The sequence below is a fragment of the Ictalurus furcatus genome, chromosome 20 (assembly GCF_023375685.1).
Source record: "Ictalurus furcatus strain D&B chromosome 20, Billie_1.0, whole genome shotgun sequence".
In the NCBI taxonomy this organism is placed as follows: Eukaryota; Metazoa; Chordata; class Actinopteri; order Siluriformes; family Ictaluridae; genus Ictalurus; species Ictalurus furcatus.
In genome coordinates, this window is record NC_071274.1 from 6,772,703 (window position 1) to 6,844,791 (window position 72,089).

Genomic DNA, 72,089 nt, shown 5'->3' on the forward strand with positions numbered 1-72,089 from the left:
ATGGATGGATCGACATTCCCATAAATGGATTTCATATACAAGACACACCTTTAATGGTCTATAGTCAAGATGTAAATACTGTAAACATTTTGTTGGTTATGTTAAGAAAATGAAACAATGTAGCATTTATTAGCTGTATTATATATACCTCACAGTCAGTAAAACAGTTTAACTTATTAATATTTAGGTACTAGATTTTAAATGAAAACACTTCCACCTTTCTTTTTGAAAATAGATTTAAACTTACAGCTTTGCTACTTTGAGCAATACTACCACCCAACATGGCATCCTTACAACTCTCATCTCACATGTCTAATCACAGCAAGAGTTTAAACTCAATTCATTGTTATATCTTGTTGTGATCCCCCATACTATTGGGTGACAAACAGCTACAAGGCAAGAAGGATAAACAGCCAGCTTCATGTAGTGAGCTATTTGCTACTAATGGTGTACTTACACTTTTGTTTCAAATTTGGGGTTATCATAGTAATCCTTAAAAAAAAAAAAAAATAGATAGTGGAATCTTTAGGGCTGGATCACTGGCCAGTAAGCCTGGGCAGTGATCCAGCCCTGATGATTCCACTATCTATTTTTTTTTTTTTAAAGGATTACTATGATAACTATGCTTAGGGCCCTGGCCACTAGGGAACCCTTGACAAGCTTAGATTTAAGCTGAATGATTAAACTGATTGACCAGTTTGTGTTCACAGAACACAAGCCAATAATAGTAAAGTCACAGAATCTGAAGTATAGAAACATTTTTTGTGTGGGGGTCTGAATTTATAACCAATCAGCAGTCAGTTAGGTCCTAATGGTTTTTAACTGGAGCTAGACAAGTGGATTGAAAACAGGGACATCCTTACATGCACAATATGTGTGTTGATGAAAAGAAAACTTGTGGGTTGGTGTGGCTGCAGGCTTTCATTCCAGCCAAATAGGATGCACACCTGATAGTTGATTGGAGCCCGAGATGAACTGTTAAAGAAGTGGAAACAGGTGTGACTCCTGCCTGTTTGAATGAAAGCCTGCAGCCACACCAGCCCTTTTGGACTCAGTTGAAGACCCCTTCCCTAATGGGTGGGATTAAAACAAACTCAGAACTAAAATGGCCCAAAGAAGACTCAATTTGCTGTCAATGCTGGTCATTATGTTGGAGCTTGTTAAACAGCTGGATTTTGGCGATTTGCTAATAGAGTTGGCATGGTGAAAAGCAAGAAAGAAGCCAGTCACATAATGGGCATAGCACCAAGGCTACTTAAATACTCATATTGATTGTCTAATGCAGAAATTTATGTCTTTTTATTTATTTTTTGCATGTGTTGGGTTGCAGGGTGGGACAGTTAAAGCTGCACTGGTTCATGTGTGGCAAAGTGAGCAGCTGGTCCCTATGTTGGCTCCTCATCTTTGAATCACAAATAACAGCCTCAAATTTAATGATGACATACAATTTCATATATCCCAGCCCATGCATAGCAGCTTACTATTTTACCTTGACAGAGCATATTTGTTTCTCCTCACAGCACTATTTATTGTGGTTTCCTTGTTAAGCACTTAGTATGCTATAGCCACACTACATAGCTAGCTACAGAACATCCTTTCCACTAAAAATGAGGTTTTTCCCCTTTTGACCAGAAATCACATGTATTCCCAACTGAAAATGAAAATTCTCACACAAAATAACACCTGCACTCTTCTAGTCTCACTCTCTGTTTCAGCATCTGCAAGTACAAATATCTGAACCAAAAAACACAGGTAATAATTTTAAAGGTTGCTTCCCCAAACTTTCAGCTTTAATCTGTAAATCAAGCCACCAAAAATATAAAAGTAAGCTTCTGTATCATTAGGCCAGGTTTACAGCAATTGACATCTTTTAATTAGACTTTCTCATTTTCACAATTTTGCAAATTCAAAAGGCATTTTATCCATATAAAGTTTAAAGTTTTATATGTGGAGCATTTAAAGTTTTAAATGTGGAGCTCTCCATACACATGCACTGTTTTTCAGGCACAGCCAAAGAATAATACAGTGTTTACACTCAATGTTTACATATTTAGCAGATCATTCTGAGCCTAGATCAATTCCACAGTACAATGTGATATGATGTTGTTTCTCAAGACCATCTTTACTGTAGATGTGGGTGGCCTGTTCAGTGTTTCTGCTTTGGAGGGTGGTTTTCCAAACTGCCACAGGTGTTTTTCTGATCTTCTGAAGCCTTCCGAAGCCAACTTTTAGTCCTGATAGATACTGTGTCAAACTTTATTAAAATTATCTCTGGCTCTCCTCAACTTAAAGCCTGCTGACATAATCTCTGCTCACCCAATCATAATTGAATTGGAAGACCGCACACACACAGGAACATAACGTACATTCATGCGCTGTGCTGCCAAGCCATCTGCTCAGCCTTTGTTTCAATGTCGGTTTTTATTTCCATCTACAATAACACTGCTGAGCTTCAGATCACAAACAATACAAAGACTGTTTATATGTGGTAGCAAACAAATATGGAAACAGTCTGCAGTGACTTACACTGAACACTGTGGGGCAGCTTTGAGCTGGTGGTTATGAGCTGTGAGATGCCTTTATCTATCACATGCTGTTCAAATCTATCTATCTATCTATCTATCTATCTGTTTATTTATTTATGTTTTCAATTTATATACTACTGCACTTAAGGATTGAGTGCCACATGAGATACTCTAGGATTAGGATTTTAATTCAGATCAACAGTTTTCCCATCTTATTATAAATTGTATCAAATAATTTGAAAAATTGATTTAATAAATTCTTTAAATGCCTGGGGGTTTATTGCCTTGTTATTGCATGTACTGGCCATTTATGATCTTCTTTACTCCTGTGAAAAAAACGGCCAATAGGAAAGTTGTGTGCATAGTAAGATGTCATAAATTATTACAGTGGTCTTGTTCTTGACAGGCCCTCTGAGGATCTGAATGCCCTGCTTTGGTACTTCACCTCTTCCAGTGCCATGATTGAAGCCTCTGCTTTCTGACTCCAAGAATTACAAATGGCCAGAATACCTGCAATGGAATGAACTGCTTTAACACCAGATCTTCATGTAGTGACCATAAAAGGCTGAAAGAGAAAATTTCACAGAAAGGGAGGGCAGCAAGAAAGAAGTGGTTTAGACCTAGTCTTCGAAAAACATAATTTCTACATTGTTTTATCATGTATAGAGGAAAAATTACAGTTAGAACTACAAAGTCAGCAAGGTCAGTACAAAAGGATAAAATATGTGAAATGTCATGTGGCTGTCATAAAGGTTGACAAGGTCAAGAAATTAACTTCTGTTCTTTTTTGTAGGGTCAACTGCACAATTTAATACACATGTAATCCCACTGAATTGTATTATAATTTTACTGTTTAATGTTTGTCCTGCCAAGTTTTATTTATTATTAGTGCTTATTACTTTGCTATGCAGGATTCCACTGACAAAAAGACCAGTCATAGTAATAAAATAAAATGTAACGAGATAAATAAAATAACTACATGGAAACACACAATAATATTCCATAAACTCCAGTTTTATAGCCGTTCTAGTGGAGTAATAGTATTTTACTGCTGAAACAATAGCTCCCCCTAAAGGCAATGTCTGCAAAGAACTCTATTTTACATTTCTATATTAAATTATTGGCTATTTTGAATATATTTAAATTTACCAAGTAACAGGATTTGTTTCAAATAAGTTACAGAATATAATGAATATAATCAGAAAAAAAAACATTCTACAAATATCAGAACCTAGATTACTGGTGGTGTGCATTGTAAACTTTAAATTAACTCCGGGTCATTCCATCTCAAGTGCTCCAAAAGAAATAAGGAAAATTAAAAATGGCCAAGCAACCAATTTTGTAATTATTATACCACCTGAGATGGACTGACCCTGCCACTATTATTAAGAAATAGTTTGACCAAAAATCAAATGCACCCAATTTGGGTACGCAACTCAAGAACAAAATTAAAGAAGCAACATTGACACAACAAATGTGTTGTGGCCGATCACTTGCTTGTAGAATACAACATAATGTACATGTACACTCACTGGCTGTGTTATTAGGAACAACCCCAATTCCAAAAAAGTTGGGACACTGTGTAAAATGTAAATAAAAGCAGAATGCAATGATTTGCAAATATCATAAATCCATATGTTATTCAAAATTGAACATAGAAAACATATCAAATGTTTAAACTGAGTAAATGTACCATTTTATGAAAAAAAAAAGGTAATTTTGAATTTAATCACCGCAACACGTCTCAAAAAAGTTGGGAATATATATACAGAGAGAGAGAGAGAGAGAGAGAGAGAGAGAGAGAGAGAGAGAGAGATCACTTTATATATATATATATATATATATATATATATATATATATATATATATATATATATATATATATACACACACACACACACACACACACACACACACACTGCAGTACTCTGCAGTTAAAGTCTTATATATATATATATATATATATATATATATATATATATATATATATATATATATATATATATAAGACTTTAACTGCAGTGTGCTTTACTAATAATTGTATAGATAGCAAACATGTTTTGCTTGCACAACTGGTAAAGAACTTTTGTCTGAAGCATCCTATTTCTCTGTAAACTTGTCTGCAAAACAGCAGATGTACCAATCATATGCATCCGAAAGGACTGGCAGCTGCACAGATTTTTCAAATTCTCTGTTTGAAACATGCTCTGATGTAACACTCTATCTTTCTATCAAGGTCAATAATAAAAGTTAGAATATCTTCCATTCATTACTGTAATATAAAATTGATCAAAAATGTATTTGTCCAATTGATCAAATTTATCATGTGATTAAACATTCCTATTCTGTTGGGAGTGGTAACTTCCAGGATGACCCTATCCACAGGGCAAATGGGCTCACTGAATGGTTTAATGAGTATAAAAATGCAAATCATATGCTATGGCTTTCACAGTCACAGGTCTAAGCTCAACTGAACACCTATTGGGGATTTCGGGTGATGTGGCTCATTGTCATCATCATCACCAACTAAATAAATATCTTTTGTAAGAATGATGCTTAAGTACGATTTGAAAGCAACAGTAAGATTTGGAAGTTAAAGTCAATTGTTATTAGTGTTGTCTTTGCTTGATAGGTCAGACTTGCTTATGATGCAGTCATTAACATCCTTTTAAGCTGCCTCCACTTGTCATGCAGTGCTTCTTTAAAGCTGTCTGTCATGAGGAAGTAAAACACAGGGTTGATGGCACTGTGAGCAAATCCAATTGGCCGTGTCACTATGTAAGCCGCATTGATGTAGTCTACGGTGCACTGTGACAAATTTAGTTCAGAAAGCCGTGATGCAAGACGCACATTCCTCATTATATGGATGGGTGTGTAGAGCACCAGAAACATGATTGCTGCAACTCTCACAATTCTTACTGGCCTTTGGAAGGATGTCCCAAGCACCTCCTCTCTTTTCACAAGTACAGAAACCATCCTTTGGGATGATAGAAACAAAGCCCCCAGGGGCATCACATATCCAGTTATGGTGAGCACTATGCTGTAAATCAGAGTAACTTTTGCCACTCCCAGGCTTGCAAAATCACGACACACTGTCCAGCCATTTTGCTCCAAGTCCTGGATAATGAAGATGATGAGGGGAGTGATTTGAGCGTTCACCCAGATCCAGTTCAGTATGGTGATACATAATGCGGCCTTGAGAGTCAACAAGATGTGTTCTCGCTGTGGGTGACACAGCAACAAGAACCTGTCCACACTTACCCACATCATGAAAAGGATGCTAGAGTACAAGTTCACATGGAGGATGTAGCGATTAACCACACATAGTGCAGAATTGAACTTCTTCAGGTTGTGAGCATAGTTATAGGATAGCTCAGGTAAAGTACACAGGAAGATGAGGTCAGACACAGACAGGTTAAACAGGTACACGTTTGTGGACTTCCAAGCAGGGAGGCAAAAGATATAGCCTAGGATCACCACTAGGTTTCCGATGAAGCCAATGGCAAATTCCAGACCATACATTGGCGAGAGGTAATCTCTCTCTAATAGTGGAGTGATGAAACCGGAACAGTTATCCTGCAACAATAAAGATTATTGTACATATAATTAGTGCACATAAATGCCTCACTTTTCATGCCAATGTAAGCACAATTTGATGGTTAACACTGGCATATTGTTTTGTGGGTTTTTTGGGGGGTTGGGTTTCATGCTTGAGCTCTGTTGCTATTTTTGTGATCGTGAATTATGGTGCTGTGCTAATGTGTGTGGGGTTGTGCATTTCAATATAAATAGTATATATCATCCAAATACTAACTAAATACAACATACTTTATTATTATAACAGCAAAAAAAAGAACAACTTAGTTGTGGCTATTAAATGGCTATTCAAATGGAAGGTTTTTATGAAGTCACGAACTGAGTTTTTATTTTAAACATCCACACTAGCTTCCACATTCAATCTCCCAGATGTTTTGTTTTAATTATGCCTATGATGATGTGGTTCATAATTTGTTTTATTTTTTTAGTTTAAACTCTCAATTTAATTTGATTACATATTAAATGTAATAATTGAATAATAATTAAAGTATGAAACATTTATTAAAGTATTAAATATGAATTAAAAATTTTATATACACACATACGCAAGACAAAATATACTTGCTGTAATTTCTTCCAGCTAGCTGGTTATTTTTACCAATTGGACACCTCTAAGTAATGTATTAACTGAAATTCAAACCCTTGTTACATCGTTATATCCTTGTTTTTGTGTGCACCTTAATTTCACACAGGGGACTTCTCATGTTAATAATGAAATTTATGTAAAGCATGCAAAATTTATTTGTATAAAACCTATTAGACTTCAGGCTTTTATGCTTCTATATAAAGAAAATGTTTGACAGACCAGGTTTTAATACCTCTAAACAATAATGCAAAACAAATATGCCCTTTACTTCCTCCTTATTTTACATTACAGTCTGAACAGTATAAATATGTATAAATGATCTGAATACTTGTGTAAATGTGATATTTTAGTTTTATTTATAATAAATGTATTAATCCTCTTCTGTTTTTTATTTCCAGATTTATGTAAAAAAAAAAAAAAAGAAAAAAAAAAGAAAGAAAAAAAAGAAGACTATAATCCAATTTGTGCATAATACCTTAAAAGACGGAATAAACAGATTTGGTTACTTCATGTGCAAGTACTAAGATACTTTGTAAATAATGTGACACATAAAACATAATTTGCCTATGGTTACACTCCTAGAAAATTTAGAAACCTTAAGAAATATATAGTTGTCCCTCTGGGTGAACCCTTAAAGTTCTATCCCAAATCATACAACTGAATATTTCCCAATTTAAAAGGGCTTCAACTAGAACCCTTTTGTTTAAGAACCTTTAATTATCCAATGAAACCTTAAAGAACCCTTGAAGTATTACCAGAAGTATTAACAATACTTATATAAATAAAACTAATGCATTAGGTGGATAAACATAACATTGATGATTAATATGTACCTGGCATAGGTTTTTAAGAAAAAAAATAAACTTTAATATCCTTCTGTAAGTAGTAAGGCACTTGTGCTTAACCACTAAATATTAGTATAGATAAATATTATATATTTTATCCTAAATTATTTTATATATATATACACACACACACACACACACACACACACACACACACACATATATATATATATATATATATATATATATATATATATATATATATATATATATATATACTCATTAATACATATTTATACACATTATCTTTCTCAAAGTATATATATTTGAAGCATTCTTACCATTGTGCTGTTTTCTCTGTTGGCTTTGAGATTGTGAAGTCAGCTTTTCAGGGTTCCTTAATCCAAAAATCACTGCACCGCCCATATGTATCACATCATCATTAAGTGTAAAGTGTTCACTGTATTTATTTGGTATTTTTCTAACCAGAGATCTGATGCAATGACACACTGATGCAATCTGATGCAATGATCACTTTGTTGCTTTTCTTCTTTCTTTCTCTGCCTCTATCTCTGACTTTCATTCCTGTTTATTTTCTTATTGTCATTTCTGAGACATTTATAGAGGGGTGATAAGTTTTGTTGACTCAACATTATTTGATGGAGTTTTTACAAGTGTCTTGTACATTAAGGCTTGATCTCAGCTCTTTCAAAATATTGTTTCAGAATCATAAAGCCAGCATTGCCAGATGGATCATTCACATCGCACCTTTAGGACATCAGACCCGTATGCCATTTCCAGCTCCTAGAGGGTACCCACCAGCCTCATATGGCAAACTTCTTTTTGCCTAAAATATCTCTAGGACTACTAGTCATAAATACATTTCTACTGGTCATAATGTCAATTTCAGACATCGGTAATGCAGTTTTCATTGCACTATCCATAATTTACAAAAATGTCTACAATTCACTTTTGACTAGGTGTAATTCTGTTTCATCATATCCATAATGCAACTAAATTGTCACATTAAATATTTTCTAATCCTCATACAAAAATACTATGAGGAAACACTATACCATTTTTAAATGACCATTTCATTTGTTGAAAGAAAAAGGTTATGCAAAACCTCACCCATATTTAGCTACATGTAAAATACACTGTATGTGGCTCCTTTACCAGCAATGAGCACAACCAAATACTTCCAATAACTGGAGATCAGTCTTTCACATCGCTATGGAGGAATCTTGGCCCACTTTTCTTTGCAGAATTGTTTTACTGTAATTCAGCCACATTGAATAGCATTTGAGCAAAGACTGATTGTTTAAGGTCCTGCCAAAACATCTCAATGGCATTCAAGTCAGGACTTTGATTAAACTTAATTTTGTTTCTTTTGCATCATTTAGATGACTTGCTGTTGTGTTTCAAATCATTGTCTTGCTGCAAAACCCAATTGCTCATTAAGCTTTAGATCCCATTACATGCTATACGGTGTAAGGCTAAAACAACATTCAACAATAAGAATATTATACCAACAGTCAAGCATGGTATTGGTAGTGTTATGATATGGGGATGCTTTGCTGCTTTAGGGCCTGGGCAACTTGCCATAATTGATGGAACAATGAATTCTGCTCTCTACCAGAAAATCCTTAAAGAGAATATCTGGTAGAGAGCAGAATTCATGGTTCCATCAATTATGGCAAGTTGTCCAGGCCCTAAAGCAGCAAAGCATCCCCATATCATAACACTACCAATACCATGCTTGACTGTTGGTATAATATTCTTATTATACCAACAGTCAATTCACTTGTCGGTCCAGTCTCTGAGTACTGAGGAGTCTGATGGCTTGGGGGAAGAAGCTGTTACACAATCTGACCATGAGGGCCCGAATGCTTTGGTACCTTTATCCGGACAGCAGGAAGGTGAAGAGTTTGTGTGAGGCATGTGTGGGGTCATCCACAATGCTGGTGGCTTTGTGGATGCAGCGTGTGGTGTAAATGTGTATGGTGGAGGGAAGAGAGACACCGATGATCTTCTAAGCTGTCCTCACTATTCGCTGCAGGGTCTTGTGATCCGATAAGGTTCAATTTCCGAACCAGACAGTGATGCAACTGCTCAGGATGCTCTCAGTAGTTCCTCTGTAGAACGTGGTGAGGATGAGGGGTGGGAGATGGGCTTTTTTCAGCCTTCTCAGAAAGTAGAGGCACTGCTGGGCTTTCTTGGCTATGGAGCTGTTGATGAGGGACCAGGTGAGGTTCTCTGCTAGGTGAACACCAAGGAATTTGGCACTCTTGATGATCTCCACAGAAGAGCCGTCGATGTTCAGAGCAGACCAGTCGCTCCATGCTCTCCTGAAGTCAACAACAATCTCTTTCGTTTTGTCCATGTTCAGAGACAGGTTGTTGGCTCTGCACCAGTCTGTTAGCCATTGCACCTCCTTACTGTATGCTGACTCATAGCTCTTGCTGATGAGACCCACCACGGTCATGTCATTGGCGTACTTGATGATGTGATTTGAACTGTGCATTGCTGCACAGTCGTGAGTCAGCAGAGTGAACAGCAGTGGACTTAACAAACAGCCCTGGGGGGGCCCCCATGCTCAGTGTGGTGGTGCTGGAGATCCGGACTGATTGAGGTCTCTCAATCCAGTTGCAGATGGAGGTGTTCAGGCCCAGTAGATTCAGCTTTCCAATCAGGTGCTGAGGAATGATTTAATTGAATGCTGAACTGAAGGTTATGAACAGCATTCGAACGTAGGTGTCCTTTTTGTCCAGGTGGGTGAGGGCCAGATGTAGGGTGGTGGCGGGGAGACGATGGAGGCATTGTCTGTAGTGTGGTTGGGACGATACGCGAACTGCAGAGGGTTCAGTGAGGGGGGCAGCAGGGTCTTGATGTGGCTCATGATGACCACTTCATGATGTTGGATGTGAGTGCAATAGGATAATAGTCATTGAGGCATGACACTGAAGATTTCTTCGGCACAGGGGACAATGGTAGTGTCCATGAAGCATGTTGGCATGACAGTGCTGCTCAGAGAGATGTTGAAAATGTCAGTGAGGTTTGCACATCTTCTGAGCACTCTGCCAGGAATGTTGTCTGGTCCAGCAGCCTTCTGTGGGTTGACTCTGCATAGAGTTTTCCTCACATCAGCCATGGTTAGACACGGAACCTAGTCACTTGGAGGAGGAGTGATCTTCCTCACCGCCACATCATTCTGTGCCTCAAACTGAGCATTGAAGTTGTTCCGTGCATCTGGAAGGGAGGCATCACTGTCACAGGCATGATGTTGTCCTGAAGTTGCTGATGGCCTGAATGTCCTACCACATGTGCCGCCACTATTCGTGAAGTGACTGTGGATTTTCTGGGCATGTGTGTGCTTTGCCTCTCTGACTGCCTGGGACAGTTTGGCCCTTGCTGTTCTTAGGGCCGCCTTGTCACCTGCCCTGAAGGCGGAGTCTCGGGTCCTCAGCAGTGCATGCACTTCCGCAGTCATCCACGGCTTTTAGTTGGAGCGTGTAGTCATTGTCTTGGAGACAGTGATGTCATCGTGCACTTACTGATGTAGCTGGTTACTGATGCCATGTATTCCTCCAAGTTGGCGGAATCGCTGTCAGTTGCAGCCTCCCTGAACATGTCTCAGTCAGTGTGTTCAAAATAGTCCTGAAGAGCAGAGATGGTTCCTGCTGGCCAGGTTTTCACCTGCTTCAAAACAGGTTTGGAGCATCTGACGAGTAGTCTGTATGCTGGAATTAGCAAAAAAGAGATGTGGTATGAGTAGCTGTGATGGAGTCGGGGCTCTGCCTGGTATGCGCTGGGGATGTTTGTGTAAACATGATCCAGCGTGTTCACCAATCTTGTTGCAAAGTCCACATGTTGATGGAATTTAGTGAGCACAGACTTGAGATTCACATGGTTGAAAACTCCGGCGATGATAAACAGTCCGTCGGGGTGTGAGTTCTGCAGTTCACTAAGAGCCCCATACAGTTCACAGAAAATCAAAATTATTTCATTGAAGAGTATGCAGCAGGAGTATAGGGCAATGGGCAATTAACATGGAACACCTGTTGTTTATTTTTGTTGACTGATATGAAAAAAGCTGTTCTCTCTCTCACACATGAGTCTGCATACCTGAAGATGTTTGGGGCTACTGGTGTGGTATGTGGATAGCCAAGGAGAGATTGGGGGCCGTGGATTCAAACCCAAAGGGCCTGTCAGCTTTTAGCCTGCCACCAAAGAGCCAGGTGGATTACACAGCTGTATGAACAGCCATGCTTGAGCAGGTTGGGCTGTTGCCAGAGGAACATCACCTGTGATTCTTATCCATGCCATTAGAAGAGCAGGATTGCCTGTTTGCATATGCCTAGTGACTCCTCATCTCCTGCAACTGCTGGCTGATGCAGCACCCTGCCCATCCTAAGAAGGTTATCAAGCAGGTGGCATTAGAACAGTTTATCTCCCAACTCCTGGCTGAACCGTCAGAGTGGGTACAGTGCATCAGACCAACTATTTCACCTATGTCATCCACCTGGCAGAAGATCACATGTCTTTGATTCTGGACACAGAGACAAGGTGCACCTTCCTGCCCATTTACAAAACTCCACCCACCCGGCTACCACATTGGACAAGACTGCTGCTGCCTGCAGCTCCCTGGACAATCACAGGCAAGAAAGATGATATGAGGTTTGTGATGACAATACCCTGAAGAATGTATTCCATCAGGTTGTGGCATTAGATGGGCACAGTGTACGGGCTGGGGAGGCTCCAACCTCTCCTCATTTTACTATTATTAAGGACTTTTTATACAGAGTGAGCTGAGAAAATGAGGCATGATAGTGACTCAATTGTTTGTACCAAAAAGCCTCAGGGAAATGCTTTTCCACATTGCTCATTCTAACCCCATGGGAGGACATCTTGGGGTAGATAAAACACTAGCCAGATTAATGGCTTGTGTTTTTTGCCTGGGCAATTATAGTGATGTAGGTAGGTGTTGTACATCTTGCCATGAATGTCAGCTAGTGAACCCACCAGCCACACCAAACATGCCATTACGCCCTCTCTCTCTTATCTAGACCTCTTTTAAAGAATTGGCATGGATCTATTCAGGCTATTGAACTGGTTAGCACAAATATATCACTTCATTTTAGTTCTTGAGTATAGCCTATACACTGTCTTGAATAATATCTGGAGTTGGGATTCCAAAAGAGATAGCCAAGGACATCATTTATGTCACCAACACTTCAAGAGCTGTATGAATTATTAGGAAAGTGATCCACACCAGCTTTTATCATCTACAAACAAATGTGTTAGTGGGGTTCTTTAATACTGCTTAAGAAAGTTCTTAAAGCTTAAGAACATGATTTGTAAGTTTGTTCACAAGGATAGCCAAAATTGGGATAAATTAATGGAGCATTATTATTTGCAGTTCAGGAAGGGCATGTTGGATGTGATTAAAGAAAACTCAGAGGATGGTCCAGTGCCCATAAATGAAGTTCAGTACATACTCAACCTGTGAGCAAAGCACCACACATTTTCCAAAGAGCGGACACCTTTTTTGTGTCTTAATATCATTCAAAACAGTGTTACTTTGAATGCAGATTTTAATACACTGTAAAAAAAAAAAAAAAAAAACCACACTATTAGCATCACATAAATATATATAAATTCCTACATACTTTTGAATGTCCATGGAATAAAATAAAATATTAGATGCTATGAGTGTACCTTCTGCCCCTTCTGCCATCATTTACACATTTGAATGGCCATGTGATATGAAGCAATGTGATACCATGAAATTAAAAATTACCTTATATGGCTATGGGCAGTGTTTCAACTCAGGACAGCTTCATTTGCTGCTATTGTTAAGCAACTGTTTGATGCTGTACACAACAGCGGTTGAGAGGCAGGAATTTGGCCAGCAGTTGCTGCAAGCCTTTTATAATTGAACAATTGGAGTGTAAGAAGGTGGAAATTACAGCGAGGGGTTAAAGCATTGCAAACATGTGCACACATGATGCAGTATTAGATCATAAGCACATCGTAATGCAACTAAAGTCGAATCCCAGAAATTTTCTCAAACTTAGAAATCCTGGCTGGACACTTTTTTAAGGTCAGAAAAAGAGGACATGTCTGGGAAAAAGAGTGTGTATGGTAACCCTAACAAAAGTATTTCAGAGAACAATCTGTGTTAATATCTACTTTGCGCAACAATCTGTGTTAATTTCAACTTTGCACAAAATTTATTTGCGCCTGCACCAGGAGGTTGCTCATGTGAGCCACGACTGGCAAGAGAGAAAAGTCTTCAACTGTCCAGTTTTGGTAAGCCTGTGCCCACTGCAGCTTCAGCTTTCTGTTCTTGGCTGACAGAAGTGGAACCTGTCATGGTCTTCTGCTGTTGTAGCCTATCCACCTGAAAATTTGATGTGTTGTGCATTCTGAGATGCTTTTCTGCTTTTCTGTTTCTGTAGCCTTTCTGTCAGCTCAAACCAGTCTGGCCATTCTCTGTTGTCCTTTCTCATCAGCAAGGCATTTCTATCCACAGAACTGTCGCTCACTGGATGTTTTTGTTTATTGTACCAGGTGTTGCTTATAATGTATTCAGTGTGTGTGTGTGTGTGTGTGTGTGTGTGTGTGTGTGTGTGTGTGTGTGTGTGTGCATATTGCTGAAAACATTATTGCTGGCTATGATAGAAAGGTGTCAGAACACAGTGCATTGCAGTACACTTGCTGCATAGCCACAGACCAGTCTGAGTGCCCATGCTGACCACTGTCCACTGCTGAAAGTGCCTACAATATATATATATATATATATATATATATATATATATATATATATATATATATATATATATATATATATATACACACACACACACACACACAGTATCTCACAACAGTGAGTACACACCTCACATTTTTGTAAATATTTGATTATATCTTTTCATGTGACATCACTGAAGAAATGGCACTTTGCTACAATGTAAAGTAGTGAGTGTACAGCTTGTGTAACAGTGTAAATTTGCTGTCCCCTCAAAATAACTCAACACACAGCCATTAATGTCTAAACCGCTGGCAACACAAGTGAGTACACCCCTAATTGAAAATGTCCAAATTGGGCCCAATTAGCCATTTTCCCTCCCCGGTGTCATGTGACTTGTTAGTGTTACAAGGTCTCAGGTGTGAATGGGGAGCAGTTGTGTTAAATTTGGTGTCATCACTCTCACACTCCCTCATACTGGTCACTGGAAGTTCAACATGGCACCTCATGGCAAAGAACTCTCTGAGGATCTGAAAAAAAGAATTGTTGCTCTACATAAAGATGGCCTAGGCTATAAGAAGATTGCCAAGACCCTGACACTGAGCTGCAGCATGGTGGCCAAGACCATACAGTGGTTTAACAGGACAGGTTCCACTCAGAACAGGCCTCGCCATGGTCGACCAAAGAAGTTGAGTACACGTGCTCAGCGTCATATCCAGAGGTTGTCTTTGGGAAATAGATGTATGAGTGCTGCCAGCATTGCTGCACAGGTTGAAGGGGTGGGGGTCAGCCTGTCAGTGCTCAGTCCATATGCCACACAATGCATCAAATTGGTCTGCATGGCTGTTGTCCCAGAAGGAAGCCTCTTCTAGAGATGATGCACAAGAAAGCCCGCAAACAGTTTGCTGAAGACAAGCAGACTAAGGACATGGATTATTGGAACCATGTCCTGTGGTCTGATGAGACCAAGATAAACTTATTTGGTTCAGATGGTGTCAAGCGTGTGTGGCGGCAACCAGGTGAGGAGTACAAAGACAAGTATTTCTTGCCTACAGTCAAGCATGATGGTGGGAGTGTCATGGTCTGGGGCTGCATGAGTGCTGCCGGCACTGGGGAGCTACAGTTCATTGAGGGAACCATGAATGCCAACATGTACTGTGACATACTGAAGCAGAGCATGATCAGTATGCAGTATTCCAGCATGATAATGACCCCAACACACCTCCCAAGATGACCATTGCCTTGCTAAAGAAGCTGAGGGTGAAGGTCAAGCATGTCTCCAGACCTAAACCCTATTGAGCATCTGTGGGGCATCCTCAAATGGAAGGTGGAGGAGCACAAGGTCTCTAACATCCACCAGCTCCGTGCTGTCATCATGGAGGAGTGGAAGAGGACTCCAGTAGCAACCTGTGAAACTCTGGTGAACTCCATGCCCAAGAGGGTTAAAGCAGTGCTGGAAAATAATGGTGGCCACACAAAATATTGACACTTTGGGCCCAATTTGGACATTTTCAGTTAGGGGTGTACTCACTTTTGTTGCCAGCGGTTTAGACATTAATGGCTGTGTGTTGAGTTATTTTGAGGGGACAGCAAATTTACACTGTTATACAAGCTGTACATTCACTACTTTACATTGTAGCAAAGTGTCATTTCTTCAGTGTTGTCACATGAAAAGATATAATCAAATATTTACAAAAATGTGAGGGATGTATTCAATTTTGTGATATATATATATATATATATATATATATATATATATATATATATATATATATATATATATATATATATAAAGTAAAAGCAAAAGTAAAAGAGGAAAATAAATTAGAGATATTAAATTAGCAACATTTCCACTGATCTGCTAGTCTCTCCTACATATTTGGGGGAGAGTACAGGTAACTTGATCTAAATATCTAAACTTTCCTTACATATAATGGTGGAGAAAACAACAACTTAATCTAAACAGCTATTTTTCCCTAATTATTTCCATTACATGAGAATAGATGTTAAACCTCATGCTCATTTTGCCAGCGAACTTGGCTCTTGCCAAGATAAGCACCAACTCAGATGTCACTTCACAGTAAACTAATGTCCTTATGTGTTTCCATCCATTTATGCTTCCTTCCATTTAATGTCCTTCAGTTTGGTGTTGATAGCTGACTCCAGGGATCTGCTTATTTTGGTTGAGCTAAGTAGGGTACATCTCTGGGGTCTTCAAGTGGGCACCTTCCATCCTCGGTGTTTCGTCGACTAGCCCACGACACCTCAAGAGGGCTCGACGGTGATTCTGGCGTCCCAGAATCACCCCCCTCCGAACCCCACTCAACTCAGCCCAGCTAATTTACCTGTACCTTTCTTTCTTTCTATTGTGCTTGAACTACCCAACCAGAATCTTTCCGTCTCAACCATAGCCAATTGCTGCTCCTCTCTGCTGCTTCAGATAAATTCTTCACTGTGCGACGCAACTCTTGACCATTGAATCCTACATTTCTAAGAAACCGGGTTGTAGAGTGTGCCACAAATCCTCGACATCCTACTTCCACTGGGTAAACCCAAATTCTCCATCCTCGCTGTTCTGCTTCAATGGCTTACCGTTATGAGCATACCGTAATTTCTTCCTCTCATACGCCTCATCTACAGCATCTTCCCATGGCACTGTTAACTCTACCAGGTGAACAAGGCGTGCTGACCCAGACCACAAGACTATATCTGGTCGAAGGTTTGTGGTGGCAATCTCAGGTGGAAAAATAAGCCGTTGATCAACATCTACCAGCATTTTCCAATCTCTGGCAGCTTCCAGTTGTCCTGGGCGAGGATTGGTTTTAACACCTTTTCTTGGTGGTTGCTCTCCTGGACGGAGGAATATTGTCTTTTGTATGTACTGTTTTGATGGAACAGGTGGCAACTTATTGGTCATGTTACGCCTGTCTTCCAATGCTAATGCCAAACATCGCAGCACCTGGTCGTGGCGCCAAGTAAACCGTCCTTGGCTAAGAGCCACCTTGCATCCTGTCAAAATGTGCCTTAATGTTGCAGATGATGAACACAAAGGACACGAGGGATCCTCTCCTACCCAAAGGTTTAGGTTCTGCGGTGATGGGAGAACATCATACGTTGACCTTATAAGGAAACTGATCCTGCTCTGTTCCATTGCCCATAGGTCTTGCCAGCCAATCTTGCGTTGTTCCACACTCTCTCATCTCATCCATTCTCCCTGCTTGCCCTGAGAAATGGCCTTTATACACCTCATCTTCTCCTCCCGCTTTTGCACCTCGTTAACTACAAGCTTCCTCCGTTGCGCTGGGGCTGCCTTGTGCCATGTAGGAGGAGCTGAACTGAAACCAAGACCCCCTCTTCCATGCTGAACTTGCCTCATAATATCACCAATTTGAAGGGAAGCCTTTGCATCCTCCACAGCTTTCTTTGCCACCCACTTTCTTACAGTTATGTTACCTAATTTTTATTTTAATAGTTCCCATTATTATCAACAACAAGGTTATTCACCCTGGATGTCAAGTTCACACTGTGCACTACAATGTAAAAGTCTCACAATAAACAATATGTATAAGTTTTAATCATTTACAGTGTGCAATCATTTGGACTGTTATTATGCCCTGTGGAAATTGTTTTAATGAAACAATAATTTAATCATAAATGCTTGTGGACGGTACATTGATAGATTAGGCAGATAGTTGGATGGATGGATGGATGTGTAGATAGATAATAAAAAAAAAGATTGATAAGCAAAGGGAAATTATGTAATTACACTGCAGATATAACAAAGCTGAATTTTCCCCAATTTATTTATTTATTTATTTAAATTTAAAAATAAATAGTGTGAAGCATACCCATTTACACTTCAATGTAACAACCACCACCCACCCCCAAATGTTAATAGGTTAATAGGATTTCTTTGAGTATCATTACCATGATATAAAAACTAAAACAATACTAAAACTAAATACAAACTAAAAGTAATGATTTTCAAAAGATGAAAACAAGATCAAAATTGAAACTATAATAACATTGCTCCACAGCACCTTTGGATTCTCAACTATGATTTGTGAGGAAGTGTTGATAACCTTTCTATAATTGCATGGCTATAATATAGTGTTAGCTGCAAGGCAACATACCGGCAGGTATTAATCCACCCGTTCATATATATCTGCTGTCATGGTGTTCCATTATTTAATAGCTAAAAAATAATCAGTGGCAAATTACTGTGGTATAAGCAATATTTTTAAAAAAAACCAACCAAACAAACAAACAAACAAAAAAACATTGGGATGTGTGGTTACTGGAAAGTATTCAACTTTGGGGTAGTTAAGGGCCCTTCACTTTTATCACACCACACTAGTATTAATTATTGTCCAATAGCTGCACACGTCATTTCTTTCTGTATGTATTGTGGCAGGGTAAGTGATTTGGCTGTCCTATTGGTTCTGCTTGGGATATGGCTTCAGCAGACCAATAGGTTGAGAGCTACCCGATTATTTACGGACCCTGATTTTGGTAAGCAGATAGGTGTCTTCGTGATTCTGAGTCCCTCGCTCCCCTGGCATTTCCCGTTCCCGCTTCCTGCTTCCATTCAGGTACGTTCATGCTTTGTCACGGCGTAATGAGGTGAATACCTCAAGGCTAATTTGTTGTTTTTATAGTCATAGAGCGGCGCTGGTGTCGCGTGCATTGAGGCGAATTGGCGCTGGAGATCGCGTAAGTGATCGCAACATTTAGCCGGTGGCTGAATGATGTGTGTGTGTATGTCGAGCGGCGGTACCTATGAGTAATCATACAACTTCGCGTCTGGTGTTTGTTCAATCTAATGGTAAGTTCACCTCTCCCTTTTTCACATTGGGACTTGGTAGATTTAGGTTGATACTGTGATCTTTGTGTTAAGGTGAGAGTGGGAAGTTGAGCTAAGTCTTCTCTAAGACAAACCCCTAGCCGAAGACGCTACATGTGACGCCGCTGCTGTTTTGCTTTATTGCTTCAATAACTTAGTGGGTTGTTTTGCTTTACCTGTTTTTTGTTTAACAGTCATGTTCTCCGTTTGATTTATTGTTTTGCTTTATGTACTGTTCTGCTTCATGGTTTTATGTATTTTGTTTTACTTTAGTTTTGGATGTATGTCTGGTTTGTTTTGTAACCACATATAGTAAGAGAGTGAGTAGTCTGAGAGTGGTAAAATTAGTGTTTCCTAGCCTCAAACCTGATTCAGGTTTGTTGTTCCACATAACCACTTTACTACTGAGAGGGTGTATGTTAAGCCTTACTGTCTCCATACTATAGTGGCCATAATTGTAATTTGTACTGTTTACCATAATTCTGGTTCTGCTTGGGTGCTATCCACTGCCTCTATTTCATGTGGTGGTGTCAGTGAGCCTGGGTGTTATAGCTACCATACCACAGTCTCTGTAATATTTGTCTTTCTGTGTCTTGTTGTTTAGTGTTTGTGTAACTTTGTGTTAACTTGTGTCTTCTTTCTCTCCAGGAGCCAGTGAGTCTTGGTGGGACAGGGGAGGCTAGCAGCATTTATTCAGTGGTGTGTGTGCTTCACAGCATGCTCAGTGTGCCAACACAACTTCCTTATGGTGTAGGTAGTGTGTGATTTTGGTGTGACTTGCAGTGGGTTTGGATGACATCCTGAGCTGTAGCTGGCCTGCCTTGTCTCTGCCAAGCCTGGGCCTGGAGAAGTTCTTAGTTTTTAAAATACTTACTGTGCTTCATGTGAAAGCGATTTTATATTTTCATGTCAAGTTTTAAATGATGATTACGTGTCATAATAAAATACAAATTTCTATATTCGTACTCATGTCTCCCTCTCATGTTCCTTGCCCCAATTGGTGTAACTTATGTGTGCCTTTTGTTTGGGAGTATTTCCCTGGTTCTCCCCCAGAGTGGGGTAGTTGGATTTACTGAATTTGGGATGGACGTTTTCCCTCCACTTGGGAATATTGCCACATTTTGAATATGTATTTCTGGACATATTAAATTAATAATAAAATTTTGATATAATTATTGCTTGGCTGCATTTTCAGTGTGTTATAATGTTTCGAGGTAGTGAAAAGATCAGATATACTCCTGCAATAAAGAAGACTTATGGGTGAATGGTGAGATCCCCTTCAGAATTTTTTTTTTTTTTTTTTACACCCAAATGGGGGGGGGGGGGGGCAATTTCATTGAGAATTTGTTCACAGCAGATGTCATTTGTAATGTTCTGTTTATAAATATTTGTTTAACTGCTTTTATACAGTACATGCTTTGGAATTTTTGTTCATATAAAAACATTTATTTCTCAATTATTTGTGATTATCAATTTATATATCATAGTCTAGGTTACAATGTATTGCTTGTTTTAATGGCAATCAACTGTTTGCTACATATTTATTTTGTTATTTGGCAAGTTATGGCAAAAATGTTATAAATTGATTTGCATTTTAATGAGGGAAATAAGTATTTGACCCCTTCTCAATCAGAAAGATTTCTGGCTCCCAGGTGTCTTTTATACAAGTAACGAGCTGAGATTAGGAGCACACTCTTAAAGGGAGTGCTCCTAATCTCAGCTTGTTACCTGTATAAAAGACACCTGTCCACAGAAGCAATCAATCAATCAGATTCCAAACTCTCCACCATGGCCAAGACCAAAGAGCTCTCCAAGGATGTCAGGGACAAGATTGTAGACCTACACAAGTCTGGAATGGGCTACAAGACCATTGCCAAGCAGCTTGGTGAGAAGGTGACAACAGTTGGTGTGATTATTCGCAAATGGAAGAAACACAAAAGAACTGTCAATCTCCCTTGGCCTGGGGCTTCATGCAAGATCTCACCTCGTGGAGTTGCAATGATCATGACAACAGTGAGAAATCAGCCCAGAACTACACGGGAGGATGTTGTCAATGATCTCAAGGCAGCTGGGACCATAGTCACCAAGAAAACAATTGGTAACACACTACGCCGTGAAGGACTGAAATCCTGCAGCGCCCGCAAGGTCCCCCTGCTCAAGAAAGCACATATACATGCCCGTCTGAAGTTTGCCAATGAACATCTGAATGATTCAGAGGACAACTGAGTGAAAGTGTTGTGGTCAGATGAGACCAAAATGGAGCTCTTTGGCATCAACTCAACTCTCCGTGTTTGGAGGAGGAGGAATGCTGCCTATGACCCCAAGAACACCATCCCCACCGTCAAACATGGAGGTGGAAACATTATGCTTTGGGGGTGTTTTTCTGCTAAGGGGACAAGACAACTTCACCGCATCAACGGGACGATGGACGGGGCCATGTACCATCAAATCTTGGGTGAGAACCTCCTTCAGTCAGCCAGGGCATTGAAAATGGGTCGTGGATGGGTATTCCAGCATGACAATGACCCAAAACACACGGCCAAGGCAACAAAGGAGTGGCTCAAGAAGAAGCACATTAAGATCCTGGAGTGGCCTAGCCAGTCTTCAGACCTTAATCCCATAGAAAATCTGTGGAGGGAGCTGAAGGTTCGAGTTGCCAAACGTCAGCCTCGAAACCTTAATGATTTGGAGAAGATCTGCAAAGAGGAGTGGGACAAAATCCCTCCTGAGATGTGTGCAAACCTACTGGCCAACTACAAGAAACGTCTGACCTCTGTGATTGCCAACAAGGGTTTTGCCACCAAGTACTAAGTCATGTTTTGCAGAGGGGTCAAATACATATTTCCCTCATTAAAATGCAAATCAATTTATAACATTTTTGACATGCGTTTTTCTGGATTTCTTTATTATTATTCTGTCTCTCACTGTTCAGATAAATCTACCATTAAAATTATAGACTGATCATTTCTTTGTCAGTGGGCAAACGTACAAAATCGGCAGGGGATCAAATACTTTTTTCCCTCACTGTTTATATATTATGCGACGCGCTTAATTGCCACGTCACCTGATCATGGCAGGCCTATAAGTAGAGGCATTATTTTACACAAGCGTCAGATACTGGTCACGCGCGCAAGGGCGCTCCCATACTGTTATGCTAAATGCAACATCAAAGTTCCCTTCTCAGGGAACAGGGTTACATACGTAACCCCGATGTTTTATATAGAAAATAGGTTTTATGCAGAAAACCCCGGAGGTGCCAGGCAAACGTACTAACCACTAAGCTGAAATAAATAAATTAATATACATATATACAACTGTGTGCCCAAAAGTTTGCATACCCCTTGCAATATCTACTAAATCTTAATACTGTTAACAAAATAAGAGGGATCATAAAAATCCCATGTTGTTGTTTTTTTTGCTATTTAGAACTGTCCTGAATAAGCTATTTCACATAACATATAATCCACAAGACAAGATAATAGCTGAATTTATAAAAAATTACCCCATTAAAAATTTTACATACCTTTGATTCTTAATATTGTGTGTTGTTACCGGGATGATCCATGACTGTTTTTTGTGATAGTTGTTCATGAGTCCCTTGTTTGTCCTGAGCAGTTAAACTGCCCACTGTTCTTCAGAAAAATCCTCCAGGTCTTGCACATTCTTTACTTTTCCAGCATATTCTGCATATTTGACCCCTTTCCAACAGTGGCTATATATAGCTAGTTATTCATTCTCATTAAAAAAAGTATAGAGAGGAAAATATGGTTTGTCTGTTTTCATTTATATTTATGTATTTCTATAAATTTTGAGTGCCTAGAAAAGCACTATTTAAATCTAAGGATTTATTATTATTAAATTTGATTCATTTTGTAGATTTGAATTATGAATTAACACAATATTGACTGGTATTGTGATACTTCAGCTTGTATAGTATCATAAGGTATGTTTATGGTATCATGACAACCCTAATACATACATACATACATACATATATATATATATATGATTAGCTACTTCACAGAACAGAAACCAATAAATGCAAAGTTACAGAATAAAGACAGAAATATTACTGGTGTGTGGGTCTGAATGTTTACCAATGAGCACTCAATTAGGTCCTAATGGTTTTCAACTGGAGCTAGAGAAGTAAATGAATGAAATGAAAAGAATAACAAACTCTAGACCAAAATGTTCCAATGAAGACTCTTTTTTTGCTGGCATTGCTGCATATTGAGAATGAGCAAGGCTGCATTGTTTCATGAGTGGCACGGTGGGGAGGTATTCCGTGTGTACTGTAGGTTCCTGCCCATAGGCACAGGTTTTTCTAATCCCCTGGGAATCATGAATGCTGAGAACAGCCTCAAATTTAGTGGTGTCATATAATTTCATGTATCCCAGCCCACATATATCAGCTTACCTTTCTCCTTTGATGGAGCATATACAGTCTTTTTCTCCTCACAACAGCATTATATCGCACTTTTGCATCCACATAAAGGTTATACATATAAAGTTTTTTTTATATTTGGTGTTCGCCCTCAGCATGCAGTGTTTATCAGTCACAACCAAACCAAAATTCACTTTTTATATTCAATATTTGCATATGGAGCCAATACCGGCAGTATGGTTGATCATTCTAGTGCAAGGTGATGTGACGTTGATTCTCAAGATTGTCTTCACTGTAGAGGTAGGTAGCATGTTTCTCTAGAAGGCAGCTTTTAGACCTGATACATATTGTGTCAAACTATGGTGGAAGATATCCACACATTTTGGATAAACCACATACTGCTTCCTGGGGCACCACAGTTTAAACCATTCCAACCCATTAAGATTAAGATTATTACTGTGGTCTTCTTCTTGACAGACCCTCTGAGGACCTGAATGCACTGCTTTGGTACTCTGTCTGTTCAAGCACCATGACTGAAGCTTCTGCTTGCACACACCAAGAAATACAAATGGTGTCTGCACTGGAATGAGTTGTTTTAATGCCAATTCCATCACGTATATCCCTGAGAAGGGAACAAAACGTTCCATTAAGCTTAACACTATGGGAGCACACCTCGCACGCAACCGGCATCTGAAGCTTGTGTAAAATTGTGCCTATTTATAGGCCTGCCATGATTAGGTGATGTGGCAATTAAGCGTGTCATGTGATATATATATGGCACCTGTGAACCGCGCCGTCAGCCTCTATTATCTGAAGTGAAGACGCAATTCACAGGCCTACCCCGGTATGACAAAGCTACGCAACATTTTGTTCCCTTCTCAGGGAACAGGGTTACATGCGTAACCCAGACGTTCCCTTTCAAAGGGAACTCCACATTGCGTTTAGCATAACACTATGGGAACGAGAATACCCACTCCGTCATACCGAGGGTATGGCCTGTTCAAAAAGACCCAAGCCCGAGGGTCCCTGCAAGACACTCGAGCCAGGGGTGAAATGAATATCCAGGCTGTAATATCGAATGAATGTGTGTGGCGTAGACCACCCTGCAGCAGCACACACATCCTGTAAGGATACCCCATTGTACAAAGCCTTCAAGGAGGCGACCCCCCTAGTGGAATGAGCCCTTATGCCCAGAGGCATAGCGATACCGCACGCCTCATAAGTGATCGAGACTGCTTCCCCTATCCAATTAGAGATGCACTGCTTTGATACAGCATCACTTCTACTGTCGCCACCAAGCAGACAAGCAGCTGCTCTGACTTATGCCACTGGCCGGAGCGATGGACGTAAGTACAGAGAGCCCTTACTGGACACAGCGGGTGCATTCTCTCTTGTTCCTGTGTGAGGAACAGATGAGCGCAGAAAGCCTGCAACACCACAGGCTGGGCAGCAGATGTAGGCACTTTAGGAATATAATCCGGCCTAGGATACAGGAAGGCCTTGGCTAATCCAGGGGTAAAGGCAAGGCAGGAAGGGGCAACTGAGAGAGCTTGTAGATCTACCACTCGCTTGAGAGATGTCAGGGCCAGCAGAAGAGCTATCATTAGAGTCAGAAGCTTCTCCCACCAATCCCTAGGCCTCAGCCCCTGCCTCAACAGGATGTGTTCCCCCATATTCCAGTTGCCCAGAATGTACATTGCACTCACTGACAAAGCATTCCCTCTGCCCAGAGAAGAATTAGTTGTGCCAGCCTTAACAGGGGGCGCAGACATAATCCTCCCTGGTGGTAAATATATGAGACCACCACTGTGTTGTCTGTAAACACATGGTGACCTCTCAATTGAGGAAGAAGGAATTTCAGTGCTAGAAATATGGCCCACATTTCTAGGCAATTTATATGCCGCTCCAGATGAGGGCCGTTCCAGAGACCGTGAGCGGGACAGCTGTTAACACCACGTTCCAGCCGTGAGGGAGGTGTCTGTCATTACTGTCTTGCACTAAGGAGACACCCCTAGAGTTTGACCCAAGGCTAAAAACCGGGGACATGTCGCCGCATGATACTGATTACCCTCAGAGGTTTTGTCCTTGGACGAAACCCCCAACTTCTCAGCCACCACTGAACAGTCTCCTGTGCAATAGGCCGAATGGTATGACGTTGGCTGCCCATAAACTCCAATAGTCTCCCAGAGAGACTGGAGGGGATGCCAAGATCTAGCTTTATCTTGCTCGATGTTGATAGGATTGACCCTACGCATGTTGGGGATAGAAACGCCGTAGTAGATAGATTCTTCGTAGTAGAATCCTTATAACCTCTAGAAAAGTTGTCCACTGCACTGGAGAAAGCATACTTTTCTGAGGTTCAACCTGAGCCCCAAGCTCTTCATGTGGGCGAGAACAACATCTCGATGTGGAACCGCCAGTTCCCTGGATCGTGCTAGAATTAACCAGTTGTCCAGGTAGTGTAGTACACGGATGCCCTGGAGTCACAATGGAGCCAGAATGACATCCATGCACTTTGTGAAGGTGCAAGGGGATAAAGCTAGCAATATTCCTATATAGAAATATGCACCTTTTAGATCTATCGTAACAAACCAGTCCTCAAACTGAATCTATGGAACGATAAGTTTGGCCGTCAGCATCTTGAACCTGTATGTCCAAAGAGTACAGTTCACATGATGCAGATATAAAATTGGCTGCATACACCTCTATTTTTTGCGGACCAGGAAATAACGGCCGTAAAAACCTCCCTCCCTCAGGGAACGGGGTACATGTTCTAATTGTACCTCCTGCGCTAATGTTGGGCTCTGGTCTGTGCTGACTACTGTGGTGAGCACACTTCTGAACCAGGGGGGTCGAGCTCTAAACTGGACCCGGTAACCCTTTTCTACGGTAGACAAAAAACCCATGGAAACACATTTGGCAGTAGTTTCCATGCTGCCAGACGGTCTTTTAGTGATGTTAACTATTCCACATTGGAGGGAAAGCATCAGATTTTCGTTGCCCTGTGACAGCACGCTGACCAGAGAACACTTAAAACTTGAGACAGTCTTGGCTAGGGGAGGCCCTACAGTAGCACTGGGGGCTAACTGCCCTAATAACTTCATGTCCCCTGATATGTCCCTCCACGGCCCCTCAGGACCGCTCTTCTTTGTCTGCTTGGTCTTTATGACCATTCTCAGATCAGGCCTAGTAACAGGCCGCGACTGTGGCCGAACAGTTCCCCTGGCTGTCTGTGGGGGTTGGCGGGCTGCCATACTTGCCTTCTGTGTCTCCCTCGCACTAGTGCTGGCCAAGGCTCCACTCGTGGATGCCTGGGTGAACTCGACACAACAGGGAAGGAACTGGCTGAATGCCACCATATGTCGAGCTCACTCAGCAGGTCTGCTTGGTAGGCCTGCAACACTGTCATTGCCTGCAGTGACCCACAAGCAAGACTACTACTACTGCATAGGCCTTGCCCATCAATGCCACGGTGGCCTTACATGGTGGCTTGGATGGCAAAGCCGGGCCCCCTAAATTACCTGCCATCGATGGAGAGAAGTAGCTCGCAAGCATCTCCTCCACCTTCAGCATAGCAAAACAGCCATGCTGTTAATTCCTCACAATGGCCGAATAATCCAACATCGTGGGGTTATAAATACGGCTTATGCATGGTTTCCCCCCAGAAGCCTGATATTTTGTCATGCACTTTCACTGGGGAGAAAAAAGCTCATCCAGCCTTAGTAATCACTTCAAGCAGCTCTTTATATGCTGCTCTCAGTTTTTAGTACACCATTCTGGCTCCTTGGAGGAATTATTATTATTATTTTTGTGTGTTTTTTTTTCTTTTTTTCCTTTTTAGCTTCCCACAGCGGAAGGAGGAGTCGCGACGCAAGTTCCAAAATCCAGCGGAGAGCCGGACTCGGAAGACAGAGCAAGAGATACAGCAGCGCTCGTCTCCGGCCTCTCTTCTGGATCCATAAGAGATCCCCTGTACCGGGGATCCCTCAGCAGCGGCCGGGCCAGATCCGCGAGGCTCTAAAACCCAACTTGCTTCGGCTTCTGAGAAGAGAGCGAGTCACGAGCGGAGCTGCCTGATGTAGGCGTTACAATGCGCAGCCTCTCGAGGCTGCCATCGCATGCTCCACCACTAGACACTTCACACAGAAAGTGTGCACTCCTCCCCCGTGATGAAACGGGAGCAAGCCGTAACAAACTTCCTGAATTCTCTCACTCATATTTTTCTCTCTTGCTCATTCCTTTCTTCTCTTTTTTTTAAGGGGATAGAAAAGTTCAGAGATTTTGAGAAAAGATATAGAGGAAATGAAGCATCTTTTGTTTCTTTACACGAACAACCGACATGCAGTCTCGCTGAAAATAATAAGGCTGACGGCACGGTTCACAGGTGCCATATATATATATATATATCTCACGCGACGCGCTTAATTGCCATGTCACCTGATCATGGCATAGGCATGATTTTACACAAGCTTCAGAAGCCAATCACGCATGAGGGGCGCTCCCATAGTGTTATGCTAAGCGCAACGTGGAGTTCCCTTCTCAGGGAACAGAGGGCAGCAAGGAAGAAGTGGTTTAGAGGTCATTGAAAAGCAAGCATTTCCATTTTATTCCTCGTGTATAGAGAAAAAATTGTAGATAGAAATGCAAACTGAACAACGACAGAAAAAAATGGTAAAATATTTTAAATGCCATGTAGCTTTCACAAAGGTCAACAAGGTCAATTCTTGAACTTTTATCATTTTTTGGCAGGGTTAATTGCAAATTTTAATTTATATAAACTTTATTTAATCCCACAAAATTGTGTTAGAAATGTACTTTTTAATGTTTGTCCTTCCAGTTTTTTATTAATTAGTAGTGATTATTTTATTATTCTTATTTTTACCGCTTTCTTGTGCAGGATTCCACTAAAAATTTATATATATATATATATATATATATATATATATATATATATATATATATATATATATATATAAAACTATTGAACACACTATGATATTGAAGAAACTCCATATTTTTATTCATAGTTATTCAGTAGTAACAGCATATGTTCTGGTGGAATAATATTACTTTACTGCTGAGACAATAGCTCCTCCTACAGGCAGATGTCTGCAAATAACTCTATAGTACATGTCTATTTTAATTTTGGCTATTTGTAACATTTAAATTTACCAAGTAATAGGAATTGCTTTATATAAGTTAGAGAATATAATGATATATAGTGAATATAATCACAAGACAGAAAACAGGGAACAATATAACTTCCATAAACTTCACTAATAAATGTACAGATATCACACACTGATAAAGAACTCTTTTTCTGAAACATTCTATTTTCTGTAATCTTTGTGCTACATTGCAATTTTACTACCATTGTCTTTCTTTAATATATACATATATACATAGGGGTGACAAATTAAAAGAAATTCAGTTTTTGAAATCTTATCAATTCCTTAATGTGAAATAAAATTTATCAATGTATCATGAAGATGGTATTAAGCTAACATTGCTTTTTTGGCTAGAGAAAAAAATATTTTGAAAGCCTAAATAGTAATTATATGTGGACAGTGAAATGTCAAATGTAGGCCTACTGATATGTTTCTTACTGTTCTCTACTTTTACTGCCCTCCTCTGTTGTAGTGTAAGTTTGAATTTGTCTGTCTAAGAGAAAAGAATCACTGCATTCAATACAGAGTTCTTCTGACTGATAATTTTTTCTATGATCAAACGTTACTATCCTGCTGGGAGTGGTCTCTTTCAGAAAGACAGCACCCCATTCACAGGCCACAAGGACTTACTGAATGGTTTAATGAGTATTAAAATGTAAATCATATGCTATGGTCTTCACAGTAATCAGATCTCAATGCAACTGCCAGTGTTAGACAGTGCTTGCTACCATCATCAAAACAAATTTAGTAAATCTCTTTTGGAAGAATAATGCTTCAGTACAGTTCTAGAGACTTGTAAAATCTATACCAAGGTGTACTGACAATGTTTTTGGCAATGTTCTACTAAGACACTTTATATTGGCTTTTGCTTTAATTTGTCACCCATATTCACAACAGTCAGATTTAAAAGCAAATCAATTGTTATCAGTGCTGTCTTTGCTTGATAGGTCAGACTTGCTTATAGTGCAGCCATTAGCATCCTTTTAAGCTGCCTCCACTTGTCTTGCAGTGCTTCTTTAAAGCTGTCTGTCATGAGGAAGTAAAACACTGGGTTGATGGCACTGTGAGCATATGCAATTGGCCGTGTCACTACGAAAACCGAATTGATGTAGTCTACGATGCACGGTGACAAATTTAATTCAGGAAGCCGAGATGCAATACGCACAATCCTCATTATATGGATGGGTGTGTAGAGCACCAGAAACATGATTGCCGCAGCCCTCACGATTCTCACTGGCCTTTGGAAGGATGTCCTACGCATTTCCTCTCTTTTCATGAGTACAGAAACCATCCTTTGTGATGATAGAAACAAACCCACCAGGGGCATCACATATCCAGTTATGGTGAGCACTATGCTGTAAATCAGAATAACTCTGGCCACGCCGAGGCTTGCAAAATCACGACACACTGTCCAGCCATTGTCCTCCAAGTCCTGAATAATGAAGACGATGAGAGGAGCAATTTGAGCATTTACCCAGATCCAGTTCAGTATGGTGATGCACAACGAGGCCTTGAGTGTCAACAGGATGTGTTCTCGCTGTGGGTGACACAGCAACAAGAACCGGTCCACACTTACCCACATCATGAAAAGGATGCTATTGTACAAGTTCACATGGAGGATGTAGCGATTAACCACGCATAGTGAAGTATTGAATTTCTTCTGGTTGTAAGCGTAGTTATAGGACAGCTCAGGTAAAGTACACAGGAAGATTAGGTCAGACACAGACAGGTTAAACAGGTACACGTTTGTGGACTTCCAAGCAGGGAGGCAAAAGATATAGCCTAGGACCACCACTAGGTTTCCGATGAACCCAATGGCAAATTCCAGACCATACATTGGCGAGAGGTAATATCTCTCTAATATTGGAGCGATGACACTGGAACAGTTGTCCTGCAGCCATAAAAAAAAAAAAAAAAAATAGTGTATATATAATGACTGTACATAAAGGGCTCTATTTTCATTTTATTGCAGGTGTAATTTGCTAGATAATACTAGCATGATGCTTTTTTGTTGGGTGCATTACAAACATTCACTCTTGAGCTCTGTTGCTATTTTTTTGTGCATAAATAAATGCTCTGTGCGAATGTGTGTGGAATGGTGCAAAAGGAGGTGTTATGTTCAGAATCTACGCAATGTGATTTTCAAATCCATTTTGGTCCAAAAATGGACATGTATTACCCAAGGGATAAGATTTTTCCCTATTAAAGTGCAGATTTAGAAGTGGTTTATGCAGTTGCACACTAGGTTTAATTTTAACCAGCATTTAAATCCATGCCATCTGAGACGCACCATAAAAACGCATGCCCATCCAGTCTACTTTGTATATATGCACACATATACTCTATACACACAAGTGAAGCATAAACTTCATAGTCAGTAGTGTCACATGTCCATATTCCACATTTCTTGACCTCCCTTAGATGCTTTGTTTTAATTTGATCTGCACTGAAATTATGGTCTCAAAATAATAAAAAATAATTAGAGTTCATATGAAGCAGATTATTTAGATACTCTCAGGTGTGGGGCTTTAATTCTTTTTAACCTTTCAACCCTGTTTTGATTCATAAATTGTTTTAATTTATTAGCAAAACTGCACAATTTAGAATTAATGTTGTATTTGATAGTGTTGAAAGAGTTGCTGTGAACTTATTAAGTTCACAGGCATTAAGATAAAAAATGTGCACTTGTCTAAATGTCCTACATAAACAGATACAGTGGGATCGAAACGCCTGACCATTTTTTTCTGAGGTCTTTTTTTATTTAAAATTTGAAATCAACAGAAGGTTTTAAAGTTTTGAAATGTAAACAAAGAAAAATGTTCAATATCTTGAATGTTTAAGATTCTGCACTATTTCTAGGTCTTTATTTCAATGTAAACAAATTTGTGAAATTGACCATTTTAACTGCTTTGACAAAAGGTCAGATTTTCATCATGCCTAATCTCATCTATTGAAGCTTGTGATCAGATGACAGTCCAATGGATTTTATCCAGAATGGATCATAAGGTTCTGCACAAACTTGTGGATTGTGTGCCAGCTTGTGTGCACAGTCATTAAAGCAAAAAGGGGACATACCAAATACTAAGAACCTTTGATATTCATGTAAATATTTCAAAGATTCTACTTTTCAGTGAAGTTGCTGTCAGTAATATAATTTGGGATTAAAATTGTTGTAATAAATTAGAAAAGAATGCAAAATAGAAGCATTTTCTCTACTAGCTTCAGACCTTAGGACCCTGCCGTATACACGGAATAACACAGAGACTATATTTTCTTTCAGCCAGTGAGTTATTCTTTGTCAATTATATCATCATGAAACCTGTATGTGAAATATGAATCATGTTGTAACAAAAACATTACTGTGCTGCACAGCACACACTAAAATCTTAAAGGAAGCAAGAGGAGCTTATTTGACTTCACATCTCTTAGTAATGTATTCACTGAAACTTTTCACATTTGTGCTATTATAATACCTGTTCCAACACTCATAAAGATCTTATGCGTAAATAGTTGAAAAACTGAGGTTAGTTACTTAGATAATTTGGAAATAAGCTGACACATAAAAAATTATTTGCCTATGGCTACACTCCTAGAATTTTTTTAAACCTTAAGAGTTCTATCCCTCTTTGTAAACCCTTAAAGTTTCTCTGTCAAAGCCTACAATAGAAATGTTTTAAGTAAAACCCTGTTTGTTTAAGATAAGCACCCTTAATTATCCAATGAAACCTTAAAGTAACCTTGAAGAATCCATGAAAAGGGTAAGTATTAAAATACATTCATAATTAGCCAATGACGAGGGTAGATTTATATAAAATCAAACTAATGCATTAGGCAATAAACATATCATTTATGTATAATGCATACCTGTCTTACATTTTTAAGAATAAATTAAACTTTAATCTCTTTAAGTAGGAAGTTGCTTTTACTTAACACAGCTAGCATTTTCTTTCTAAATATTAGATACTCTGAAGGAAAAAATGTAATGAAAATATAATAATCTTTAGCAGTAGTGGTACTCATTAATGCATATTTATACATATTATCTAGTACATATTAACCTTCTCAAAGTATGTATTTTTAAAGCATTCTTACCATTGCGCTGTTTGGTCTGTTGTCTTTGGGAGTGTGAAATCAGCTTTTCAGGGTTCCTTATTCCAAAAATCACTGTACCGCCCATTTTAGCATATCGTCATTATGCGTAAAGTGTACACTGTTTTTATTTGGTATTTTTCTAACCAGAGACCTGATGCAATGACACACTGATGCAATCTGATGCAATGATCACTTTGTTGCTTTTCTTCTTTCTTTCTCTGCCTCTATGTTTGTCTTTCACTCCTGTTTATTTGCTTATTATCATTTCTGAAACATTTGTAGCGGTACAGATGGAGGGGTGACAACTTTTGTTAACTCAGCGTTGTTGACTGAGTTTGATGGAGCTTTTGTGATTGTCTTTTACAGTTTGATCCCAGCTAAACTATAATTGGTCAATCAGTGTGGAAATGCAGTGCAAGTAAAAATGCCTGAAGTGAACTGACAATGAGTTCAGCATCTTTAAATGTCACAAATTCCCTTCGTAGTTGTTTATACATGCTTAACTGTTAACACTTCTTTTGATTTTACTAAAAGTGAAAGAATACTAAAACCAGCGTTTTAAAAATAAGTAGAACTCAACACCAACAGCATCGATGAGGATGCATCTGCCAGCAACAAGTATAGTCCTTTTTGTTACAATTTTGTATGCTCAAAATGCCCTTAAAATATATTTCATATAACAGGAAGAAAGTTATTGAAAAAAAAAATATTTCAGACATTTGACCTTGCTGTGATCCTGACCTAGTTTTGTAAAATCGAATACGTTCATCTGCTGGTTACAATTATAACTCCATATGTTTGCAAATATTCAACCATTTGTTCTTGAGATATAGTACAAGAATCTTGGACTTGGACAGATAGACTACCCAAAAAACATAATGCCTTCACCTCCTAGTTATGCATAAGTATAAAACTATGTTTTGTGTGTGTCCTTCAGTTGCTTTAAAGAAAATGAAAAATCATCAGATTTTCGAATAAGAAACCACCATTGGCAGATGAATCATTCACATGGTCTTCCAACTATATCGAGTGTCCACCAGCTTCATATTGCAAACCTGTTTTGCATTACTTAATTGCTACTAGTCATAAGGTCAATTTCACATATCTGCAATGCATTTTACTAGTCATATTTCACAGTAAAAATATTTTTGAAGACAGTTTTGACTAGATATAATTCTGTTTCATCATATACATAATACTTTAAATATTTTGAAGACAATTTTTACTAGCCATAATATACAATCATATACAACCAATTGCCAATGAGCATATAGGCAAAGACCAGGCCTGTTATAATGTGCTCTGGACAGACGAATCAAAGATAGAGTTTTATGGGCACAGTAACAGCAGACATGTTTGGCAAAGACCCAAGACAGTTTTTCAGAACATCTCATACCAACTATGTAGCACAGTGGTAGTGGTGGAAATGTTATGGTTTGGGGTTGCTTCGCTGCCTCAGGGACTGGACAGCTTACATTCATTGATTCAACTATAAATTCTGCATCATATCAATGACTGCTTGAAGGTTATGTGAGGCCATCTGTCTGAAAGGTGATGTTGCACCGAAAGTGGATCTTTCAACAGGATAATGATCCTAAGCACAATAGCAAATCCACCCAGGAATGGCTCAAAAAGAAGAAATGGAGGGTTATGGAATGGCCTGGTCAAGTCCAGATTTGAATCCCATTGAAATGTTGTGGGGGGATTTAAAAATGGACAATACATGCATGAAAACCTTCAAATATCTCGCAATTGAAAGAATATTGCATGGAAGAGTGGTCAAAAATTCCAGCAAGCCTGGTGGGCAATTATACAAAATGCCTACAAGAAATTATTTCTGCTAAAGGGGGCAGTAATAGCTTCTGAGGCCAAGGGAGTACTTACTTTTTCCACAGAAGAATATCACATCTATTGTTATTTCTGTTGAATAAATTATTGAAAAATCTAATTTTCCTTGTGGTTTTGTTCAATTGTATCAACTTCATTAATATGCACTTTTTCAATGAGGATCAAATGTTTGGTTGTCCAAATATGTCAAAAAAGCCAACAATTTTCATGGGGTGTACTTATTTTTTCACATTACCGTAGAAGGTATCTACAGTATAATTCAATTATGTCTACAGTTGCAATCAAAATTATTCAACCCCTATTTCAAATCAGGTATAAAATTTATAGACTTTCAATGGTTTGCAATGAAGAATTCAAACAAAACCAATTGAAATAGTTCAACGCAATGAATGCTTTAAGTGGTTTCCCCAAATTCAACTGAAAAGGCAACTTATAATGACTTCTCCAGTGTCAAAATTTTTCAACCCCTTCATGGCAAGCATCTTTAGTACTTAATAGGGCACCCTTTTGCTGTTATGACCTGCTGCAAATGAGATGCATAACCAGACATCAGCTTTAGGCAAAGTTCCTGAGGAATCTTAGCCCATTCCTCATGAGCAATGGCCTCCAGTTCAGTAATATTCTTGGGTTTGCGTGCTGCAACCACCTTTTTCAAATCCCACCAGAGATTTTCTATGTGGTTCAAGGCCAGTGACTGTGATGGCCCTGTAGAATCTTCCAGGACTTCTTCTGCAACCAAGCCTTGGTGGCATTTGAGGTATGCTTGGGATCATTGTCCTGTTGGAAGGTCCAATGATATCCTGAAGCTTCAGCATCCTCACAGAAAGCATGACATTTTCTCCTTAGGAATTCCTATTACTTCAATGAATCCATCTTGCCTTCCACACACTGCAGGTTTCCAGTGCCAGAGGATGCAAACAGCCTCAAAGCATCACCGAGCCACCACCATGCTTCATTGTGGACAGAGTGTTCTTTTTTCATTCTTCTTCCTGCAGACATACAGCTGATCCATTGTGCCGAAAAGTTCCAGTTTTGTTTCATCACTCCACAGAACAGAATCACAAAATTTCTGTGGCTTACTTGTATGATTTTGAGCCGACTTTTCTTGTGCTTTTGGCTCAGTAGTGGTGTACATCTTGGAGCTCTGACATGGAAACCTTCTGCGTTTACTGTGCTCATTGAAACCTCAGTGCCTGTTGCCACCAAGTCTTGCTGCATGTCAGGTCTTTTGCAGTCACTCAAGGGTTTGTCACAACCTGTCTTCTCATAAATCTGGTTGCAGCCATTGATAGCTTCCATTTTCTGCCCCGTCCAGGTATTTCATATATTTTCTGCCCTTAGCCAGTTCGGGTATTTCATGTGTTCCAGCTCAAGCACACCTGTGCAACTAATGAAGCCCTTGATTAGTTCCATCAGGTGTGCTTGAGACAACACCTGTTTTGCATATTTGTGCTGTTGTGAGGGAGTCTATTCAGGGGGTTGAATAATTTTGAGACTGGAGAAGTCATTATAAGTTGCATTTTCAGTTAAATTTGGGAATTCAAACAGCTGAAAGTCTGTAAATTTTGACAATAAACCTGATTTGCAATGGGGCTTGAATAATTTCGACTGTAACTGTATATAATATATCACAGTTGACTTAAACGGAATTCCTGTCTCTCCACAATTAAATTTTACTAGTAAAATATTTAATTTCTGATATCTGCAATTAAATTTTTTACTTTACTTGAATTGCAGATATCCACATTTAGAAATTTTGACTAGTAAAATTCCATTATTTATTTTTTGTTTTGTTTTTTTAGCAAGTGTGAGATGATCCTTTATGTTCCTTTATGTTATGATTTTGCCTGGCAACTCTTCCATGGATGTTGTATTTGTCCAGTCTCTTTCTAATGGTGGAACACTGAACACTGACCTTACACTGGCCTGCAGTTCCTTAGATGTTCTTTTATGACTTCCTGGATGAGTTATCAGTATGCTCTTGGAGATATTTTAGTAGACCAAACACTTCTAGGAAGATTCACCACTGTTCCAAGTTTTGTACATTTGGAGATAATGGTTCACTGGAGTCCCAGAGCCTTAGAAATGGCTTTGTAATCCTTTCCAGACTGATATATTTCAATATCTTCCTTTCTTTTATCTTTTGGAATTTCTTTTGATTGCGGCATAGTGTGCTGCTTGTTGAGACCTTTAAGCCTAATAGTTTTACTAATAAAACTAAGAATAGAATAGGAAATAAATTGAATTATGAGATATACTATTAAAATTAAAACTAATCATAATAACATTATAGATATATTGCGAAGTTATTGAGACTTCAGATGTAATTGAAGAGATCTACAGTGTCTACATACCCCTGTTAAAATTTTCATGACATCTTGGTAATATCCAACTGGAAAAGCCATGGGCTGCAAAGAGCTTACAAAGCAGGTACAGGATCTCACTGTTGAAAAATATAAATCGGGGCGTGTTACCAAAAAAATTCCAAGGCATTGGATAAACCATGGAACACTAAAAAAAAATCAACAACAAAAAAAAATCAACTAGTATAGAAATATTGTCAGTGAGTGCAATGTACATTCTGGGCAACTGGAATATGGGGGCAGACTTGAGACACATCCTATTGGGGCAGGGGCTGAGGCCCAGGGATTGGTGGCTCCATCTACAAGTGGTGGAGTCCATATGGCGGAGGTTTGGCCAAGCGGGACTGCATGTGTTCGCCTCCAAGGAGACAACACATGGCCCGCTGTGGTTCGCCCTCACTCCTCCCGCACAATTAGGGCTGGACGCCATGGTGCACATCTGTACGTTTTTTCCCCCGATTGCTCTGCTCCCACCAGTTCTAGCAAGAGTTTGCCAAGACAATCTATATCTGCTGCTAGTAGCACCTTATTGGCCAGCTCGATTATATGGTTCTCAACGATAATATCCCTGCTAGATGGCACTCCTTGGGAGATTCCCATCCACAGGGATCCACTGTAGACACAGTGAACTGCGCAACAGCTAGAGTCCTGGAGTTCTTACAAGAACGTTTCTCAGCGGGGTGGGCTCCTTCTTCAATCAGGGTTTACATGGCCGCCATTTTGGCCAGCCATGCCCCTGGTGATGGAGCCTCTGTGGGGCAACATCCTCTAACTTCGAGGTTTATGCATGGTGTCAGGTGGCTGAGGCCCATCTGCAGGCCACGCATACCTTCCTGGGACCTTTCTGTGGTCCTGGAAGGTCTGTCAGGTGCCCCATTTGAGCCCTTAGAGTCAGCCTCTGAGAAGCTTCTGACTTTAAGGTAGCTCTTCTGCTGGCCCTGACATCTCTCAAGCGAGTAGTAGATCTACAAGCTCTCTCAGTTGCCCCTTCCTGCCTTGCCTTTACCCCTGGATTAGCCAAGGCCTTCCTGTATCCTAGGCTGGATTATATTCCTAAAGTGCCTAACATCTGCTGTCCAGTCTGTGGTGTTGCAGGCTTTCTGCCCTCTTCTGTTCCTCACACCGGAACAAGAGAGAATGCACCTGCTGTGTTCAGTAAGGGCTCTCTGTACTTACGTCCACCGCGTAAGTCAGAGCAGCTGCTTGTCTGCTTGGTGGCGACAGTAGAGGTGATGCTGTGTCAAAGCAGTGCACCTCTAATTGGATAGGGGAAGCAGTCTCTATCGCTTATGAGGTGTGCGGTCTCGCTATGCCTCTGGGCATAAGGGCTCATTCCACTAGGGGGGTCGCCTCCTTGAAGGCTTTGTCCAATGGGGTATCCTTACAGGATGTGTGTGCTGCTGCAGGGTGGTCTACGCCACACACATTCATTCGATATTATAGCCTGGATATTCATTCCGCCCCGGGCTCGAGTGTCTTGCAGTGACCCTCGGGCTTCGGTCTTTTTGAACAGGCCATACCCTCGGTATGACAGAGTGGGTATTCTCGTTCCCATAGTATTATGCTAAACGCAACGTGGAGTTTCCTTTGAAAGGGAACGTCTGGGTTACGCATGTAACCCCGTTCCCTGAGAAGGGAACTAGACGTTGCGTAGCTTTGTCTTATTGGGGAAGGCCTGTGAATTGCATCTTCGCTTCAGATAATAGAGGCTGACGGCGCGGTTCACAGGTGCCATATATATATATATATATATATATCACGCGACGCGCTTAATTGCCACGTTACCTGATCATGGCAGGCCTATAAATGGGCATGATTTTACACAAGCTTCAGATGCCGGTCACGCGCAAGGGACACTCCTCATAGTGTTATGCTAAACACAACGTGGAGTTCCCTTTGAAAGGGAACATTAGAGTTAAAACAGGAGGTGGATAACACTACACAACCAGAATGAAGGAGGGCTCAGAGCAGAACATAAGGGTTCCCCAAATAGTTGAAGAGAACACTGTGCTGTTTAATGGGGTTCTAAATGTGGTTGCCAGTGTTTGACACCAGTTGAAGGGGAGCAACCACAATGACAGGTTTTCAGCCATAAAATTATTTAAACACAGACAACAAAATCAAGGAAAATCCAATAAATCAATAATTCTAGTTAACCTAGCTAACTCAACTAATTACCCCTTACTATTGATCTGGTAGGTGGATGACGGTCATGAAAATTCACAATGAGTCACAACAAGTGATTGGGATGAATAGGTTGTACAGTATTGTCCAATTAGCTCAGGTATTCCAGGTATGTCAAGTTTGTTATACTGTTAATTATTGTAGCAGGTGGGTACTTGGTTTAGCGGAAGTCTGCAGAGGAACTGTGGTGGAATGGGCAATTAACATGGCACACCTGTTGCTTATTTTTGTTTTCTTATATGAACAAGCTGTTCTCTCTCTCTCTCTCTCTCTCTCTCTCTCTCTGGGATCTGGGCTGGTGTGTGTGTGTGTGTGTGTGTGTGTATGTGTGTGTGTGTAAAACTTGTTGTTTAGAGGTGAAGAGACAGGACACAATCCCTTGAGATCAGCATGTTTATTTGGGCATAGACAAAAATCATAGTCACAGTTCAAAGTGTAGCGAGGGTCACTACAGGAAAATATATAATCATAAATAACACAAAGATCAGAAAACCGGGAAGTCAAACAGGGGACAAAGTAAATTGAACAAGGTTAGATAAAGACAGCTGAGCAAGGAACCATGATCGAGCAGGCTGAACTGTCACCAGAGGAACCTAACTGCCGATTCTAATGATGCCATCAGAGGAAGAGGATCAGATGTGCACGGATGCCCAAACTCCTGCAAATGCTGACTGAGACTGGACCCTGCTCATCTGGAGAAGGTCATAGGGTGCCATCTCCCAACTACCAGCCAATACATTGGCATGATTCCAGTGCCAACCTCCTGACTTGTTGACCAATGCTGTCCAACTGGCAGAGGTTCGCATGTCCATGTGTAGGACACAGAGACATGGTGCACCCTCCTGCCCACCTACAAAACTCATCCCCATGCCGCATTGCCTGCAGCTCCCTGGAAATTCCTCGGGCCACACACCCACTGTGTTTGCTGATCTAAACCTCTCCCCACCCTGACTAACCTTTAATGTCTTCTACAAAGAGTGCAATGGAGGGCCAGAAATCTGAAATGGGGCCCTCTCAGGTCTGTTGGGTACTTCCAACTAAGTATTCACAGATGTATGTGAGTCACTCCATGAACACCTTCCCTACTCCAGAGTTGACATAGCAAGTACCAGTTAGTATTAAAGGAGGTATATATCAACATTAAAAAAAAAAAAAAAAAAAACATTAGTTTAGTTAATGGCCCTTTGAAAGAATTGAGATGGATGAGCCAGAATGAGGATATTGCTTCATATTATTGCAGTGTGCTGATGCAATATCCAGAAGCAGTGCCTCTGAAAATGGTCTCTGCAAATAGCTTAGCAGAGGCACTTTTTTTGTTTTGATTAATCTCCCAAGCTGGGATCCCAAAAGAGATCCTAACTGAGCAGGGCACATCATTCCTGTCATGAATTATTGGGAAGTAAAGCAAATTATTGAGAATTAAAGTGATCTGCACCAGCATTTACCATCTGCAAATGTACAGGTTAGTGGAGTGCTTTAATAAAATGCTTTAAAAATTATTTATAAGTTTGTGCATGAGCATAGCTCATGAAACTGGGATAAATGCTTGGAAGTCCTATTATTTCCAGTCCAGGAGGTTCCCCAGGCCTTCACTGGGTTTTCCCCATTTCAACTATTATACAGGCGGAATTCCCAGGGTGTGTTGGATGTGATTAAAGAAAACTGGTAGGATGGTCTAATGCCCAATAGAAATGAAGCTCAGTATATACTGGACCTGTGAGCAAGCTCCACATATGGGGTCACTTATTGCAGGACAATTTGCTCCTGAATCAGGAAAGGCAGCAACAACTCTATAATACGCAATGAGACTATTTTTACCATGAGATAAACATAAAATGTCATGGCCCCACAGTGCATATTCTGCTGAATATTAGATAACATTATAATCCATAGTAGCAATAGGGAACGGCATATGCAACACATGATTATTTAAGAACCCAGTGATTTGTGCAGTTGGACGGATGGAGGTATGGTATCTGGTTTTCTGCTTGGGTAATGGGCAGGTGTGTCCCCAAGCCTTTTTTTTGTTGATGATTCCATATTTTTTCCTCAACGTTGGGATCTGGGAAAAAATATGTCATTAATTAAAATTATTTCATTTTACTTATTTGAGGTATGCAAAGCCAGAATGTTCAGCTATTAAGCAGAATTGTTTTGTGTCATATCTGTGATTTGTTTATTTGCTACAAAGTTAAAAAAAAAAAAAAAAAAAAAGTAGGGTAAACATCTTCTAAGTGTGGTATTCCACACTTAGTCAGGGGTTGTAATAAGTTGTAATTATTACTATAATATATAATAATGTGATTTTTGCCAGAGCCATATCACCCTGCAGCGTTAGCATGGTCTCCCACTGAAGCTAAGCAAGGTTGAGCCTGGCCAGTACCTGGATGGGAGACATCCTGGGGAAAAACTAAGTTCCCCAGTATAGTAACGGGGACGCTATACTGTAACAACAGAGCAGTCTTTCAGATGAAACATTAAACTGAGGTCCCAGGACACTTCTTGAAAAGTGTAGGGGTATTTCCTGGTGAAATTGGCCCTTAACTATCATGGCCCCCTAATAATCTTCATCCCTGAATTGGCTACATTACTCTCATCTCCACCAATAGCTGGTGATATCATCCAGGTGGATGATACACACTGGTGGTGCTTGAGGAGATACAATGTAAATGTGCCTAGAAAAGTGCTATATATTATTATTATTATTATTATTAAGACTGCTGCACTAGCAGCCTGAGACCCAAGACCAAAAAGGAGCTGAGACAGTTCCTGGGGCTGGCAATATGTTTTTGCAGCTTTGTGGTTAATTATTTGGACCTCACCAGCCTGCAAGACTGCACTAACTAAACCAGATCCATTCGAGCGGTCGGAGCAGTGCCAGTGGGCCTTTGTGAGGGTTAAAGTCACTCTCTTTGAGGGCCCTCTTCTTCAGTCAACTAACGTTTCTCTCCCTTTTGTATGGCAGACCGATGCATTGGACAGAGAGCTAGGGGCTGTACATCAGCTAGAAGCTCTGAGTGTGGGAATCTAAGTTCACTGTGGAGAAGGAGTGTCTGGTCATCAAATAGGTGGTGCTTACTGTCCGATGCTACTTATTATGGCACCTATTCACTCTCTGTTCAGACCACACACCCCTGCAGTGGCTCCACTGCATGAATGACAATGTATGGATCCCTTGTCGGTATCCAGCATTACAGCCATTTAAGTTCACTGTGGTCACAGATGGTAGTGGCTGACGTTCTCTCCTGTCAGGGAGGAGTCAGTTGTAGGCTGGACGGCAGTGAAGTGTGGCAGGTGTGAGTGTGGTTTAGCAGGAGTCTGCAGCGGGAGTATAGGGAAATGGGCAATTAATGTAGCACACCTGTTGCTTATGTTTGTCGGCTTATATTAACAAGCTGTTTTGCGCGCTCTCTCTCTCTCTCTCTCTCTCTCTCTCTCTCTTTCACTCTCTCTCTCAGTAAGTTGGGCTGGTGTGTGTGTGTGTGTGTGTATGTGTGTGTCAGATCATGAGCTGAACGGAGCAGAGCCACGGAAAAGCAGCCAAGTTTCATGTCTATATCTGCATAAATATGACCTAAAACATATTCAGATTTTCACACATGTCCTAAAAGTAGACAAAGTGAACCTTACTAAACAAATATTATACTCAGAAAAAGGCCCTCAGAAAAAGAGTTGTTGATGCTCATCAGGGTGGAAAAGGTTACAAAACCATCAACAAACAAAGATCACTCCAAGAGCAAGACATAGTCAGCAAGGTCATAAAGGAAACCAGTGTAACTTCTAAGCAACTAAAGGCCTCTCTCACATATAATGTTAGAGCTATTCATTCTAATGATTATGTTCATGAGTCCACCATCAGGAGAACACTGAACAATAATGCTGTGCATGGCAAGGTTTCAAGGAGAAAACACTGCTCTTCAAAAAGAACATTTCTGCTCATCTGTAGTTTGATAAAGGTCACATGGACAAACCAGAAGGCTAATGGACTCCTAATAAAATATGTTTTGTGGATGAATGAGGCCAAAATATAATTTTTGGTTTAAATGAGATTTTAAACCAAAATTTTGTTTAGAAAAAGGAAAACACTGAGTTCCAGCATAAGCATCTTAGCCCATCTGTGAAACATGGTGGTGGTAGTATCAAGGTTTGAGCCTGTTTTGCTGCATCTGGACCTGGACGGCTTGCCATCATTGATAGAACAATGAATTTTGAATTATAGCATCGAAATCTAAAGGAAAATGCCAGGATATCTGTTCATGAAATGAATCTCAAGTGAAAGTGGGTCATGGAATGACCAAGTCAATGTCCTGACCTTAATTCAATATAAATGTTGTGGAAGGACCTGAAGCAAGCAGATCATAAGATAAGATGTACCTTTACTGGTCCCCCATAGGGGAAATTCAAGTTGACACAGCAACAGAAGTAGGAGGAGTAACATCAAAGAAAAGAAAAAAAATACATAAATACCTATACAATAGAAATAATAGAAATAATAAAAACAATAGAAAATAATAGAAATTAAATTCTTCCAAGCCGATGTGCAGGACTGATCAACAGTCACTGGAAACGTTTTGTTGCAGTTATTGCTGCACAAGGGGGTCACACCAGTAAATGTTTTGCCATCCACAGATATGTAATATTGGATCATTTTCCAAATATAATATTTTTGTTTCATTTGTTTAATTGGATACTCTTTGTCTACTTTTAGGACTGATGATGTTTTAGATCATATTTATGTAGAAATGTAGAAGGTTCACAAACTTTCAAACACCACTGTATACTGCCAATATAGAAAGCATGCTTACATCTGCCATTACTATATGCTTTGGTGCAGCCCCCTCCAGGGAAAAGATGAAGCTGTAATGCACTATCAAGACTGCTGAGAAAATTATCAGCTGCAGACCGTCATCACTTAAAGACCTATACATTGCTAGGACAAAGAGGCGAGCAGAAAAAATCATCACTCCCACTAGGGATGTCACGATACCAAAAATCTAGTAGTCAGTACCAATACCACCAAAATACACGATACTCGATACCAAAGTCGATACCACGGTGTGGTATAAAAATAAAATAAAAAAATTAAATTAAAAACTCTCCTGGAGGACATTCTCCTCTGGCTGATACCTCTGGCAAAGAGAGAGAGAGGAATATTTTAGTTATCAAACACTGTCTGACAATGGGTGGAGGCTACAGGTGAGGTGTACTCCTAATCACGCGCACGTGCGCGCACACACACACACACACACACCCCTTATACTCTGAATGCAAGCATTAGTTTACATTCACTGATATGGTGGCAGGCCAAAAAGATTTATTAAAAGCATGAACATTTGAATAATTATTTGTGACATTAGGCCACATGTTGCTGACAGGACACGGACTGAATGGCGATGCATGGTGGTCCATTAGGAGGTAGTTTATAACATTGCAATGCGTTAGCATCGTTAACAAATAACTGCCTATCGCAAACATTACATGGAGCATAACGTTAGCTGGTTTCATGGCCACAATGACAGCTGCCTCAAACAAACATAATATAGGGTCCGTCTTTCAGGTGCTTCGCCAAATTCCAGGTGATTTCTTGCTTTGTTTGAAATGAACGATAGCATCGGTTGCACACCGGCTTCATAGCATCAACTATATGTTCGTTGTCATCCGCCTCGAATGCGAAGTATTTCCATGTTCCATACCACATTTCCTCTCAACGAGTCGGGGCGGAGCTAAACTTCTGTAGTTTTTCCCTTGTACTTGTAGTTATTGTTGTTGTTCTTCACCACTTGTGGACCGACTAAAACGCATGTGCGTATTTGCTGCCCCCATTAGGTCCAGAAGAATTGCAACCTCGGTACCTTCATTAGAACCTGTACCAATGCTACTGCAGAAAAACAAGTACCATCACGTTTTAAGAATGTTGGTACCAACTTGGTACCAAAGTATCGATTCTCGTGGCATCCCTACCTCCCACTCTGCTAATTACCTATTCTAAAAATTACCATCAGGAAAGAGCTTCCGCTCCCTGATAACAAAAACTGCATGTCATCTGAACAACTTCTTTCACAAATTTATGTTATTAACCAGGCTGTCTAGTAAGCATTTGTTAATCACTACAATGCTGGCCTGCCAGTAACAAGTAATCTTGCACTAAATGTTATAATGAATAATTGTATTCCTGGTTCTTGCACTAAATACTTGCATTATTTATTTTATTTTTGTAATATCTTACAAGTTAAATATTATTATTATATTAAATATTATTCATAAATTGTACTGTTTATTACTATTTATTAAATATATTATTTATTAATTTGTCATTACTATATATCATTGCTATTATTTATTATATATCCCAGTTGTTCCACTCCATATAATGCACATTGAACTGCATTCAGCTGCTATTTCTTCCTCCATTGAAATGTAAATTACAACTGAGCATATCATTTCCACTTAATGTATAATATTTGCATGATGGTAATTGTGTTGTGTTGTCTGAGATGTGTGTTTTTAATGTATCATGTTGTGACCAAACAACAAGAAAAACTTTTTTTTTCAGTTCTGTTCATGTTGATATACTGATAACATTCTCATAGGAGCCAGCACCTTCTCCCAATTGGCCACTAACACAGTTTGACCATGCTGCAGTTGACACAATGCACATCCATGCCCATTTGCACAGAGGTTACACAGATTTTTTTCCCCTGCCAATATGCAGTTAGACAATTATAAAAATAACAAAGTATGTCAGAGTCTTTGCTGATTGAGGTGATTATACTTTCTTGAATTTAGAGCAATGGAGGACTTTACAGCAACAACAAAATGAAGAATTAATTTTGTTTATTGGAAGTTAAAGAAATAGAATGTTACTAATTCCTTAGATTTATATAGCACTTTTTTAGGCACTCAAAGTGCTTTACATTCTATAGGGGGAAATCTCCTCAACCACCACCAGTGTGTAGCATCCACCTGGATGATGCAACGGCAGCCATAGTACGCCAGAACGCCCATTAATTTTACATTACTTTCTATGATTATAGCTATCTATCTATCTCTCTATCTATCTATCTATCTATCTATCTATCTATCTTTGTTTAATAGTTTTGTTTTGTTTTTATTTAGAAACCTACATAAGGTATTGAGCATCACATGGGATTTTCAGGCAAAATGCAAGTAATTTTTTCATCATACAAATGTTAACTAAAATCAGGCCTTAAAACAATATGACAAGAAGCCACTTTTCAGTATACCTTATCATGTGAGTTAAGGTAAAGCTTAGATTTTACAATCTGTATAAAACACATTATTTGGAAATAAAAATAAGTTATTAAAAATACATTTTAGAAATTGCATGCATAATTAGGGGTTTAATTTACAGTTCTCTCTGAAACTATTGGAATGGCAAGGCCAATTGTTTTCATAGACCGACATTTCAGCTTTCATTTCCTGATATTTACATCTAGATTTGTTAAACAACTCAGAACATGACACCTCTTGTATGAATCTTGTATGATTTTTTTCAAGTTATCAAAAATATTGGACCATGTGACTGATAGCTGTTTCTTGCTGCCCGGGTGTGCCCTGTTAAATTGATTGTTTAAACAATTAATAGCTCTGAATGTCTACTCTTGGTTTGAGCCATGGGTTTTACCTATGAAGACTTCATTTGTTATTAAAAATAAACCATAAAATAAACCAAGAGACTCTGTTAAGACTCTGTTCCTGTACTTTTGCTCACCTAGAAATTGGGTGTTCTTCCACCAAAGGTGCCATGTTATACATTTTTAAACACATCTATATGTAAATAACAGTAAATGGGAGCTAAGAATTTTTATCTATTCTCTAAAATTCATCTTCTGATCTCAAACCAAAATTTTTCAGCATATTACAAAAACAAAATAATAAGCCTTGTAGTTAAAATACTTTTAACCAAAATGCATTATTGTACATTAGACATTTTTTGTACTTATCTTCTTCTTTTCATATACATTTCATCGCTAAATTAACCTTACCTGACAGTGTAAAAAAAAAAAACAATAGGGAGGTTTATTCGTGTCATGTTTACCGTGTGCATGGCTTGTGAAAATGTAAAAGCAAAATGTAAAAATGTAATGCATTTTACAAGCAACTGCAAACTCAACAAGGATGGAACAAGGATGGGTGAAATATGAAAAATGTCGTGTTATGTAATTGTCAGAAAAGTCAGCAAGGTGAACTGTTGAATTGTTCTTTTTTGTAGGGTTAATTGCAGATTTTAATATACACAAGATTAATGTAATTTATTTAATATTATTACTGTTTAATGTTTATCCTTTTTAGCTTTTATTTATTAGTGCTTATTACTTTGTTGTGCACAGGCTTAACAATGACTGCTTAATAATAACAAAATTAAATGAAACAAAAGAAATACAATAAATGTACTGAAAACAATATCCTATTTAAGAAGCTCAAATTTTTATTCAGAAATATTCAGTAGTAACAACAGGTGTTCTAGTGGAATAATAGAATTTTACAGCTGAAACAATAGTTCCACCTACAGGCACATGGCTGCAAATAACTCTATTTTACATTTCTATATTTAATTGTTGGCTGTTTGGAAAATATTCCAATTTACCAAGTACCATGATTTCTTTTAAATATGTTACAGAATATAATGAAATATAATACATAAATAGAATATAAACTATAGAATATAGAATATAGAATATAAACACAAGACAAAAAGTAAATCAAGTAACTGACATTTCGGACACAATATGGCCAAATTTGCAGTTCGTCTGACTGATCAACTTTATCACATGATTACAAATTTCTCTTCGGATGGGAATGGTCTCTTTCAGGATCTCTTCCATGATAATAAGTATAAAAATATAAGTCATATGTTAAGGCCATCACTGTCATCAGATCTCAACTCAACTGGACACCTACAAGAGATTTTGGAGTAATATGCTAGACAGTGCTTGCTACCACCATCATCAAAAGAAAACTAAGCAAATATATTTCGGAAGAATGGAGTTTACAGTATCTCTCCAGTACAGTTCTAGAGACTTGTAAAATCTATACCAAGGTATACTGAAGACGCTCTCTGCACTTTACTGAGACACTTTATGTTGGCTTTCGCTTTAATTTTTCAGTCATCTGTATATAAATGTACACCACAGTCAGATTTGAAAGCAAGACAATTGTTATAAGTGCTGCCTTTGCTTGATAAGTCAGACTTGCTTATGATGCAGTCATTAGCATCCTTTTCAGCTGTCTCCACTTGTCTTGCATGGCTTCTTTAAATTTGTCTGTCATGAGGAAGTAAAAAATGGGGTTGATGGCACTATTAGCAAATGCAATTGGTCGTGTCACTATGTAAACTGCATTGATGTAGTCCTTGATACACAGTGACAAATTTAATTCAGGAAGTCGAGATGCAATACGCACATTCCTCATTATATGGATGGGTGTGTAGAGCACCAGAAACATGATTGCCGCAGCCCTCAAGAGTCTTACTGGCCTTTGAAAGGATGTCCCAAGCACCTCCTCTCTTTTCATGAGTACAGAAACCATCCTTTGTGATGATAGAAACAAAGCCAGCAGTGGCAGCACATATCCAGTTATGGTGAGCACTATGCTGTAAATCAGAGTAACATTGGCCACTCCCAGTCTTGAAAAGTCACGACACACTGTCCAGCCATTGTCCTCCAAGTCCTGAATAATGAAGACGATGAGAGGAGCAATTTGAGCATTTACCCAGATCCAGTTCAGTATGGTGATGCACAACGAGGCCTTGAGTGTCAACAGGATGTGTTCTCGCTGTGGATGACACAGCAGCAAGAACCGGTCCACACTTACCCACATCATGAAAAGGATGCTGGAGTACATGTTCACATGGAGAATGTAGCGATTAACCACGCATAGTGAAGTATTGAATTTCGTCTGGTTGTAAGCGTAGTTATAGGACAGCTCAGGTAAAGTGCACAGGAAGATGAGGTCAGACACAGACAGGTTAAACAGGTACACATTTGTGGACTTCCAAGCAGGGAGGCAAAAGATATAGCCTAGGATCACCACTAGGTTTCCGATGAAGCCAAATGTAAATTCCATAGCATACAGAGGCGACAGGTAATATCTCTCTAATAGTGGAGTGATGACACTGGAACAGTTGTCCTGCAGCCATAAAGATTATTTTACATATAATTACTATATAGTAATTGTAATTACTATAAATGACTCTTTTTTCATGCCAGTGCAAGTGTAATTTGATGGTTAACGCTGGTGTTGTTTTCTCTTGTTGTTATTGTTGTTGTTTTGTTTTGTTTTTGTTCTGTTTTTTGATTGCACAATCCAATATTTTCTTTTTTTGAGCTCTGTTGCTGAGCTCTGTTCGTGGTCATAAATTGATGAGCTGTACTAATGTGTGTAGAATGGTGCAAAAGGGTTTCTTACATTCAGAATCCACCTACTCAATTGATTTTCAAATCTGTTTTGCTCCAAAAATTGAACAGGGATAAAACAATATTTCCCTGTTAAAGTGCAACCTTAAAGGAGTCATATGAGACTATTTTAAAAGTTCATTATTTGAACTTTTGAGCCCAAGTCAGATTCTGAAAATGTGGATGATCAAGCATATTGATGATCAAGTAATCGGAACTAATTTTGCAAGCATGACTTGAGCAGAGTGTTTTGCAGTGGTAAGTTTTTATTTTGTAACTCTCTTACCTTTCAGGTACGATATGATAATGGCTTAATTTGTCTTCTTCACTGTAAGAACTTTATGTCTTGAAGTGACAACAAAAAATACAGTTTAAAAAAATGTCAAATTATGTTGCCATTATGCTTTTCAAATTGCGACGTTCATACATAGTAATATCTGGACTTCGATCAAGGCGTTTTAGGCAGGTCTTGGTCAGTGTTCTCTTTTAGATAGAATAAATCCCTTTGTGGGAGACTATGAGCCTTGTAGCTTTGCAGATCATATACATACAGAGATAGATACATTACACACTAAAGGAAAAGGAAAGCATTAAAAAGCATCATATGACCCCTTTAAAACTGGTTTTGTGGATGTTCATAATTTAACTGCATTTCGATATAAATAGGCTAGTTCATCCAAATACTAACTAAATACAACATCTTTATTTATTATAACTGCAAAATAAATAAATAAATAAATAACTAGTTGTGGCTATTAAATGCAGTTAATGTAATGGTTTTTATGATGTCACACACTAGGTTTTATTTTAACCAGCATTTAAATCCATTTAAATCACACCAGCTGGTACACACCATAAAATCACATGCACATCTGTCCTACTTTGTATATACACACCCATAAGTGATGTATAAGCTTCACAGTCAGTAGTGTCACATCTGCTTCAACATTCAATCTCATCCTTCCTTAAATGCTTTGTTTTAATTAGGTCTGGTCTGAAATGATGATCTCAAAATCAAAATAATTAGAATTCCCTTTTATCTTTCAACTCTTAAAATGTGTTTGCTTGTAATATGATCAGATCTATTTAGTAAATAGAGCTGTCAATAATAGATAATAATAAATAAATAGATAAATAACAGATAATAATAAATAATTAATAAGTAGATAGCAGTGACCCACCAGTCATCCATTCTATTGATAAAAATACACAGTGAGTACATGGAGTTTATTTAGAAATTGTTTTAATTGTGAGTCTAAAATGCACTATTTATTTATTGTAATTTTTATGGTTATTTTTTTACTAAAATCAGAATGAACTCTGTGAAATATAAATCACACGATTAAAAAAACATCACTGTGCTCCATGGCACACATACTGATCACAAGAGGAGGAAACCAGGAGCTAACTTGATTAGACATCTCTTAGTAATTTATTCACTAAAACCCAGCCCCTTTTTTATATCTGCACCATGATTACACCTGCACCAACACTCATAAAGATATATATATATATATATATATATATATATATATATATACAAACTTGTTTGTGTGTGTGTGCCATGGCCATGAAAATAGAGCCCAAATTCTCTGTGGTATGAGGTTGTACACTGAAATTAGTTCTGAAAGAGTTAATTTCACACTGGGGATTGCTCATCCCAAAACTGAGACTTATTTACAGCATGCAAAATTTCTTTGCATAAAACCTGTTAGGTTTATTTATATAGAACGGGTTTAAAAGATAAAGTAAATACATGAAAACAACAAAATTAATATGCCCTTTAATTGTTCCTCATTTTATGTTACAGACTGTACAGGGTACAGACTGTAAATATCTGAATACTTGTAAATATTAAATATGAAAATACAAAAAAGATCATATAATCCATATTACGCATAATTACTTGTACGACTGAACAAACAGATTTGGTTATGCTTCATTTGCAAATATACACATAAAACATAATTTGCCTATATATTATTTTAAATATAAAAAAAATTATGATAATAACCTTTAGTAATAATGGACCTCATTAATATATATTTATACAAATGATCTATTACACATTAACTTTTTTTAAAGTATACATATTTGAAGCATTCTTACCATTGTACTGGTTAGTTTATTTGGGAGCGTAGTCAGCTTTTCACAGTTCCTCATTCCAAAAAATCTCTGCACCAGCCAATTTATAGTATTTTCATCATTGTTACATAGACCTCTTAGACACGTGATATGGATACATTTGCAAGAGATTTATTAATACAAATATCAGGGTTAAAATATTTCAGGCCAAACACATGTAAAGCTTAGGGTATTTCCAATCCAAAACACATTCTAAAAGTGAGGTCAAAAATCTAATCCCAAGCACATTTTACTGAGTGAGTGTTGCAAGCCTATGACAGATGTAGGTTGGTAGATTATGTAACTGCTTTAACTTTGCTTTGGTCCACGTCAATGCTATTTTCATCCAGGATGTACCCCAGGAACTTACCTAACCTTTTGTGAATTTTTTTCAAATCTCACTTTTGTACAGTTTAACATACAAGTTATATTCAAGGAGTCAGTTACAACTGTTTGTAACTGTTGAACATGTTTGGTTTCAGATTTTGAGTAGATTAGGATGTCATCTGTGTAACTGATGACAGTGATTCTGGAACGCTCAGAGGATTTTGTTCATGAATGCCTAGAAATCTGAAGGGGCATTCACAAACCCATACAGCATTACCAAGTATTTGTAGTAGCCCATGTTCGTGATGCATGACTGATGTGAATGAGGTTATATGCACTTTACAAGGCAGATTTAATATATATATATATATATATATATATATATATATATATATATATATATATATATATATATATATATATATATATATATATTGCTCCCTTAACCTGTTTAATGTTGAAAGGAACTAGTGGAAAGGAGTAATGATACTTCACTGTAACTTTGTTCAAACCTCAACAGCACTTGCCTATCAAACAGGATGGCACTTTGCATTAAAATCCTTAACATTTTCCAGAGGAGCCATCATACACTATATGGCCAAAAGTATGTGGATACCTTCATACCCATATGTGTGCCTTCCCCAAACTATTGCTTTAAACATCGAAGCACAGAATGTCTATAATGTTTTGTAGGTATAGCATTGAGATTTCGTTTCACTGGAGCTACAAGGACTAGCTCAAACCTGTTTCAGCTTGACCGTACCCTTGTGCAAAAGCAAAGTTTATAAAATCATGGTTTGCCAAGGTTGGTGTGGATGAACTTGAATAGCCTGAGTCCTGACCTCCACTGATCATTTTTTTAGATGAACTGGCTAAATTTCAAAATCTAGTGGAAAGCCTTCCCTGAACAGTGACGGTTATTATAACAGCAAAGAGGGGACCTAATCTGGAATGGGATGTTCAACAAGCACATATAGGTGTGATTGGCCTGGTGTCCACATACTTTTTGTCATATAGTGTACTGTATTTCTCAGCCAAAGGTCCAGGTTAGTGGAAGTAGTTGCATTATTCATGTGGGTTCCTGGATGTGGAGTTAGGGGTACTCTCTGTTCCCCACTCAAGCCTGCATGATCTCTTCCATAGCTGTAGATATTTGCTGAAATTGTTGGACATGGCCTTGAGATGTGTCAGCAGAGTTATGAGTGTGCACTCAGTGCAGCTTTAGTATCATAGGGTAATTGCTACTACATGACTACTAAATGTATTTTTGTTTTTTTCAGAGCCAGATATTCATTCATTATCTCAAAAATGAATTAGGACTGTCTAATGGTAAATGGTCTGCACTGTTATGGTGCCTTTTAACCTAAGCGGTTCTACAAAGCACTTTACACATTTGATATAGGTATTCAAGTACTGAATTTGTCAGTAACTGAGGCATATGATGAGTTATAATATAGAATAAGAATATGAGGTTAAACCTTATAGCCTTTTCATTGCTTGTGCACAATGCATTATATAGGCCTATGGGAATAACAGTCTCATGTTGTTTAATCCATAACGTGAGTGGGAGTGTGCCTGTTTGACTGCTGCTACCGTCTCCTGAGAAGGTGTACGCATTACTTCTCTCAGGGGCTCAAATTCAATGTGCTGCATGCTGACAACTACTGTAGTTAGCTAGGTACATGTGGCTGTGAAATAAATCAGTAGCGCAAAAAAGAATGCAATCTGGTTATGAATAGAAATGTGTTTAATTAAATTGGTAAAAGTAAATGAATATTTAAGCTTATATTACCACATATCTCCGTGGAGAATTCTGTTAATGAAATGTTCTGTGTTTCAGTGAGCAGTGGTGAAGATAAAGTGGGGAGAACACTGTCCTGAGAGAGAGAGAGCGAGAGAGAGAGAGAGAGAGAGAGAGAGAGAGAGAGAGAGAGAGTTGGGAGCGAAGCAAGGTGTGTGTGTGTGTGTGTGTGTGTGTGTGTGTGTGTGTGTGTGTGTGTGCATGCAGGGCCGTTTCTAGGCATAGGCGAACTAGGAGGTCGCCTAGGGTGCCACTAGCTTGGGGGCGCCAATAATTTTCCTCAGATTTTGCAGTTGGAGTGGATTGTCACTGCATAACAGAACATCAGTAAAAGAAGATGGCAGTGTTGTAATTTTGTATCTTCGGTGAACAAAGTGTTGTATTTTATCCTCAGTGAACAGAGGTAAGACCAATCAGCAGGGTTTACAGGAAAATATGTGGAAATACTCTTGTCTTATTGGCAGACAGTTAGTGTAAGGGGAAAATGGATATACCCTGATTTTTTTTTTATACCAGTAAAGGGGTTGAAACTGAAACACTAACATCACTAACAACATGCTGAGCAGGAAAACTAGGTGTGTAAATGTCTATATGAGTTCCAGTTTACGTGAACATGATATGAGCGGAGCATAAGGACAGCTAACGTACTTTGCATGGCACTGTATCAATGAAACCCATACAATGATAGCTTAGTTATGCCTCCCCTCGGCTAGTATAGTCTCATGTTTGTTTAATATTTTATCAGTCTGGTAGTCCTGAAAACCTGAGGCAAGTTTTATGATAAATCAAACTTTTTGTCCGATCATGTCATACATTGGCAGCTAAGTTACCACAGCTGCCATAAAGCAAAACTTTAAGCTACCTGCTGAGCTAAGAACGTTTTTTTTTTTCCCCTCCATTTTTACTGTACTATTGAGGTGGGAATTGTGGTTCATATGAAGTACTGCAGGTCCATCAACAAATGATTTTTGAACCAGATTATGAAAGTTTACTCAATCACTTTGAGTAGTTAGCCGTTTTCAACTCTCATTCATGAAACTGCAATTGTATTATGGGTTTAGAGGATTTTTCCATCATGTAGGCCTAGTAAAAATTGAAATAGTTATATGATATGATGCTGGTTGGAGACATTCGAATGGCTGGATTATTCATTTGCAGAATGGGGGGGATTGTGCTATAGGGGGTGGCCATTTCTCCACAAGGGGCTCTCCTATAAGTGATAAAGGGTTAACTGTGCTTTGGTGCTCACTTGAATTAATATCACCAATATTTCAGTATTTTAGGTGACATATTAATGCGCTTGCTTTCACACTGTACTTTTTCAGTGCTGCTGTAATGTGTGAATTTCTTACTGGGATGAATAAAGTGATCTATCTATCTATCTATCTATCTATCTAATATATGAAATGTCATGTGGCTGTCAGAAAGGTCAATAAGATCAACTCCTGAACTTCTGTTCTTTTTTTTGTAGAGTTAATTTAAGATTTTAATATACATAAGTGTTAGATTTCCAAGTATCTCAGGAATCTCATATTTATGTCTTCAGATCTCCGTCAGCCCTTTCAGCCTGTTCTACAATTATTTACTTCTATTAACTTTTAGTTCTGTGCTGCTATGAGCTAGAAAGTGTGGTTTTCCTCAGAGCATTTCAGATCTGGGGAGCCTAAGTGAACACACACGGACACATGCATGCTCACGGAGGACGTCCGAGTTTATTCATGAAACCAAGAGTATTTATACACATTTATAAGAAGCAGAGCGTGGACAGTTTCTACTGGTGCAGGGGCCAGACAGATTTAGACAAAACACACAGCACCCAGGGTCATACTACAAAATAAGTCTACTATAATAAAGATGGCAGGTGATCAGCTTATTCAAAGAGGTAATTAAATGTATACATTCATTATAGGTATTTGATAGCAGTTCATAATATGAGAGTACATGATATAAGAGAATTTCCTTTCAATAAAATTTATTTAATATCACTAAATTGTAATTATCAAATTACTTTTTAATGTTTGCCATTCCAGTTTTTATTTATTATTAGTGCTTATTACTTTGCTGTGCAGGATGCCACTGAAAATGAGAACATAGTCTTATTCTCTGTTTAATGCTAAATAAAATGAAACAAAATAATTACAGTAACTGTACAATCATGTTCAAGAAGCTCCAATTATCATTCAGAATTATTTATTAGTAACAATAGGTGTTCTAGTGGAATAATAGTACAGTATTTTACTGCTGAAACAATAGTTTCTCCTAAAGGCACATGCCTGCAAAAACTCTATTTTACATATTTATTTTGTGCTATTTGCAAAATATTTAAATTTACCACGTTCCAGGATTTCTTTACAATAAGTTACAGAATATAATGATATATTGTGAATATAATCACAAGGCAAAAAACATTCTACAAATATCAGAAACAACAGATATATTCATAACTGGTGCCCTTAATCATAAACTATTAGTTATTGCCACTATTAAATTATGGTTATAGTCTTTCATGTATGAATTATGAAATCCTGATCAGGGATTTTTTTTTTTCTCTGTGTGTTTGTACTCTTCTTTAGGCATAAAAAATTACCTTCATTTTACTTTTACATACATTTTTCAAAAAGTTATTGAAGTGTCCACCAAAGTGGATTGCATGCTTGCAAATGAAGAATTAGTGTCCACTCTAGTGGCTGTTATGCAGTTATTCTATTGAAATCCTTGCAATAACAAGAAAATGGCTTTTGAAAAGCTGTCCACTGTAGTGACCACTGTGCATGAAAGGGTTCAACTGTGTGTGTGTGTGTGTGTGTGTGTGTGTGTGTTTTGACATGCTTGCTTACAAGAGTGGTTGTTTTGTCAGACCATTGCAGTGAATCGCAAGGCTCAAAACATTTGATCTATGTCTGTAAGGCTCAGGGATAAAAGTAATATTTAGTGGGAGAAAACTTGAGTATCTGTAGGAAACCCACACAGGCCCAGGAGGAACCGTGAACAGTTCAGAATTGAACCAACAACCCTTGGAACATGAAGTAATAACACTATGCCAACTCACAACTGCAGCTGGAGCAAGCTATAACTTACCCTATGGATTAATTAGCTAAGCAACATTTACCTAATTTACTGATACATAGAAGTCTTTAAGAAAAAAATATGAAAGTACAAATCAGTAAAAATATGTACAAATACTAAACAATAAATATGCTAAATAAGTATGCTTTTAAAAAAACGGTTGTAGAAAAACTAAGTATATACACAAAGTTTATATGCATATGTAAAAATAAAGTATGCATACAAAAATTTTAGAGGTGGGAGAAAACTGGAGAACCAGTAGGAAATCCACACAAGCCCAGGAGGAACCGTGATACACTACAGAAGTGACAATTCAGCATCGAACCTACAGCCCTTGGAACATAAAGTAATAATACTACCTTTGATGCCAATTTACCACTGCAATCATTCATCAAACATTAGGTTTTTACTATTCCTTATATGTCAGTTTGAGCATTTGAATCATGCTGAAACATTTAATTCATCCGATTTATTCATCCGGGTCAGATTTGCATGAGCCAGCAAGTTTAACTAGCTTACCCTATGGATTACCCTATGGACTCTATGAACTAAGCAACATTTACCTAATTTACTAATACATATAAGTCTTTAAGAAAAGAAATATGAAAGTACAAATCAGTAAAAATATGTACGAATACTAAACAATAAGTATGCAAAATATGTGTACTTTTTTAAAAGTTGTACACAAATTAAGTATGGACACAAAGTTTATATGCAAACTTGAAAAATAAGTATGCATACTGGAATTTTAAGTATGCATGTCAAAATTTAAATATACATACTTAAAAATCAGTTTGCAAACTAAATACTGCAGGTTGGTCTACACCAGTAAGCTATAACCAATAGATGGACCTAGAACACACAATTTCTTTTAAAAATTGTCCTCAACATTCAACTCAAGCTACAAATGTAGCTCACAATGCTGCCATGAAATGTCTGAATTTGCATCTGTTTTTTGTTGTTGTTGTTGTTGTTGTTGTTTTATCCACTGAAAACTCAATGGACTGAAAAGTCAAAACTTTCTGAATGTCATTTTAATCCACAGGCAGATAAATTCCTTTAATCCTAAATGATGAGTTTCTAAAGGCTAGAGGTTAAACAGGGAATAGAGTCCCTATGATGTGTGTGTGTGTGTGTGTGTGTGTGTGTGTGTGTGTGTGTGTGTGTGTGTGTGTGTGTGTGTGTGTTTGGTTTTTTTTTTGTTTTTGTTATTGTTGTTGTTTTAGTATTTTGACAGTGACACAATTTTCATAATTTTGCCTCTGCACACCAGTACAGTGGATCTGAAATGAAGCAATCAAGATGTAACCAGTAACCATTTAGGAATTACAGCCATTTTCACAGGCTCAAAAGTAATTAGAAAACTAACATAATAAATATTAGGATTATTTTTAATACTTGGATGCAAATTCTTTTGCAGTCAATGGCTACCTGAAGTCTAGAAACCATGGACATAAAAAATGCGAAGTTTCTTCAGATGAAATGCTTTGCCAGGCCTTTACTCCAGCTGCCTTCAGTTGCTGCTTTTGGGTCTTTCTGCCTTCAGTTTTGTCAAAAGTGAAAAGCATGCTCATTTGGGTTGAGGTCATCAGACATTTAAGAACATTTAATTTCTTTGCATGAAGAAGTCTTTGGGTGGCTTTCAGGGTATGTTTTGTGTCATTATCCATCTGTACTGTGAAGCGCTGTCCTATCAGTTTGGCAGCATTTGACTGAATCTGAGCAGACAGTATAGCTCATTATGCTTCAGAATTCATCCTGCTACTTCTATCAGTAGTTCCATCATCAAAAAACACCAGTGACCCAGTCAATACATGCCCATGCCATAAAACTGCTCCAGCATGCTTGACAGATGATGTGGGATGCTTTGGATAGGCAAAGTCTAAACTGTCCTAACTATTTTAGATTTCAACAAAAAAAAAAAAGAAACGTACTCTCACATTCGACTGCTTTTATTTTCCAGCATATTTCTTAACATCTGTAAATATTTGTATTAACATAAAATGATTCAATAACTGGTGTATATATATATATATATATATATATATATATATATATATATATATATATATATATATATATATATATATATATATTATATAACATGTCCAGTTTATATCTCAGCTATTTAACTGAGTATATATACAGTACTACTATATATAGGGGCTGTACATTTATGGTGCCGTCATTAGCATCCGTTTCAGCAGCCTCCACTTGTCCTGCAGTGCTTCTTTAAAGCTGTCTGTCATGAGGAAGTAAAACACTGGGTTGACGGCACTGTGAGCAAATGCAACAGGCCGGGTAACTAGGAAACTCGAATTGATGTAATCCATGATACACTGTGACAAATTTAATTCAGGAAGCCGTGATGTGAGACGCACAATCCTCATTATATGGATGGGTGTGTAGAGCACTAGAAACATGATTGCTGAAGCCCTCACGATTCTTACTGGCCTTTGAAAAGATCTCCCACGCATCTCCTCTCTTTTTGTGAGTACAGAAACCATACGTTGTGATGAAAGAAACAAACCCACAAGTGGTAGCACATATCCAGATATGGTGAGCAGTACGGTGTAGATCAGAATAACTCTAGGCTCTCCCAGGCTCCCAAAATCACGACACACTGTCCAGCCATTTTGCTCCAAGTCCTGGACAATGAATATGATGAGGGGAGCGATTTGAATTGTTACCCATATCCAGTTCAGTATGGTGATGCACCATGCGGCCTTGAGAGTCAACAAGATGTGTTCTCGCTGTGGGTGACACAACAGCAAGAACCGGTCCACACTTACCCACATCATGAAAAGGATGCTGGAGTACATGTTCACATTGAGAATGTAGCGATTAATCATGCATAGTGAAGAATTAAATTTCTTCAAGTTGTGAGCGTAGTTATAGGACAGCTCAGGTAAAGTGCACACAAAGATGAGGTCAGACACAGACAGGTTAAACAGGTACACGTTTGTGGACTTCCAAGCAGGGAGGCAAAATATATAGCCTAGGACCACCACCAGGTTTCCGATGAAGCCAAAGATAAATTCCAGACCATACACTGGCGAGACGTAATATCTCTCTAATAGTGGTGTGATGAAACCGGAACAGTTCTCCTGCAGCCATAAAGATTATTGTACATATAATTAGTGCACATAAATGGCTTTATTTTCATGGCAATGTAAATATAATTTAATGGTGGTGTGTTTTCGCCCTTGAGCTCTGTTGCTATTTTTGTGGTCATAAACTAATGCATTACACTAATGCGTACTGTTTTATCTAACATAATCTGCATTTAAATATAGATAGGCTATGTACATCATCCAAATACTAAATAAATACAACACACTTGATTATTATAACTGTTAGTTGTGGCTACTAAATGGCAATTCATTTCATAATGTCATTACAAAAACCTCTGCACAACACACATTGGGATATTAAAGAAAACATAAGGAGCTGATTTGTTCGGCCACACTTAAGTATTCACTGAAACCCAACCCCTGTTTACATTTGTGTCATAAGACCTGCGCCAATGCTCACGAAAATGCAACCTTGTTATCGTGTGTGTGCCATGGCCATGAAAATAGAGCCTGAATTCTCTGTGGTATGAAGCTGTACACTGAGATTATACCTATGCAAGAGTTAACTTCACACAGGGGATGTCTCATCACAATAATGAGATTTATTTAAAGCATGCAAAATTTCTTTGCATAAAGCTTATTGGCCTTTAGCCTGTTATATTTATTTATAAGAAAAGGTTTAAATGACCAGGTTTATACTGAACAATTACTATATTTACTTCTCCTCATTTTACATTACAGACTGTACAGGTATAAATGTTCTGAATACTTGTGAAAATGTGATATTTTAGTTTTTATATATAATAAATGTGCCACACCTCTTTGGGGTTTTTAATTCCTTTTTGCAAATTTCTGATTAAAAAAATAAAGACAAATCCAGAGTATGTATAATTACTTGAAAGACTGAATAAACAGAAATAAATTGCTTGAAAGACTGAATAAACAGAAATAAATTGCTTGTAAGACTGAATAAACAGATTTGCTTACATTTCATTTGCAACTACTTACATATATTGTAAATAATCTGACACATAAAACATAATATGCCTATGGCTATACTTTTCCCTCTCGTTGAACCCTTAAAGGTTCAATGTTGAACCCTACAGCAGAATGTTTCACTATCAGATAGGGCTTCAAGGAGAACCCTTCAAGAAGGGTAAGTATTGCAAATACATTCATAACCAACCAATGTTGAGGATAGATTTATATAAAAATCAAAATAATGCATTAGGTAATAAACATAATATTTATGGATAATTCATACCTGGCTTAAATTTTAAAGAAAAAACTAAATCTCTTATGGGTTAATAGTAAGGCGCTTGTGCTTAAACACAGTTTGCATATTTCTTCCTAAATATTATATTATTTAATGAGGGAAAAAATAGTAACCTTAAATATAATAAACTTATGCGTAACTTTATGAATAATGAGTAGTGGTACTCATTAATATTTTTTATATATATATATTTATATATATATATATATATATATATATATATAGATAGATAGATAGATAGATAGATAGATAGATAGATAGATAGATAGATGGATGGATAGATTGATTATCTAATACATATTCACTTTCTCAAAGTATGTATATTTGAAGCTTTCTTACCATTGCGCTGTTTGGTCTGTTGGCTTTAGGAGTGTGAAGTCAGCTTTTCAAGGTTTCTTATTCCAGAAATCACTGCACCACCCATTTGTAGCACATCATCATTAAGCATAAAGTGTACACTGTATTTATTTGGTATTTTTCTAACCAGAGATCTGATGTAATGAAACAGTGATGCAATCTGATGCAATAATCACTTTGTTGCTTTTCTTCTTTCTTTCTCTGCCTCTATGTCTGTCTTTCACTCCTGTGATCTTTGTAGAGGTACAAATGGAGGGGTGATAAGTTTTGTTAACTCAACATTGCTGACTCAGATTGATGAAAGTGTCTTGTACAGTGTGGATTGCTTCAAGCTGTATTATTGTTGCTTGATCATGGTGGTAAAACAGTGCAAACAGAAACACTTGAAGTGAACTGAAAACTAGTTTAATGTCTCAAATGTCACACAAAACCTTGATAGTAGCTTATACCAGTTTAATTTTTTTTATCTCAAATTTTTTCTATTTTTACTAAGAGTGGAACAATACTAAAACCAACATTCCTGAAATATAACATTGTTTTGTGTGCATTGCTTAGTTGCTTTGAAGAACATGAAAAATAATCAGGTTTTGGAGTTTTTTTAAATGTATGCTTCTTCCCACAGTGCATCCTGCTGGCAATACTTCCCCAAGTAAATGGAACACGTCGGGCCTGGCAATCTTTTTCAATTGCTCCAATGTCCAGTTCAGATGCCTGTGTATTCATTGTAAAGGCTTTCAACAGTGGGTTAGCATGGGCACTCTGACCAGTGTAGAGTAACCATCATTAAATTTTCCTCTGTGACTTGTGCCACTGTAGCCCTTCCATTGGTTTGGACCAGATGAGATTGTTGCCCTCACACATCACTGAGTCTTTTGTGTCCAAAACCCTGCCACCGGTTCATAGTTTATTCCTCCTCAGACCACTGTTGGTAAGTACTCACACAAGTCTTGCCATTTCATTGCTCAAACACAGTGATCTCTTATTCAGGTCTTCACACCTTCCCTTTTCTCCTGCATCCAACAGATGGATTAAAAAAATCTGTTGGCTTACTGTTAAATATTTCCCATACCTTGATAATCAATGTTATTCGCTCACTAGTGTATATCTGTACATCTATATATCACTGCCTATTTCACCTATATGTGAAAAAAGTAATTGTCCCTAAATTTAATAACAGGTTGAGCCAGATTTAGCAGCACTGACTGCAACCAAATGCTTTCGATAACCGGAGACTAGGCTTTCACATTGCTGTGGAGGAATTTTGGCCCACTTTACTATACAGAATTGCTTCAATTCAGCCGCATTAGTGGGAGTTTGAGCATGAAGTTCCAGGTATTACAACTGCCACAGTATCTCATTGGGGTTCAAATCAGTACTTTGTCTAGGCCATTCCAAAACATTAATTTTGTTTCTTTTGAGCCATTCATAGGTGGACTTGCTCATGTTCTTGGAATGATTGTCTTGCTGTATAGCTCAAATGCATTTGCGCTTCAAATCATGGATTGATAACCAGACATGCTCTTCCATGATTTCTTTGAGAAGCAGCAAAGCATCCTCACACCATCACACTACCACCATGGATGTTTGACTGTTGTACAATGTTCCTGCTGTGCAGTGGTCTGTTAGCTTTACGTCACACAGTGGTGCTTAAATGTTTATGAAACCTTTTCTATATTTCTGCGTAAATATGATCTAAAACATAATCAGATTTTCACACAAGCCCTAAAAGAAGATAAACCCAATTAAACAAATGAGACAAAAATATGCTATTATTATCCTTTATTTATTGAGGAAAATTATCCAATATTACATAACTGTGAGTGGCAAAGGTATGTGAAGCTGTGCTTTCAATATCTGTTGTGACCCCCTTGTGCAGCAATAACTGCAACTAAATAGTTAGTAAAACTAAACATTGGCTTGGAGGAATTATAGCCTATTCCTCAGTACAGAACAGCTTCAACTCTGCGATGTTGCTGGGTTTCCTCACATGAACTGCTTGCTTTAAGTCCTTCCACAACATTTCTATTGGATTAAGGTCAGGACATTGACATTCTTTAAATATTCTTTGGTAGAACAACTTGTGTGCTTAGGGTCATTGTTTTACTGCATGACCCACTTTCTCTTGAGATTCAGATCATGGACATTTTCCTTTAGAATTTGCTGGTACAATTCAGAATCCATTGTTCCATCAATGATGGCAAGTCGCCCTGTTCCAGATGCAGCAAAACAGGCCCAAACCATGATAATACCACCACATCATGTTTCACAGATGGGATAAGGTTCTTATGCTGGAATGAAGTGTTTTCTTTTCTATAAACATAACACTTATCATTTAAACCAAAAATTTCTTTTTGGTCTCAACCGTCCACAAAGTATTTTTAAAATTGCCTCATGGCTTGTCCATCTTCAACAAACTGCAGATGGGCAGCAATGTTCTTTCTCCTTGCAACCTTGCAACTCCATGCACATCACTGTAAATTTAGGTGTGCAACAATTATTGGCACCCTTTTCAATACTTATATATACTTAATAACAGCTCTGAGTCTTCTCATGTAATGTCTGATGAGGTTGGAGAATAGATGGCTGAGACCATACCTCCATACAGAATCTCTCAAGATCCTTCAAATTTCACGGTCCATGCTGGGTTTCAAGTCAAGGGACTGGGATGGGTTTCAAGTCAGGGGACTGGGATGGCCATGACAGGACCTTGATTTTCTGGTCAGTAAACCATTTTTGTGTTGATTATGATGTATGTTTTGGATCATTTTCCTGCTGGAATATCCAACCATGGCCCATTTTAATGGCAGAGGCAGTCAGGTTTTCTTTTAATATCTGTTGATATTTTATAGAGTCCATGACACCATGTATCCTAACAAAATGTCCAGTTCCTCTGTCAAAAAAACAGCTGCAAAACATTAAAGAGCCACCATCATATTTATGGTGAGGTACTTTTCCATATGCCTACCTCTCTGTGTGTGCAAAAACCACCTCTGGTGTTTATTGCCAAAAAGCTTTATTTTGGTTTCATCTGACCATAGAACCCGATCCTATTTGAGGTTCCAGTAGTGTCTGGCAAACTGAAGATGACTGACTTTGTTTTTGGATGAGAGTATAGGCTTTTTCCTTGAAACCTTTCCAAACAACTTGTGGTGATGTAGATGACCTCGAATTATAGTTTTGGAGACTATCTGACCCCAAGACGCAACTTCTGCAATTCTCCAGCTTTGATCCTTGGAGATTTTTTGGCCAGTGGAAGAGTGTGTTGAGACAATATAGACCCACATCCTCTTCCAGGTTGATTCATAACATTTCCAGTTGACTGAAACTTCTTAATTATTGTCCTGATGGTGGAAATGGGCATTTTCAATTCTTATAGCCACTTCCCATTTTATGAATCTCAACAACCTTTTGCCGCACATCACAGCAATATGCCTTAATAGAGAGAGAGAGAAAGCAGTGGGTCTAAAACAGAACCTAAGTACGCTTAAAGAAATCGTCTGGATTACGCATGTAACCCTGTTCCCTGAGAAGGGAAATAGATGGTGCGTGAGTTCCACGCTGTGGGAAGCAAAGTTGAGTTCCCTTTTGAAAGGGAACACCATTTATGTCTACAAAATGATAATGATAAGTCAAATAAGTCCTGAGCCAGGAGAGGGCCATTCCATTAACTCCAACAACATTTTTAATCTATCAAGGAGAATAGTATGACCAATGGAGTCAAAAGTTGCACTAAGGTCAAGCAATACAAGCAAAGATACACAACTCTGAACAGAGGCCAGTAGTAGGTAATTTACCACTTTAACCAGGGCTGTCTCTCCGCTATGGTGAGGCCTACATCCTGAGATTTCAAAGTTTTGAAATCCTTACTGAGGTATGTGGCTGAAAGTTTATGAACCCTTTAGAATTTTCTATATATCTGCATAAATATGACCTAAAACATCATCAGATTTTCACACAAGTCCTAAACATAGACAAAGATAATCAAATTAAACAAATGAGACAAAGATATTATACTTGGTCATTTATTTATTGAGGAAAATTATCCAATATTACATATCTGTCAGTGGCAAAAGTAGGTGAATCTTTGCGTTCAGTACCTGGTGTGGCCCACTTGTACAGCAATAACTGCTCAAGTGCTTCTTCTTTTTTATGACAGCTGCTGAATTAGATTTTTTCTCTCTCTCTCTCTCATTACTGTTTTTGTGGTTTCCCATTTAGTGCAGGCAGATATTTCTGGTGTACTTTTCATTTCTGAAAAAGGATTACTATACTTGGAATTAGCTCCTTTATCCCCCAAGCATCTCCTGATGGCAGAGCAATGGCATGCATGTCTGCCATTGCTCCCTACAACTAGGCCTCGGGTTAGATGTTACTACCCAACACTTCTCCTTTCTCCTCTCTCAGAGCCAATAACTGCTTTTCTCTGTCTCTTCAGCCAGCCACATTTTATCTCTACATTAGTGATCTGATATTATAGGCATTTCTTCTGTTTTTGTGTATATCTCATGCTAAATTGTATCATAAATTAAAACAAAATCTAAGATAAAATGAAGGCAACCTTATTAAACACAAAATACAGTTTTTAAATTATAACGTTATTTATTGAAGCAAAAAAGCTATCCAATACCAATGCTCTGTGGGCTGATGAGTTGAAAGTGGAACTGTTTGGAAGACAGGGGTCCTGTTACATCTGGCATAAATACAGAAATCCACATAAGGAACGTACCTACACTCATACCTACATACCTACACTCAAGCATGGTGGTGGAAGTGTAATGGTGTGGGAATGCTTTGCTGCTGCAGGGCCTGGGCAACTTGCAATATTTTAGGGAAACATGAATTTTGCTCTCTAACAGAAAATCCTAAAGGAGAATGTTTGGTCTTCCGTCCGTAAGTTGAAACTCAAGATTAACTGTATCAACAGCTCAACAGGTCAACAGCAAAACGATGATCCAAAGCATAGGAGTAAATCCTTATCCTAGAATTAAGTGAAAGACTGATCTCCAGTTATCGGAAGCGTTTCGTTGTAGTTATTGCTGCTAAAGGTGTCACAACCAGATTTTGAGTTTAAGAGGGCAATTGGTTTCTAACATGATAACTTTTTTTGCTTCAATCAAAAAAATTGATAAAAACTGTATTGTGTGTTTACTCAGGTTGCCTTGTTTTATGTTGCATTTTGTTTGAATATCTAAAACTTTTAAGTAGGAGATATACACAAAAACAAAAGAAAGATGGCACATGGACGCACAGTCTGATCATCTTGCCCAGATTGTCCAATCTCTAGCACAGATGCAGGAGCAACAGCATCAGGCTTCCATGTGTCTGTAGGAGCAGTAGGAGATCCTCACAACAATTGTGATGGCAGGGGTTTGTGAAGCCCACTCAAGTTCTTCCACTCCAACCGTGACAAACCATGTCTTCCTACTCTTCTTCTCCCATGAGCCCCTCCTTAAGATTCTCTCTGGCCAGGATGACACCCCATGATACCCCAGGATGATGTCAAGGCATACCTGGAGAAGTTTGAGGGTACTGCCTCATCATATAGCCAAGGACAGTGTAGAGGATGCACATTCAAGCCCACCTGATGAGCCTGGCAATCTGTAGCCTGCTGAAGAGACAGCTGGATTACACAGCTCCAGAACATCAGATTGGGTCCAGTGCCACCTACCTGACTCCTTGACTGATGCCATCCAACTGGCAGAGGATCACATGTCCATGTGCACAGAAACATAGACACGACATGTCCTACTGCCTATTTATAAAAATCTGGACAGTTTTGATGTGGTGCTGGAAAAGAGGACACTCAACAAACTCACAGCCATTCTGGACAATGAACAGCATCCCCTCCATGACATACCAGTTAAACAGTGAAGCTCCTTTAGTAGAAGACTCATTCAGCTCCGCTGTAGAAAGGAGCAGTACAGGAGGTTGTTTGTACCAACTGCAATAACACTGCACAACAGCTCATCACTGTGCTTGGACACTATTTGCACTGAGCCAATCTTAGGATAGGCTCACTGGATGATAGTCGAACTACCACCATCCATTATCCATATCCAAATGTACATGTACTGCCACAATAGTAAAATTGCCACCATCCATTATCCATATCCATATGTACAGTATCTCACAAAAGTGAGTACACACCTCACATTTTTGTAAATATTTGATTATATCTTTTCATGTGACAACACTGAAGAAATGACACTTTGCTACAATGTAAAGTAGTGAGTGTACAGCTTGTATAACAGTGTAAATTTGCTGTCCCCTCAAAATAACTCAACACACAGCCATTAATGTCTAAACCGCTGGCAACAGAAGTGAGTACACCCCTAAGTGAAAATGTCCAAATTGGGCCCAATTAGCCATTTTCCCTTCCCGGTGTCATGTGACTTGTTAGTGTTACAAGGTCTCAGGTGTGAATGGGGAGCAGGTGTGTTAAATTTGATGTCATCGTTCTCACACTCCCTCATACTGGTCACTGGAAGTTCAACATGGCACCACATGGCAAAGAACTCTCTGAGGATCTGATAAAAAGAATTGTTGCTCTACATAAAGATGGCCTAGGCTATAAGAAGATTGCCAAGGCCCTGATACTAAGCTGCAGCACGGTGGCCAAGACCATACAGCGGTTTAACAGGACAGGTTCCACTCAGAACAGGCCTCGCCATGGTCGTGCTCAGCGTCATATCCAGAGGTTGTCTTTGGGAAATAGATGTATGAGTGCTGCCAGCATTGCTGCAGAGGTTGAAGGGGTGGGGGGGTCAGCCTGTCAGTTCTCAGACCATACGCCGCACACTGCATCAAATTGGTCTGCATGGCTGTCGTCCCAGAAGGAAGCCTCTTCTAAAGATGATGCACAAGAAAGCCTGCAAACAGTTTGCTGAAGACAAGCAGACTAAGGACATGGATTACTGGAACCATATCCTGTGGTCTGATGAGACCAAGATAAACTTATTTGGTTCAGATGGTGTCAAGCATGTGTGGCGGCAACCAGGTGAGGAGTACAAAGACAAGTGACTCTTGCCTACAGTCAAGCATGGTGGTGGGAGTGCTGCCGACACTGGGGAGCTACAGTTCATTGAGGGAACCATGAATGCCAACATGTACTGTGACATACTGAAGCAGAGCATGATCCCCTCCCTTCGGGGACTGGGCCACAGGGCAGTATTCCAGCATGATAACGACCCCAAACACACCTCCAAGTCGACCACTGCCTTGCTAAAGAAGCTGAGGGTGATGGACTAAACCCTACTGGGCATATGTGAGGCATCCTCAAACGGAAGGTGGAGGAGCACAAGGTCTCTAACATCCACCAGCTCTGTGATGTCGTCATGGAGGAGTGGAAGAGGACTCCAGTGGCAACCTGTGAAGCTCTGGTGAACTCCATGCCCAAGAGGGTTAAGGCAGTGCTGGAAAATAATTTTTGCCACACAAAATATTGACACTTTGCGCTCAATTTGGACATTTTCATTTAGGGGTGTACTCACTTTTGTTGTCAGCAGTTTAGACATTAATGGCTGTGTGTTGAGTTATTTTGAGGGGACAGCAAATTTACACTGTTACACAAGCTGTACACTCACTACTTTACATTGTAGCAAAGTGTCATTTCTTCAGTGTTGTCACATTAAAAGATATAATCAAATATTTACAAAAATGTGAGTGGTATACTCACTTTTGTGAGATACTGTATATACTTTACTTCAGTGTTTTTCACATGGTTTACAATGTGGACAGTTTGCACTTTACTGCCACTTTAATTCCACTCAAATCTGCTGCTGTATTTACAATGTCTATATCTATCTATCTATCTATCTATCTATCTATATATATATATATATATATATATATATATATATATATATATATATATATATATCCACCTGCACCAAAGTAAAGTGGAAGCCCAGATATCATACTTCTGCCCATCCATTAGCTAGATGTGTGCATGCCAAATAAATTAAATAAGACTGCAACCCAAATGGGTGGTGGAGTATTATCACAAATTGGTGTCTAATTAATTGGCCTTCACCAGCCAACTGACTAGTGTAGACTAGGTCAGACATAGTGCAGCTCTCTTTGGGACCCATCTGCTTCACTCCCTAACTTTTCTCTTCCTTTTGTGTTGCAAACTGATACATCAGACAGAGGGCTGGGGGAAGTTCTGTCCCACATGGTTGAGAGAGAGGACTTCTCAGTGCTGTGCATCAGCCGGAAGCTCTGAGTACTCAGTCAGATCACTTGTAGGTATGTGGCATTACAGCCATTTAAGTTCAATGTGGTCTACAGGCCAGGGACACAGATGGCAGAGGCTAATGTTTTCTCCCATCGGGAGAGGAAGCAGTCATAGTCTGGATGGTTCCTGGAACTGCATCAGGCATTGGGTTACTGTAGCAGGTGGGGGCATGGTTTAACGTGAGTGGGAGTATAGGGAAAAGGGCAATTAACATGGCACACCTGTTGCTTATTTTTGTTGGCTTATTTTAGCAAGATGTTCTCTCTCTCTCTCTCTCTCTCTCTCTCTCTCTCTCACACTCACAGTGAGCTGGGCTGGTTTGTGTGTGTGTGTGTGTGTGTGTGTGTGTGTGTGTGTGTGTGTGTGTGTGTGTGTGTGTGTGTCAGAGTGTGAACTGAATGGAGTCAGAGCCACTGATAAGTAGCCAAGACTATTTGGCTATAACAATCAAGACTATTTGATCCTCAGGCAAAACTATATATTGTCTTTGTGGACAGTAATTGTGAGGCGGAGCTGGCTGTAGATTAAGGAGGACCAAAGAGAGAGTATTTCTGGCTACTCATGAAGGCACAACAACAAAATAATTGCTTGCCTTTATCTTACTGGAATGACAGCTGTTTACAGTTGTATACAGTTGATGCTATGTTAGTCTCTCTTTTGTGTTTGTGTTTAATTCTTGAAACAAGTTAATACACAATTTTTGAACAGATGATGTCTGTCTGCATTCATGGTGGTGTTGGGCCACAGTTCTTTTCCAACAACCTCTTCTTGCAGTGCAGTGTTATACACTGGGAACCAGTGTAATGGGAACCCTCGTTGTGTTTCTTCAGTAGAGGAGAGGAATGGTCCAGTCCACTATAGAATATTACTGCAGTGGGCGTACCCATGAGGCACTGACACAGTGAGTGGATGTACTTATAACTTACTGTACTTCAGGGATCTAAAAATGTTGACATTCTCATATAGATAGATACTTTGCATAATGTTTTGTTTTTTTCATGATGTTTTCATAAGGGGTTTAACACCACTGGGCTGCTCCATGAACTGACGAGTTATTTTTTTTAATGCTGAGAAGACACTTGAAGCAAAATACCTGCTTTTTTTTTTTTTTGGATGTTTGCTTCTTAGAATTGGACAACAATCAATGGCACCATAAAAACCTAACCATCGCATTCTGAAGCGATTAGCTGATTGATGGGTATGAACCTATGTATGCAACATATTAAGAAATTGAGTAAAATAGAATTGATGTATTGTACTGATGTACTGATGTATGTGCAGTTTTGAGAAACAATAGACGAGTTGACATTTAATATTTTTAAAGTTTAAAAAAAATATTTTACATCAGGACATTGAATTTCAGTAGGTTGGTAGATATTACATTCTTTAATCAGGTAACAAATACATTTGGTGGCAAATTGAAGTCATTGATGGCAAAGGACCACAAGCCATGGTTAACATCTATCTGTGCAATAAAGAGTAGGAGGATCACTGGGAGAGTCAGGAATTTCAGCTGGAATTTCAACTGGGCTTACAATTTCTTCATGAAGCAGACATACAATATAAATATTTCCATAGGCCAACACATGCCAAATTATCCTTAGAATGGCACTTCATACAACCCAGGAAAGCTTAAAAGTTTATATGACTGCTGGCATACTGTGGGCTCCAACATTCAATGTAGCCTAAAAAAAAGTCTATCATAAGTGCTGTTCTTTGCATGCTCTTGTGTGGCAATAGTCATTTCTTTGTTTGTCATGAGGCATAAAAAGTTTCAATTGCTAGGAGACTGGTTATTTCTCTGCAGCATGGCATATAGTATGTATCTTTTAAGTCAGTAACTCCTGCAAGTAAGTCAGTAAATGTCCTGAAGTATTTAGATACTTTCAGGGTTTGGTGTGATCTGGGGGGTCTCAGCACTACACCACAATCAAGGTCAACCTGGTCATCCTCCAACTGCACAAGCTTAACTCCAAGTCATCCCAGCATGGTTTCCAGTTGTTCTTCATTGTAGAGTTCTTCACCAAACGTGTTTTTTATGGATGTCATGTCATTTATAAATGGTGTGTATGCTCAAAAATGGGTCTGGAATTTCTTGCCAACAGTGGTGACTGACTATGAGCCAATTTGGATTTCCAAGAGCTATTCTCATGAAACTATGTGCTGAATTGGAGACAGGTTTAAACTAGGCAGTATCTGTCAACTTACAGGTCTTAACAACACTTGGAGTCTTGGCAAATGGTTGCGAGTTGGTACATTAGATTTCTTTGCATGGTAGGTGAACAGG

At 38.8% G+C, this 72,089-nt stretch overlaps 4 protein-coding genes across 4 annotated transcripts; all 4 read right to left on the reverse strand.

The window, feature by feature from the left end:
- Nucleotides 1-4,814: 4,814 nt before the first annotated feature.
- LOC128624564 (succinate receptor 1-like) lies at nucleotides 4,815-9,978 on the reverse strand. The gene is made up of 2 exons (XM_053652311.1): nucleotides 9,763-9,978; nucleotides 4,815-6,101 (listed from the first exon to the last, which is right to left on the reverse strand). The coding sequence occupies exons 1-2, from the start codon at nucleotides 9,976-9,978 to the stop codon at nucleotides 5,169-5,171; spliced, it is 1,149 nt and encodes a 382-aa protein (XP_053508286.1). The 3' UTR covers nucleotides 4,815-5,168.
- A 19,537-nt stretch (nucleotides 9,979-29,515) lies between these two features.
- On the reverse strand, nucleotides 29,516-30,596 carry LOC128624565 (succinate receptor 1-like; the record flags this gene model as incomplete). The annotated part of the gene is made up of 1 exon (XM_053652312.1): nucleotides 29,516-30,596. A coding segment is annotated over one exon (999 nt), but the record flags the coding sequence as incomplete, so codon positions are not given.
- A 17,309-nt stretch (nucleotides 30,597-47,905) lies between these two features.
- LOC128624566 (succinate receptor 1-like) lies at nucleotides 47,906-52,290 on the reverse strand. The gene is made up of 2 exons (XM_053652313.1): nucleotides 52,270-52,290; nucleotides 47,906-49,275 (listed from the first exon to the last, which is right to left on the reverse strand). The coding sequence occupies exons 1-2, from the start codon at nucleotides 52,288-52,290 to the stop codon at nucleotides 48,343-48,345; spliced, it is 954 nt and encodes a 317-aa protein (XP_053508288.1). The 3' UTR covers nucleotides 47,906-48,342.
- A 6,743-nt stretch (nucleotides 52,291-59,033) lies between these two features.
- LOC128624567 (succinate receptor 1-like) lies at nucleotides 59,034-67,416 on the reverse strand. Its single transcript, XM_053652314.1, has 3 exons — nucleotides 67,383-67,416; nucleotides 67,148-67,260; nucleotides 59,034-59,966 (listed from the first exon to the last, which is right to left on the reverse strand). Exons 1-3 carry the CDS (start codon nucleotides 67,414-67,416, stop codon nucleotides 59,034-59,036), a joined length of 1,080 nt encoding a protein of 359 aa, XP_053508289.1.
- Nucleotides 67,417-72,089: the final 4,673 nt, after the last annotated feature.

What these genes read in the sequence shown, in the direction of transcription:
- LOC128624567 (XM_053652314.1), bottom strand. Translation starts at nt 67,416, where the DNA reads ATGGAGGGGATGCTGTTCATTGTCCAGAATGGCT. An exon ending in GTTCATTGTCCAGAATGGCT is followed by an intron (nt 67,261 to 67,382) that starts GTGAGTTTGTTG and finishes ATCCTCTGCCAG; the next exon opens with TTGGATGGCATCAGTCAAGG. An exon ending in CAGATTGCCAGGCTCATCAG is followed by an intron (nt 59,967 to 67,147) that starts GTGGGCTTGAAT and finishes TTATGGCTGCAG; the next exon opens with GAGAACTGTTCCGGTTTCAT.
- LOC128624566 (XM_053652313.1), bottom strand. Translation starts at nt 52,290, where the DNA reads ATGGGCTACTACAAATACTTG. An exon ending in TGGGCTACTACAAATACTTG is followed by an intron (nt 49,276 to 52,269) that starts GTAATGCTGTAT and finishes TTATGGCTGCAG; the next exon opens with GACAACTGTTCCAGTGTCAT.
- LOC128624564 (XM_053652311.1), bottom strand. Translation starts at nt 9,978, where the DNA reads ATGACCGTGGTGGGTCTCATCAGCAAGAGCTATGAGTCAGCATACAGT. An exon ending in AGAGTGCCAAATTCCTTGGT is followed by an intron (nt 6,102 to 9,762) that starts GTTCACCTAGCA and finishes TTATTGTTGCAG; the next exon opens with GATAACTGTTCCGGTTTCAT.